The sequence below is a fragment of the Nylanderia fulva genome, unplaced genomic scaffold (assembly GCF_048542155.1).
Source record: "Nylanderia fulva isolate GAGA-0341 unplaced genomic scaffold, ASM4854215v1 Scaffold266, whole genome shotgun sequence".
Taxonomy (NCBI): domain Eukaryota; kingdom Metazoa; phylum Arthropoda; class Insecta; order Hymenoptera; family Formicidae; genus Nylanderia; species Nylanderia fulva.
The window spans coordinates 5,143-77,231 of NW_028190332.1; the positions used below are offsets into that span (position 1 = coordinate 5,143).

General features: G+C 38.3%; 1 protein-coding gene, 1 long non-coding RNA gene and 3 pseudogenes across 2 annotated transcripts; 2 read left to right on the forward strand and 3 right to left on the reverse strand.

Annotated features, from left to right (window-relative positions):
- The first annotated feature begins 4,454 nt into the window (after positions 1-4,454).
- LOC146722831 (uncharacterized) lies at positions 4,455-8,137 on the forward strand (annotated as a pseudogene).
- An 18,327-nt stretch (positions 8,138-26,464) lies between these two features.
- Positions 26,465-27,478, reverse strand: LOC146722832 (uncharacterized; annotated as a pseudogene).
- Positions 27,479-37,571: 10,093 nt separating this feature from the next.
- On the reverse strand, positions 37,572-40,321 carry LOC146722833 (uncharacterized; annotated as a pseudogene).
- A 10,199-nt stretch (positions 40,322-50,520) lies between these two features.
- LOC146722834 (uncharacterized) lies at positions 50,521-51,178 on the forward strand. Its single transcript, XR_014924915.1, has 3 exons — positions 50,521-50,714; positions 50,807-50,912; positions 51,004-51,178. It is a non-coding gene; the product is annotated as an uncharacterized LOC146722834 (long non-coding RNA).
- A 15,024-nt stretch (positions 51,179-66,202) lies between these two features.
- LOC114941944 (uncharacterized) lies at positions 66,203-71,440 on the reverse strand. The gene has a single exon (XM_029317145.2). It carries the CDS (start codon positions 71,438-71,440, stop codon positions 66,203-66,205), a length of 5,238 nt encoding a protein of 1,745 aa, XP_029172978.2.
- Between the last annotated feature and the right edge of the window lie 649 nt (positions 71,441-72,089).

Here is a 72,089-nt window from a genome sequence, read left to right on the forward strand (position 1 = left end):
CCTTTTATCGTATGTAAATAAATATATAATTATAAAAGAAAGTTTATATTGTACAAAATATTCTTGACAAAATAACACATGTACATTGCATGAGAAATATAATCAGTTCATGACTTTAAAACTGTTTTTTATTTCGTATTGCGTTCAAATATCCCGAAATGTCCTTATTTTTACATAGAAAAACAAAATAAATTTAAAAAAATAAATAATGATTAATGTAGTGTCTTTTATATATCCAAAATTGAAAAAAAAAAAAGCGAAGCAGTCGTCGGCGGGACTCGAACGCACGACGCCGGCGCAAAAATGTATGGACGGGAGCCTTAGTCGGCTCAACTACGCCGCTTACTTGAAAAAGGTTTTAATGTTCTTCTTTACATTGGACATAGTTGCGTGACCCTAACTTTGTTTTGTAATTTCTCCTAAACGAAGGCCCATTGGCACAAACGCCTTTAGGGTTTTTATTAGCTACATGTAAACTATCGAACGCACTATGACTCGTTGGAAAAGCAATTTTCTAATTGGCGTCATCTCCTTGTGAGTCTTCTTATTTTCAAATGGTACATTAGCCATTTTACTTTGGATACAGTTTGCACATTTCATGATATTATTTTCTAATTTATCTGGTAAGCCTTCTACTAATTTACCATTAACCAATTTATTTGAATATTGAAAATTTACATGACCTAACGCTCTATGCCATTTTTCTTTATCTGTCAGTTTCACTGCATTTGCATATATATCATTTTTTTCATTATCGTAAAAAAAAACTTTTCATGATGTACAAACCATTACTCTTATCGGCAACAGCTGTTAATTTTCTATCTTTATTATAAATTTTAGCAATGTGTTCTCTAGCTACAATAGTATTGTTTTCAGTTATTTTAGAAAGACTCAATAAGTTCCTTTTTATACCTTTTACAAAATAAACATTTTTCAAATCAACTTCTACTTCATTATAATAATTTTTGAAATAAGTTTTGACTGTACCTAACTTTGTTGCTTTCATATTTTTTCCATCAGGTAATTTTACATCAATAGGACTTTTTAATTTAACGTACTTACAAAAATACTCCTTGTTGTTGATAATGTGGTCTGTACAACCACTATCTAACAGCCACTCAATTTCGTTATCATTTCTATTCACATTTTTCATTACATCATTTACATTTACTTTAACAACTTGCGTTGCCCATGACTCTTGTGAATTCTTCTTGTAATTCTCGTTGGATGGTCCTGCCGCTTGATGACCTTGTCCTCTGCCTCGACCATAGCCTCTTTGCGTCGTACTCTCACCTTTGCTCAAGTTTTTTTCTTCAATTTTTGTTTTGACATACTCGACGGTTCTTTGCTCTTCAGGTACTAGATCAATAAAATCTCCAATGTAGCAGTAATTTGGTGGTAGAGCTTTAATTAAATATCTCATTTTTTCTTCTTCTCTTAGTTGTCCACCAGCTGATTTCAGCTCGTTACATGCCTTTTCAAATTCAACAAAAAATTCTTCCACATTACTGTAATTCTTCAACTTGACTTCTTCTAATTTTCCTCGGTTTATTATTTGCAGAGATGTCGATTTTGTTGAATACATTTTTTCTAGCTTTGACATCATCTCAAACGTCGTTTTACATTCGCTAATGTATTCCAATTGCTTATCTGACATAGCACTGATTAAAATGGTTTTTGCTTTGAGATCACTTTTCTTCCAAGCATCTTCGTTATCAGTAGCAGCTCTTTCTCTTCTTGCCGGTTCTTGACAATCTTTATATTCTAAAATGGTCGTGAGTCGGAATTTCCAACTTGCGAAATTTATTCCATCAAACACTGGAATACTTATGTCGTCGATTTTTGCTTGCCTAGCCATTTCTTCTGCTTCTTTAGTTTTCAAATTCTTGTCGATTTCAATTTTCAAAATCACAGTTTTTTTCAATATTTTCAGGAAACTTTTTCTCAAAAAATTTCTGTCTTCTTTGTTTAGCTTGAAGTCTTGAATTTTTAGTTGTTGCTCAAGTTCTTCAGTTTGTGTTTTATCTCCCGAAATTAAATTTTTTATCTTTGATTTTTGATCCGCGAACATGTGCTTAGCCACTAAATCTCCATGTGCTCACTCAATCCTCACGTCAATCACGTGATTTTCACCAATTACGGATGTTTTTCAGCAACCACGCTCTGCTACTATGTTTTAATTACTGCTTATCTTTATTATTTATTTTATTTATTGTTTGAGATGTTAAGTAAAATTTTTGTAAATTCTAGAATTTTCCATCCGCGTCAATAATAAAAGTCACGGTCTTTTTTGTATGTTTGTCACGGAAAAAAGTTGTCATAAATTAAACCTGTCATCTCATAAACATTCTTTGCACACAAACAATTAACGGTATCACAACCGTTCCGCCGAATAATTATTTTCAGTGAGCATGCGCGGCTTACCACGGGCGCCTCTTTTCACCAATAATTATCGCGATCGCCCGCGCGCGCATGCTTTCTGCCAGCCGTCTTCCGTTAATTTTGACAGCGGCCAATAATGAGCTGTGCCCTCGAGTCACCTCGAGCACACTTAAAATTGCTCGCAATAATTGGCGCTTCCCGAAAAAGTGGGTTTTCTTCGGAAACCCATAAAAGAGAGCTCGCACCCGAAATCCGGGCCTTATCGCTTTCCGTAGTGACCGCATAACGCAACCGCATATTATTCTGATCCGCTAAAATCTCGTTGACGACCGCCGCTTATTCCGCACTTTGTTCTCGATTAGATTTTCACTGAAATATTTAAATGTTATAAGTCTTGTTCAAGTAATTTGTAATTAAGTGTGTATTGAAATTAAACTTTTTTAATACAAAAGAAAGGGTGACTTATCCTATTGTGTCGCGCGATCCTCTCTCACGCAGCGCGTTTGCGAACATTTATTATTGTGAAATAAATGAGACACTTATTTTTATATACTTGAAATTAATAACTTTATTTTTCTTATAACCAACCAATAGCACAAAAACTGAATTTCTCTCTCTTAATATTTTCGTACAATGTGTTTAGCTTCGATGACCGAGAAGAAGTGTATTTGTACGCGCGTTCCATTTTTTTCAATCACGCTCGCTCAACGTGAGTGTCTTACGACTCATTCCATCAATGGATGGCACCACTGAAACGTTTAGCTAAACCTTTCATTGAAATATTCACTTATTCCAACAAAAATATCGCAAAAAATTTATAGATAAAGAAAATCTTGAAAATTTCGAAATTATCTTTATTTTTAGAATAATCTCAAGAATACAAAGTTTTATTGTGGACATCACGTTGCGGGACATTCTGTGTATATATATATGTACATGCATACATACATACATTTATATATATATATATATATATATATATATATATGTATATATAAATGTATGTATGTGTATATATACACAGGATGTCCTGCAACGTGATATCTACAGTAAAACTTTGTATTTTTGAGATCATTCGAAAAATAAAGATAATTTTAAAATTTGCAGGATTTTCTTCATCTATAAATTTTTTGCGATATTTTAATGACACCTCCTTCATTTTTATTCAATATTTATGGGGTTCAATTTTTATAAATTTTTTTTTACATAATCAAATATATATATATATATTTTTTCTAAAAGTAACACTTTCTGAAAAATAAAGCAGTCTTTTGCTTATTTTAAATAGTTGTTAGTAGTAGAAATATTATAGTAATAATAAATAGTAAATACAATAGTACAATAATAGTAATAATAGTTATAAAGTTGCAGTAGTAACAAAAAAAGATATTTCATGCCAAAGACAATCCATTCGTCTGCTAGTTGCTTCTAAAATATCTTCTCCCAGAACGATTTGCATGTGCGTTCTGATTATTAAAAAAAGAATATTTTATATCAGAGAATTTATTCGTCTGCTAATTGCTTTAAAAATATCTTCTCCCAGAACGATTTGCATGTGCGTTCTGGTTATTAAAAAAAGATATTTTATATCAGAGCCGATTTATTCGTCTGCTAGCTGCTTCTAAAATATCTTCTCCCAGAACGATTTGCATCTGCGTTCTGGAAGATATTTTATGCCAGACTTATTTATTCGTAAACTGCTTTTTTACATCAGATACGGTTTATGTATCCTCTGTTTAGTATAAAAATAAAACATTTATATTGAAACTTTATTGTATAATATAATATAGTTTGTATAAAATATAGATTTATAAATAAGAGACTGCATTTATTTTTCAAAAATCTTTTTTTGATAATTATATAATAATTGATACATTTAATTTTTTAACAATATTTTAACATTGTGCTTTTTTGCAGGCGATGGATGCTGAAGCTAGAAAGACAAGAGGAAAATGACTCCAGGTATAGCACATCTAAGGATACTAACAATGAATCCATCGATAATCAGAAATCGGCGGAATTACTATCCAATAATGGATTCGAGAGTTAGTATCCAATCGTTAGTACCCGCGATGCAATGCCTGGAGTCAAATTCAAATACAGGTACGTGTAGTAAAAATGTCGAACTTTGCGAAGATAACAATTATTTTGTTATCGAGAATAGCCCTCTGGATATAAATAATATCCAGGTAAGCATGCTTCAAGGGCGTTGCATTGTCGACTTTTCTCATATGTGGAATGAACTTCAGAGATCATTCAATAATCATATGAAAAAAATAAAGTGCCAATTTAAAGATTGGAAACTCATAAAAACTAAAACCGAAAGCAAAAAGAAAAATGACTCTAAGAATAGCACATATAAGAATACTAGCAATAAATCCATCGATTTTCAAAAATCGGTGGAATCGGATTCCGATACAATAGATTCTAAAGTTAGTACTCAGAAAGTGCAATGCCTGGATTCAATTTCTGAAACAGATATTTGTAATAAAGATGTCAAACTTTGCAAAGATAATTATTTTATTATCAAGAATGGCCCTCTGGATATAAATCGTATCCAGAAAAGCTTGCCTAAAGGCCGTCGCATTGTCGACTTTTCTCATGTATGGAAAGAACTTCAGAGATTATTCAATAATCATATGAAAGGAATAGAGTGCCAATTTAAAGATTGGAAACCCATAAAAACTAAAACCGAAAAAATAATAAAAATATTTTAAAGTCAGCTCTTTAATTTTTAAACTACAATCTACACTTCATTCCTCTCGGCCAATAGAGCCAAACGCGATGTTATTGCGACAATTAAGAACGACAGAAAATTTGGAAACTAAGGAATTTGAATCCTATGGTTGGGATCTCAGAAACTCCCCTTGTTCCTTCTCTTAACATCCCCTGTAAAGAAATAGGCGAGAAAAATATTGGTCCGAAAATCCCGATTCAGCCGACTTTCGGACCAATATTTTTCTCGCCTATTTCTTTACAGGGGATGTTAAGAGAAGGAACAAGGGGAGTTTCTGAGATCCCAACCATAGGATTCAAATTCCTTAGTTTCCAAATTTTCTTTCGTTCTTAATTGTCGCAATAACATCGCGTTTGGCTCTATTGGTCGAGAGGAATAAAGTGTAGATTGTGGTTTAAAACCGAAAGGTTTAAGACGCATTTTACTTTCAAGTGCCAAATGTGCAATACTAAAGTCGAATTCTGGTCAGAACCCAAAGATTCGAAAATATTTAGCATTGATATGGCTGTTGCAGTAAGAACTATTACAGTGAGAATTAGCTATGCCCAATTGGAAGAGCTGTGTGCAGCTATGAATACTTAATGTATGTCCGATAAAAGTTATATTCAAAATCGAGATATGTTAGTAGACAAGTTTGAGAAAACATGGAAAATATGAAAATGGCTGGCCAAACTGAAAAGCAACTAGCTCTCGAAAGGAACGATGTTATAAACGATATTCCGTACATAACTGTAATAGCTGATGGTAGTTGAAGTAAACAATCGTACGGCCACGCCTACGATTCTCTTTTCGGTGTTGGTACTTTAATTGGTTACTACACAAAAAAAGTTTTTTTTGTCGATATTTGCAATAAATATTGCACGATATGCGATGTAGCGGAACAAAACGGAATCGAACCAAAAAATCATAAATGCTATAAAAATTTCGATCGTAACGCAAGCTCCATAAGTATGGAGAGCGACGCCATTGTAGAAGGCTTTAAAAGTAGCCTGGAAATGCATGGATTAATTTTTAGAACAGTCATTGCCCATGGTGATAGCAGCGTCTATCAGGCCATCATTGATAGCAGCATATCGGGAACAAATAGTGACCGTGAAAAAAATAGAATGCACCAATCATTTGCTTCGCAATTTTTGCAAAAAGCTGCAGACGGTAGCAGGGACAACTCAGCCAAAAATGCATAGAAAGCGCGGTTTCGTCCAGCTACAAAATGTTGTAAAGAACAATATTATGAACATACAAACAGAAGTAATAGAAGCAATTAATTTACGAAATAAACAAGAGCAACCTCACCATGATAAAACTAGAGAATTACAAAAAGATATATTAAACATTTCTAGTCATATATTTGGTAAACATAAACGATGTAAGGAACGCGGTCGTATATGTGACCTTGATGAAATGAAGAAAAATTATGTACCGTTTCTCAAGTTACACGATCTTTACCAAAAAGTAGAGAAGGCTATTATATATTTAAGCGCTTATTCCGACGGTTTGTTGTACAAATACACCAACAATCCTGTAGAGCCGTTCAATTTGATAATCTGCAAAGAAATTGCTGATAAGCGCATTAATTTTAGTAACCAAGGCTTTTACAATGCTAGAGTTGCAGGGGCAGTTTTGCAATATAATTCGAAACAAGGTCTTACGGAAATGCATAAAAGCATGGATAAAAATGTTCATCCTACTGTCGAGATTCTGGAAAAGCGACGACAAATTAAAGTTGCAAGAACTAGAGAATCTCGGAAAATGAATGGAAGGCAAAAATGTAAAAAAAAGTCAGGAACAGATTGTCATTACGGTCCGCAATCACAAAAACCTAATCTTCTACCCGAGATTTTTGAACAACTTCGACAAAATCAATTGGAAAAGTTGTTTGAAAATGGGAAAAATTGGAGACAAATTGAACGTAATACAATAGAGCAAAGTGATTCAGATTTGTGGCATTCACTGAGACAGGAATTGTTGACGGCGTCTCATTTTGGAATTGTATGTCGCATGAGACCGACAACGTTTTGCGCCGCAACCGTAAAAAACATTTTATTTCCTCCCTCTATCGATACTGCGCCTATGAAATATGGTCGCGAAATGGAAAAAATTGCGAGAAAAGAATTGGCCGTAACATTAAAAGAGATAAAAATTTGCGGATTATTTATTGATATTAAAAATCCGTGTTTGGGTGCTTCTCCAGACGGACTCATAGATAAAGATGGTCTGGTAGAAATAAAATGTCTTTTATCAGCTGAGCATTTAACAGCGGAAAAAGCCATAAAAATATTATCCCATTTGAAAGGCATTTTTAATGAGGGAAATCCATATAACATAAATCAAAATCACCGATTTTTCTATTAAATTTAAGGCCAGTTAAATATAACGTAGCGAGATTATTGTATTTTCGCTGTGTGGACGCCAAAAAGCTTGAAAATAGTACGTGTTAATAGAAACACTGTATTTTGGAATAATCAAATGCTGCCCTTTTTAACACGTTTCTATTACGATTGCATGCTTCCGGAAGTCTTGGACAGTCGGCATAATCGACATATGCCATTTAGAAATCCAAGCTATATAGTAGAAGCTCAACAAGAACTAGCTAAAAAAAGAAAACGAACGAGTCTTCCACAGTGTAATGTAGAAGATAAAAATATTGCCAAAAAAAAAGAAATGTATCGAATCAAATATTTCATCAATGAAGCAACTATAACTGCTTTGAATGCAGAACAAGGTGATTGCATTGTAGTTAGTTATTCAAAAAATACAGAACTAACAAAACGCGATATGGCAAAGCACAAAAAATTTTTAAATAATTGGGTTGCTTTTTTTGATTCAGTAAAGGAAAATGTATTACCTTTAGATAGTCAAATAAATGACGAATCATTGGACCGATTTTTGCGCGTCATAAGAGAGAATTTTTGTTTTGAGATACAAAGTGTGCAATATTTGAAATATCCTCATATAATTAAAGCAAGTTGTAATGATAAAAGCTTACAAATTATTGGAAGAAATTGCAGTAATCACTAGCGATGTATTTCTTTTGACGGCACCAAGCTTCGTGTGTACGACAGTCTATCTGGCTGTACATACGAAACATTGAAGGCTAAAAAAAAATTACATTCATCGCCGTTATCCACAAATAAATAAAAATAATATAATATTTGAAGACGTTCAAACACAACCTGATGGTATATGTTGTGAAATCTTTGCTGCCGCATTTGCTACAACTATAGCTTTAGGAGGAAATCTTTAAGATGAGACATTCTTCTGATGTTAAACGTATGAGACAACATTTCTTGAAAATTATAGCAGAAAATAAACTGTCGCCTTTTCCTAACTAATAAAAATTATCATTATACTAAAAATGTGTAATTGTAATAAATATTGTTGCAAAAAAGTGTCTAATACAAATGTCTTATTTGCAAAAATTGGAGAGACGAAAAAAATACATATATTATGGTTGCGTTCTCACGGGAATGGGCGATGGAGGGGCCCATTTCATTCTATATATGCATAAAAATGTTTTGTATATTATATAATATTCTGTTATATTATATAAAAATATACAGCTGGTTGTTTGAATATATTTGCTATTTTCTCAATTATTGATAAAAGGAGAAAAGCGAATTATGCGTACTGCATACATTGTAATTTATAGAAAATTACAAGTAATATCAATATACGTATCATACACGTATGTGTATACATGTATGTGTATATGTATTTGTATATATGTATGCATCTATGCATGCATTTATATATGTAAGAAATATATACTGTGACGTGACAAATTGAAATTGTCCGTCACAAGGGCTGAATGGCCCGATCGGGGGAGGGCACGGGACCTCTGCTCTCCCGAGACAGTGAGAGAGAGAAAGAGAGCGTGCGTGCGAAAAGCGCGGGATCGGACGCGAACCCGCTGCTACGCGTTTCCATATATTCTTTTTTCGTTTTGTTGAGAGTTAGGATTATTTCGGCGGCAGACAGGATGTGCGACGAGTCTCAGCCGATAGAGAAAACCTGGAGGAGAAAAGGGAAGGCATAGGAAGCAGGACGACGGGGACCCCCTTCGTCAGGGACATGCCCGGGGCGAACAGGGGATGGCCACTCGGGTGCAACAAGCACCCGAGTCCCCGCATACGGAGCGCCGGCAGGAGAGCTGCCGCCCCCGGGACTTCCGGAATCCCGAAGGAGAGCCAGGAGCGGCCCTGCCGTGCGCTGCCGCGACGACCGCCTACGAAGGGCAACCCGCGGATCAGGACTCCGCGGGTAAGGATAATTACGCGCGCGGCCGCAAGGATCACCGAGGCCGCGCGCGCGGCCGACCTGATAGCGCCGCGAGTGGCCTATCTACATAATTGGGTCACCGACGTGTCTCCTGAGGGCCCCCGGTTCGGCACTGTCTAGCGAGCGCCCGAAGAGAGCGGAGGTCCCGAGACGGAAGCGCACTTAGGGAGAGCGAAAGAGGAGAGGACGATAAGGATCGTTATAGGACTGGTGAGACGACGTGGTCATCCTGCTGTCGCCGAATTAAGGTAGCCGAGTGGATGGGTCCCGAATTACTTATCGTTAAGAGAGTATGCCGGACTTAGTTGCCGGCCAGTTATAGAATTACGAGAGATTCGTTTTATCGTCGAGTCACGGTATTAACGTAACGAAACTCCATTGGGAGAAACTATGACCCATCCACTCTCTTGCGTTTTCGCGTATTCTCTCTCCCGCGTGGACAGTCTTCGCGCGTAACATTGTCGCGCGAAAATTACCGCGATTTACGCGTTGCCGATTATTGTTCGAAGCGAAAGTCAAAGAGCTCATAAACGCTTTCAGGCTCATTAAAGTATTGATAATGTAAAGTATTAATGTTGTAAAGTATTGAGGTTGTAAAGGCTTAAACGAAAAGGCGTGATTACGTTTGATTTTGTGCGTGGAATTTATGTACGGCGCACGCGGTGCGCCCTTACGCCGGCCCCTTTGTTGTCGCGCATACCGCGCGGATCACGCGCCCGCGGCGTGGAGCCATATACCCGGTGGCGCGTCGCCGATTTAATTAATCGTCTTTTCGTTATTGGGGACCCTACTTTGTTGCTGCGAATTTGTTAAAGATTATTCATAACTCGGCACGGCGAACCACCGGGCGTAGTGCCCCACCGAACTCTCAATCGTGCGTCTGTGCACGCCGCTTATTTCTTTATATTATATACTCATGTGTCTTGTGAACCAAAGTTAAATATATGTTTTACTAACTTTAATTCCTAGGGTGATTTCTTGCCGCCACGCACCCGAACCCTTACCCGCACAGAGGCTAGCCGAGCGGGAAAGTTGCCGTCGCAATCTCTCTCTCTCCCGTGATTGACGCCCGCGAAAGGGCTAGGACAAGAGGTCCGAGGAAATTAAGACTTAGCGTCCCGCGAATTTATTAATTGAGAGACGGTGCGGCCGCCGCACCTGGCGCCCATCTAAATTGAGATTTTAGTTTTCTCTTTATTATTTTTTTTTGGTTTGTTGCAAATTTTTTTTGGTGATCGAACGGAGAGATCGCGCCGAAGGTAACCGATATTCCGCAGGAGACTTTTCTCCTTCCGCGACGAATGGATATTCGCTGCGAATTCCGCGCGATACGGTTATAAATTGGCGCCCAACGTCGAGGCCTGAAGACCCGGTGCGTGGCGAAGAAACTGAAATTCACCAGAGGATTAAAGTTTTCTTTTTTTTTGTGTGTAATTAAGGGGAGATAGGAAATTGGCTCGTCAAAAATTAATAAATGTTGGAAAATTTTGTTGGGAGATTTTTGGGAAGATAAAGTTCTGTAAAATTATTATGAGTAAAATAAGTATCGAAAAATTAAAATTTTTTTTGCGTTGACGTTAACGACATCACGTAAGACTGAGAAAAAATTTTTCTTTTTTTTTCTTTTCGCGAAAAAAATAACTTTCGTGGAAAATTGAAGATATCTGTTGCGACGAGCTAATTTGAAGGAGAGAAGTTTTTTTTTCTCTCTCGCTTTCTCCCTTTACTTATCGGGAACTATTGGGGGAAAACTAACATTACGAGAACAAACATTTTTTTTTCTTCTTCGGCTGAACATGTACTTGACGGAATTATGTATCAATTGAAAATTTTTCTTGTATGTTTGAAATTGTAATCCGGCGCACACTCTCTCAATAGAAAATTTTATAACTTATTTACAAAATTTATTAGCGTATGATGAAAAATTATTACTGATAACTTTAAAATTATATATATACTTTTTTTTTCCCTCTCTCTTTTCTCGTATTTCCAAGAGAGAGTTCAATCAGTTGTCGTCCCTTATGGTTAAATTTTTTTTCTATCCTGTTGCTGCTCCCCTTGTAACAGCAAAGAAGTTTCCATTAATATAAACTTTTGAGATCATAATAATCTTTTATCAAGTAATCAAGTACGGATCGAATAAATATCTACCAATTATATAAAATTAAATAGAAGCATATGAAATAAAGAGAGAGGTGTCTGCTGCCGAACATATATAAGATGTGCTCATTATTTATAAATGCTTTATTATCATAAAATGTGTTTCTTATAATGTGCGATAATCCGTTTCTTTCAGCGATAATTGCTATTATATAGTGTTTACGATTGACACGTTGTATTGTGCGGAAACGATCCATGAAATTACAGCACTGATTGGGGCTAGGGAATTAAACCTCATTAAGAGAAAGAATCCGATCGCGACTCATAGGCTGTTCGAGAATTCGCTCGCGTTAGCATATCATAGCGTGACGCTGTTGTGTATACTTGTTATTTTCTCGATAGGTCGTGACACCGCGCGTTATATTGACGTGGCCCTATTGTCCTCCGTCGTGCTCATCGCTTCTCGACAACTAATCCGTTTATTATTGCCGCCGAATGTTTACGTTCTGAAGTTCACAGCCGTGAAGCAAATATTTATTTCAGGGTATTAGCTGGAGTGTCCGTTCTCGGAAAAGTTTTTTTTTTCTCTTCCCTTGTTTGGCGGAAAAAAAAATTTTTTTTTTTGGGTATGTTCTCTGATCGGTCTTCGGTCCAATAATACGACGCCTCGGTAGATTGATTCGCGAGGACCGGCAATTAGCGCGTCCACGGCCGAACGAACAACGATCCTTGCCATGGATTCCGACGCTGAACAACGAGTCGCGCGACTCCACGAATTATCGTTAGAACAATTGCGCGAAGAATTAGAATGCCGCGGATTGAAAACGGAAGGAATATTACCCGTCTTGCGTGCGCGGCTGACCAAAGCCGTTCGCTGCGAGCAATTAGGGTGGAGGCCGCCGCCGACTCCGGAAACGGAAGGCGAGGATAGCGGGGATGATCGCGCATCGGGCGAATCGAGTACCGGAACGATCATCAAGGACGATCGAGTTCGGACCCCGGGAATGGATTTCGCGGAGCATCTCTTGCAGCCTCCGTTACTACAGCTGCCGAGACGCGAACCGGAAATTCGTGCGCCCGCGCGTCGTACCGATTCCGCGACCGACGTATATCAGATGATGCGTCTGTGGAACCTTAAATTCTCCGGCGCTCGAGGTTGCGACGCGGAAGCCTTCCTATTGCGTATCGAGGAGGGTCGCGCCTTATTCACGGCCACCGATGCCGACGTATTCAAGTGTATCCCTTTGTAACGGCGTAGCCGTTACTAACGCCTCGCGGGCCGATCACCCGCCCGCCACTTGAGGCTATGGCGCCTAAGGCGCCCCTAAGCACAAAATCTTAACTGATACACGGGTCACCCTACCCCAGGGGCGCCCCACTACAACCACCAGAGGCGCCCCACTACGACGCCGGCGTTACCCCCTACCACAGCCTCGAGGTAGAGTGGGGGAACCGCCGGCAGGGTATATAAGCCGGCTCGACGGATGAGCCGGCACCAGTCCTGCTCCAGACCTCCTAGCCAGGCAACGGGCTTCTCGTTGTTACGCCGGGTTTCCCGGTTTCTGGCCTCCTACCTTTAGTATCGGGCGACGGGTTTCTCGTTGTTACGCCGGGTTTCCCGGTTTCCGGTCTCTTCCTGTTACACGCCGGGCAACGGGTTTCTCGTTGTTACGCCGGGTTTCCCGGTTTCCGGTCTCTTCCTGTTACACGCCGGGCAACGGGTTTCTCGTTGTTACGCCGGGTTTCCCGGTTTCCGGTCTCTTCCTGTTACACGCCGGGCAACGGGTTTCTCGTTGTTACGCCGGGTTTCCCGGTTTCCGGTCTCTTCCTGTTACACGCCGGGCAACGGGTTTCTCGTTGTTACGCCGGGTTTCCCGGTTTCCGGTTTCTTCCTGCCATAGGCTATACGCCTCCGTACACCGTATCTCTAAGTTATACCGGGTAATTTGTAAATCTTTTCCGGACACCGCTACAGGCTATACGCCTCCTTATTTTGTTTATACCGAGTAGTCAATAAGTATCTTTATTTAGGGCTTTATGCCAACAAACATTTCGTTTATACCGAGTAGTCAATAAGTTTCTCTATTTAGGCTCTATGCCAACAATCATTTTGTTTACTTGTTTCTTTTTGAATAAACCAAAGTATTGTTAATAAGGAATAAGCGAGTCTGAATCTCCCCCTTCCTCCCGAATCCTGGAACCGGCGAGCCGATCCGCGGCGTCGGGAAAGGTGAACCGTTACACCTTTCTTTTTGAACGGCACGGCTTTATATTGGTATCGGAACGAGCGCGGACGGTGGCGGACTTGGAAGGAATTTGAAACGTCGTGGCGTGCGCGGTTCGGTAGTCCGGACTTTCAGTTCGCGTTACGCGAAGACATACAGAGACGCACGCAGGGGGAATACGAGTCGATTGCCGATTTTCTTACTTGTATTCGCGCGATGTTTGAGAGACTGAGTCCGCCGTGGAGTCTGGAAGAACAGCTTAATCAGGCTCACCGGAACATGTTGCCGCGGTTGCAAATCGTAGTTCAGCGCCGCGACTTTTACGATTTTGCTTCACTGGAGAGTCAGGCTACGCGAGTGGAGCAGGGGTACGAAGCCGCTAGTCGATATCGTGCGCCTCCGCCGCCGGAACAGATGATATTCCCGGATCTCGCGTATCGGGCACCGCCGAGGAGTTCTAAGAAAACTCCCGCGGTCGCGGCTATCGGATTGACGGATAACCTCCCAGGAAAGAAGCGTGCCGAGAGACGCGCGCGAAAAGAGGCCGCTCGCGCGACGAAGGCGCAATCTAATTCCGCACGACCGAATAGTGAGGCTGCCGCCTCTACGAGTAACGTCGCGTCCTCGAGTCACGCGAATTCTGCGAAATCATCCGGCAAATGCTGGAACTGCGACAAGGCCGGCCATATCGCACGCGAATGCGCTGAGCCGCGCCGCGTATATTGCTATCGTTGCGGGAAAACAAACGTTACCGTCCGAACGTGCCCGGCATGTGCGGGAAACGAAAGCGGGAATCACTAGGGCGGGCCCCGGTGATCCCGGAATACTTAGAAAAGGCCCGCGCGGAAGCCACGAGCGAGGCCTCTAGCTTGTCGTCCAGCTCACTCGGCGACGACGCTCGAACGCTGTCGCAGCTCCCGTACTGCGAGATCTCGCTGGGGGGCGAAACCTTACGCGCTCTGATCGACTCGGGGTCAAATAGAACCATCCTCGGAGCCGCGGGCATAAAAATTATTCGCCGGTTGAGATCGCCGATTAACCGCGATCATCGTACGCAGATTCGAACCGCGAACGGACAGCTAGCGGAGGTACGCGAAGAAGCAGAGATTACGCTTCAAGTAGCAGGTCGAAGCCGCGACGTCTCCACGTGTTTGTTGCCGAGCCTAGCCGTCCCGTGTATATTAGGAGTCGATTTTTTGCACGCGTTTAAGGTAATAGTAGACTTTGCTGCCGCGGAATGGTATTTCGCCGACAAATCAACGTGCAGGTACCCCTTTCTAAATAATAAGGGATCTGCGCAAACGTGCTGTGGACTCTCGGAACTGACCCCGTCGGAAACCGAAAGATTAGGTAGATTTCTTAAAGAGCGGTTGCCGGACCCTGTTGAGAATCCCGGTGTCATTTCGCTTACCGAGCATACGATAGATGTCGGACAAAATAAGCCGATCCGGCAGCGCTGCTACCTCGTATCTCCGAAGGTACAGGAAGCAATTCACGCCGAGGTAGATAAAATGCTGCGCGCCGGGATAATCGAACCCTCGCATAGCGAATGGTCAAATCCGATCGTGATGATCAAAAAGCCCAACGGAAAGTGTCGCTTTTGTTTGGATTTCCGGAAGGTAAACGACGTGTCGAAAAAGGACGCCTACCCGCTGCTGAATATGAACGGCATACTGGACAAACTGCGTTCGGCGCGTTACATCTCGACGATCGACCTGAGCCAAGCTTACTTTCAAGTGCCCCTCGCGAATAAAAGCCGCGAAATTACCGCCTTTAGCGTTCCGGGGAAAGGCCTGTATCAGTTTACGCGGATGCCGTACGGCTTGACGGGAGCGCCCGCGACATTTCAACGGTTACTTGATCGACTGATAGGACCGGAGATGGAACCGCATGCTTTTGCGTATTTAGATGATATTGTGATCGTGACGCCAACTTTCAAAGAGCATTTAGAATGGCTGGATCGCGTGTTGCAAAAGATCCTCGCTGCCGGATTAACGATCAATCCCGAGAAGTGCAAATTTTGCCGCGCACAAGTTAAATATCTCGGTTTCGTTGTGAGCAAGGAGGGATTATCAGTAGATCCGGAGAAGGCACAGCCGATTCTCGAGTACCCGGCCCCTACGAATTTAAAACAACTCCGACGATTTCTGGGTATGTCGTCCTGGTATCGGAGGTTTATTCCTCAATTCGCGACGCGGAGCGAACCGCTAACGCGCCTGTTAAAGAAAGATCAGCCGTGGAAATGGACCAACGAACAGGTCCACGCGTTTGAGGAAATTCGATCGTATCTCGTTGCCGCGCCCACGTTGTCGCGACCCGATTTTAGTATTCCATTCGTCCTTCAGACGGACGCTAGCTCGGTCGGAATAGGTGCCGTGCTTACGCAAACTATTAACGAGGAAGAACACGTAATCGCTTTCGCGAGTAGAGCCTTAGCCGATCCGGAAAAGAGATACACCGTGACGGAGCAGGAATGCTTAGCCGTTATCTGGGCTATAAAGAAGTTTAGACCGTACTTAGAGGGCTATAAATTCACGGTGATTACCGATCATAGCAGTCTGCGATGGCTTCACAACTTAAAGAACCCAACAGGTCGACTCGCGAGATGGGCGTTAGAGCTTTTGGAGTACGATTACGAGATCATACACAGGAAAGGCGCGCTACATCACGTGCCTGATGCGTTGTCGCGAATGTTCGAGGGTGACACCGAGATTCCCATTGTCGCCGCTGTAGATGTCGAAGAAAACGCGAACACGAACGATGCCTGGTATAAGAAGCGTCTTACGGAAGTCGCCACGAAAGCGCGTCCGTTTACCGATTGGAGAATAGTGGACGGACAACTATATTTCTGTCGACCGAAGCCGGTCGTGTCGGAGATCGTCGAGGATCTGGATAGGTGGAAACTCGTGTTGCCTAGAGAGTTGCGGAGAGACGCGTTGAGAGAGGCACACGACGAACCGCGATCCGGGCACCTCGGGGTTGAGAAAACCTACCACCGATTAGCCGTTCGTTATTACTGGCCGAACATGTTTAGAGATATCACGGACTATGTGAAACGGTGCGAGGTTTGTCAACGAACTAAGGTAGAACAGGCCAGTCCTGCGGGTTTAATGGGCCACCGCGTTGTCGACGCTCCCTGGACCGTAGTAGCTGCCGACGTAATGGGACCGTTCCCTCGAAGTAAGTCCGGTTTCACATACGCCCTCGTTATCCAGGATTTATTTACAAAATGGATCGAGTGTTTCGCGCTAAGGGCAGCTAACGGTAAGAAAATCGTCGAGGCGTTAGACGAAGTCGTGTCGCGATGGGGTACGCCGAAGTTTCTGTTGACCGACAACGGGACAGAATTCGTCAACCATACCCTAGTATCTTTCGCAAAGGATTACGGAATCACAATTACTAACACTCCCCCGTATCATCCCCAAGCGAATCCGACGGAACGCGTGAATCGTATCGTGAAGACGATGATAGTCGCGTTTATCGAGCAGGATCACCGAGAGTGGGATGAGCACTTGGGAAAGTTTCGTTTTGCGTACAATACCGCTCATCACTCCTCGATTGGTACCTCGCCCGCGTTTTTGAACCTCGGACGAGAATTATGGCCTCCGAAAACTATACGCGCAAGATATAATGAAGTTGTCGACATACAACGTAGAGACCCAGCTGAGTGGTCAGATCGTATGAAGGCTATTGCGCCTTTGCGCGACTGGGTTTCCGAGAATCTCGAACAAGCCTATCAAAAACAGTCACAGTATTACAATCTGAGACACCGCGATGTCGCGTACAAAATCGACGATATGGTACTCAAAAGACAGCACGTACTGTCAGCCGCGTCGAAAAATTTTGCCGCCAAGTTAGTGCCAAAGTTTCATGGACCGTTTCGAGTTAGCAAAATATTATCGCCTGTCGTTTATGAGCTCACCGATGTAGAGGGTAGAATCGTTTCAAAGATACATGCAAAAGACCTCAAACCCTATCACCTTCCTCGCTTCTAGATAGTTGTCGGAAGCCTAGTAGGAAAAGGATCTTTTTCTTCTAGCCCTTACTAGTTTTTTTTGTTGTTGTCGATTGGTGGCCGCTGAGGTTTTTCTTTTGTGTAGATATAGTTAATAAACAAGGAGAGAGGCCTCCGGCCCACCTAATCGTACTACGCTGAGTGACCTTTCTTTGCCGTCCCTTCTGCGAATTTTGCATGTGCCACGTGAACATTGGAGCGAGACCGTTCGCTCTACCAATGACCGCTATTATTAGAGTAAAGTCTTCGATGCGGAGAGAGAGAAATCAGCCGCTGTCGAGTCATCGCCCTAGTATCGTTTCAAGGTACACAGTACGTAAGTAGTAGGCGAATGGATGACGGCGTCGGTTCCTGGTCGGAACCTTCCCCCCGGTCCTTCTCTGGAAAGGGGGAGTTGTGACGTGACAAATTGAAATTGTCCGTCACAAGGGCTGAATGGCCCGATCGGGGGAGGGCACGGGACCTCTGCTCTCCCGAGACAGTGAGAGAGAGAAAGAGAGCGTGCGTGCGAAAAGCGCGGGATCGGACGCGAACCCGCTGCTACGCGTTTCCATATATTCTTTTTTCGTTTTGTTGAGAGTTAGGATTATTTCGGCGGCAGACAGGATGTGCGACGAGTCTCAGCCGATAGAGAAAACCTGGAGGAGAAAAGGGAAGGCATAGGAAGCAGGACGACGGGGACCCCCTTCGTCAGGGACATGCCCGGGGCGAACAGGGGATGGCCACTCGGGTGCAACAAGCACCCGAGTCCCCGCATACGGAGCGCCGGCAGGAGAGCTGCCGCCCCCGGGACTTCCGGAATCCCGAAGGAGAGCCAGGAGCGGCCCTGCCGTGCGCTGCCGCGACGACCGCCTACGAAGGGCAACCCGCGGATCAGGACTCCGCGGGTAAGGATAATTACGCGCGCGGCCGCAAGGATCACCGAGGCCGCGCGCGCGGCCGACCTGATAGCGCCGCGAGTGGCCTATCTACATAATTGGGTCACCGACGTGTCTCCTGAGGGCCCCCGGTTCGGCACTGTCTAGCGAGCGCCCGAAGAGAGCGGAGGTCCCGAGACGGAAGCGCACTTAGGGAGAGCGAAAGAGGAGAGGACGATAAGGATCGTTATAGGACTGGTGAGACTGACGTGGTCATCCTGCTGTCGCCGAATTAAGGTAGCCGAGTGGATGGGTCCCGAATTACTTATCGTTAAGAGAGTATGCCGGACTTAGTTGCCGGCCAGTTATAGAATTACGAGAGATTCGTTTTATCGTCGAGTCACGGTATTAACGTAACGAAACTCCATTGGGAGAAACTATGACCCATCCACTCTCTTGCGTTTTCGCGTATTCTCTCTCCCGCGTGGACAGTCTTCGCGCGTAACATTGTCGCGCGAAAATTACCGCGATTTACGCGTTGCCGATTATTGTTCGAAGCGAAAGTCAAAGAGCTCATAAACGCTTTCAGGCTCATTAAAGTATTGATAATGTAAAGTATTAATGTTGTAAAGTATTGAGGTTGTAAAGGCTTAAACGAAAAGGCGTGATTACGTTTGATTTTGTGCGTGGAATTTATGTACGGCGCACGCGGTGCGCCCTTACGCCGGCCCCTTTGTTGTCGCGCATATCGCGCGGATCACGCGCCCGCGGCGTGGAGCCATATACCCGGTGGCGCGTCGCCGATTTAATTAATCGTCTTTTCGTTATTGGGGACCCTACTTTGTTGCTGCGAATTTGTTAAAGATTATTCATAACTCGGCACGGCGAACCACCGGGCGTAGTGCCCCACCGAACTCTCAATCGTGCGTCTGTGCACGCCGCTTATTTCTTTATATTATATACTCATGTGTCTTGTGAACCAAAGTTAAATATATGTTTTACTAACTTTAATTCCTAGGGTGATTTCTTGCCGCCACGCACCCGAACCCTTACCCGCACAGAGGCTAGCCGAGCGGGAAAGTTGCCGTCGCGATCTCTCTCTCTCCCGTGATTGACGCCCGCGAAAGGGCTAGGACAAGAGGTCCGAGGAAATTAAGACTTAGCGTCCCGCGAATTTATTAATTGAGAGACGGTGCGGCCGCCGCACCTGGCGCCCAACTAAATTGAAATTTTAGTTTTCTTTTTATTATTTTTTTTTGGTTTGTTGCAAATTTTTTTTTGTGATCGAACGGAGAGATCGCGCCGAAGGTAACCGATATTCCGCAGGAGACTTTTCTCCTTCCGCGACGAATGGATATTCGCTGCGAATTCCGCGCGATACGGTTATAATACATATATATACATGTATATAGATGCATATATCCATGCATAAACATATATATAATATGTACATGGTGATTCAAAAGTCTGGCAATGGCCAATTATATCAGAAATAAGTGGTCTTTTGAAAAAATACTAAAGATGTTGACTTTTACCTAGGTGTCAAATTTTGAGATCATTTATAGGTCAACTTAATTTTTTAAATTGAAATCCTTTATTTTTTATTAAATATTCTTGTAGCTTATCTCGACAGCTTTCCAAAGCATTATAATAAAACATTTTTTCATAAAGTACTTTTTGAATTATAAAGATTCAGAGCAATTGTTTGACATACAATTATATCTTTGTAAAATATTCAGTTTTACGTTATCATACTTTTTATTTTTATGCACAGAATAATGAGACCAATTTGGTGTAAAGAAAATGCACCCAGCAAACACAAAATATAACTGCTATGTTACATGTATATAATACTATATAACGTGCATGTTACATGTAACATATACGGTAATTTCTCACTCATAGATGTAACATTTGTAATATGACATATGTTATTTTTATATTGTAATTACATTCCAGATAGCATCAATATTATAGGATGCCGAAAGATAATCTTTCGCTAAGTCACTATTCTATCTAGAATATAATTACAATAAATAATAGAATCCATAAGTGGGAAATTACAACTAACGTGTATGTTACATGTTACATGCACGTTAATTACGTGTTATATAGCAATTATAATGTTGTTTGCTGGGCAGTTGCTTCTTGAAAATTACATACGTCTTTTGCAACTGTGTTTTTTTTGCCCCTATTGATTGGTCTCATTATTCTGTGCATAAAAAGTATAAATATATAACGAAAATTGAATGTTTTACAAGATATTGTCAATTTTATAAAACTTCAAACCTTTATAACTCAATAAGTACATCAAAAAATATTTTATTAGTGTTTTGTAAAATTCTCGAGATAAGCTACAAGAATATCTAATAAAAATAGAGGGTTTCGTTTAATAAAAGTTGACCTTGAAATGACCTCTAAATTTGACCCCTACGTCAAAGTCAAGGTCACCATAAAATATCTTATTTTTCCTAGAAACAATTTTTATATATAACAATATAAAATTATATAGAAATATACAAAATTATACACATATAATTGCAAAATTATATATAAAATATGTCTATATATAATTAGATAAAAGAGCTTTTTATATACATATAATTATATAAATTTATATATATATATATATATAAATATAATGTATATATATATATAATATATATATATATATAATGTTTCATATATAACTTGACATGAGATTATACATGAACTTTATAATTTATATATAAATAAATTTAATTATATATAAAATGAACATATTTCACATATAATTATGTATAATTATACAATTATTTTATATAATTATATATAAAAAATTTTTCCCGGGTTGAACCCTGCAATTTTTATATTTTATCCATAAAACCACTATTTCTTGAACATAATTGACCGTTGCCGGACTTTTGAACCACCTTGTATATACTATATATATATATATATATATATAAGGAAATATACAATTTACCATATATATGTATATATATATATATATATATATATATATGGTAAATTGTATATTTCCTTTGAAAAATACATGAAAATATGCATATATCATCAAAATATATAAAAGAGCAATATTGAAATTGTGTTCAACTATGTCATAAAGAGACACATTTATATATGTATGTTTTACTGTCATTGACACGCTTAGATGCGTGTGCAAGATGATTCGACAGTAAAAATATATTATGTTGTCTGATTTCAATATGTTGAACACACTAAAATGGCTTTTTGACATATATGGATTATTATCGATAATAGCGGAATTAAAATTGTCGGTAATTATCGACAATTTTAGTTCCACTCAAATGAGGGCGCTAACCCGTCGGAGTTCGGCCAACGCTCCAGCATCCCCTTAAACGGGGTGGAAGAAAATATGGCCCGATCTAAAAAAATGAAATATTAAAAAAAAAATGATTTGTTAAACTCGCGAAAGAAAATTTTTTTACTAACAAGTAAATTTACTATTTACTATTTGGTTTGCTTTTATTCCTGCCCATACATTTATCGCCCGGCGATATTGATAAGCGCGTTCTCGAACGACATGCGGATTTTCTTCTGCCCAATGCAGAAAATTGTGTGAATTAAACACCGTTCGGTGTGAACGTGGCTTTGTCAGTCCATAAAATTCGATCGGGAAAAAAAATTATTCCGTCGATACTGCGCAAGAAATCCTGTGTGTTTCACCAACTGTTAATATTTATTAAAAATAACGCGAAAAAAAAATATGAAATAAAGATAAAAATATCTTCACAAAAATAGACCCGCCGTTCATCATTGTTTGAGATGCAAAGTAAATTTTTAGTAAATTAAATTCTAGAATCATCGATCAGCGTCAATAATAAAAGTCACGTTCTTTTTTGTATGTTTGTCAAGGTAAAAAGATGTCATAAATTAAAACCTGTCATCACAAAACATTCTTTGCATATAAACATTTAGCGGTATCGCAACCGTTTTCGCCGGATACGTATCGCGCTAAAAGCATGCGCAAAATTGCCACGCGGCCTCAATCACCAATTAGAAATAGCGAGCGGCCGCGCGCGCATGGCAAAACGCGAGTCCTTTGCGCATCTTAGGGAAGCGGCCAATTATGAGCTGTGTCCTCGAGTCACCTCGAGCACAATTTAAATTGCTCACAATAATAGGCGCTTCCCGAGAGGGTGGGTTTTCTTCGGGAAACCATAAAAGAGAGCTCGCACTCGAAACTCCCGCCTTATCGCCTTTCGCAGTGACCGCATAACGCAAACCGCATATCATATTAGCTAATCCGCAGGCGTCTAAGAAGCAAATTTGAACACATTTGTCGCAAGTATTATGGGGTTCGGAATCCATTGATAAAAATAGATTACCGCAAATGGATTGTGAATATCAGCAATCGTCGCGTTCCGGATTCGGTGATGAGGTTTCTCAGTTTGGGTGATAAGTTTGGCGTACCCATTTGTAGAAGTAATAAAGATGATAGGAAAATTTCTGCATTAGAAAACATAAAGAATATTGAAGTTAATCATAGAAAGTTTTCCAGTGACAACCTGGATAATTTGAGATTTTCGATAGCGAGTTCGGTACACAAGTTTTTGAGTAAACAAAAACATGTATGTTACATCGATAATTACATTTGTAATAGATACTCCGACTGCTCAAAATTTTTGAAATCTAACAAAAATATTTTTGCAACTAATGCTGATAAAGGTCAGGTTACTGTACTGATGGACCGGACAGACTACGTTGAGAAAATGAATTTTTTATTGAAAGACGATTCTACGTATAGATCACTTAATAGGACTCCGCTGAAGTCACTGAGCACGAGGGTTGCTAATTTATTAAAATCTTGGTTAGATAATAAATTAATAGACGATAACACATACAGACAATTGAGGTGTACGAATGGTAATTTGCCTCGTGCGTATGGTTTACCAAAGATTCATAAGGTAGGTTACCCTCTCCGCGTCATAATTTCAACTGTAGGAAGTCCTATTTACAACATAGCATCCTTTTTGAGTGAGATACTACAAAATGCAGTCAATAAACCTCGATCTCATGTCAAGGACAGTTGGTCCTTTGTGGAGATTATTAAAGACAGAAACATCGACGACAGCCATGTTATGATTTCGTTGGACGTGACTTCACTTTTTACTAACACCCCTTGGGAATTAATTAAAATAGCAATAGAAAACCGATGGGATGACATCTCACAATTTACTTCGTTTAGCCTTGCGCAGTTTTTAGACGCCATTGACACGGTTATGCGCTCAACGAGCTTCGTTTTTGACGGAAAATTTTACGAACAGGTTTTCGGTTCTCCGATGGGGTCTCCATTGTCTCCGATTCATTCTGACATTGTTATGGACGATTTGGAATCATACTGTTTGCGTCAATTGGATTTCGAATCCTATTGTTATTTTAGGTACGTCGATGATATTTTTTCAATTATTCCGAAAGGAAAAATTGAGGATATGCTTCGTGTGTTCAATGGTTTCCACACTCGACTTAAGTTTACGTTCGAACTAGAGAAAAATTGTTCTCTGAGTTTTTTGGATACGAACGTTATACGTATCGGTGGTAGATTGACGACTAATTGGTACCGAAAGCCTACGTTTTCAGGCCGCTATATTAATTTTCTGTCAAATCATCCTATGAGATATAAAATTAGCGTGATTACAAGCCTAGTTGATAGGGCTATTTTACTCGCTGACCCTATTTTTCATGAAGAAAATATTAATTTAATCAAAAGAATCCTTATTAATAATTGTTACCCGTTAACAATTATAAACAAAAACATCAATAAAAGACTTCGAGCGATTAAATTTGGCGGTAATCTTAACTCGCCCAATCGAAATAAATTTGATACGCGAAATTGCATTGTGTTACCTTACATTAAAGATCTTAGTGAGAATATTACGCGTTGCATCAATAAAAGTGGAATTGATGCTTTGTATACTGTCCCAAAAAAATTGGACACGTTGATAAAAAGAGGTAAAGATGGGATCGAAAACTTAAAAAGAACTGATGTTGTTTATAAAATTGATTGTGCGAATTGCGATTCGGCTTATATAGGACAGACAAAGAGACATTTAGAAACGCGCATTAAAGAACATAGAAATAACATAAAAAAAGACAAGACATTGCATTCTGTCGTTAGTTTACATCGGACTTGCAACGATCATGAGTTCCGTTGGGATTCTCCGGTGATTCTGCATGAGGAAAAACAGACAAGAAAAAGAGAAATTGCAGAAATGTTTTACATAAAAAAACAAGGAAAAAGTATTAATTTACAGAAAGATACGGAGAATTTCAGTGGGATTTATGATCGTGTTCTTGACGTTATTTAAGTCGTTTTATATTTATTTTTACTTTTAATTTTATTTTTATTTTTATATCCACCTATTTATTTATTTTTATTTATTTGACTTTATTATGACGATTTAAATTACGAAAGACACATTTAGTTTCGTCTCTATTTTCTTAACGCTTAGTGACTAAGATTCCTGCGAACAGTTAACATCTATTGAATATGTGCTTACTTCTGTCAGTCTTGCATTGTTCATCAAAACAAGCGTTAACATTGTCGGTAGTTTGCATAGAAGTTGATTTACTGTTTTAAATTTGGTATGTAACACATTTTTGTTTTTAAATGTATAATTAATTGTTGCGAATAAGTGTATTAAATTATAATTATTTTGATGGAACTTTTTATAGATGTACTTGAAAAGGGCTGCAATGACAGCCGAAACGTTGTTGTATTTCAAATAATTATTTATAATAAATTATTGCCAGTCTGGTCAACTTTAAACATTGAGGAGTGGTTTTTATTAATTATTACTGGCAACCTTAAGGATTATTATTTAAAAATTATTAATATGAACATAGTAAAATTAATCGAGTACATTTTTTATTTTATTGTGATAGATATTAATATTTTTATTGTGGTAAATATTAATCAGAAAAATTCTTGTAAAATTCTTTCAATACCATTGTCCCACGATTACCATAATTTTCAGGGCAAATTTTAAGAGAAAATTTTTTATGTGTAGTATTCGGATACGTTCTATCAAAATTTTACGTTTTTAAAATAATCAATAAATGATAATAACGAGAGAGAGAGAAAGAGAGAGAGAGAGAGAGAGAGAGAGAGAGAGAGAGAGTAAGTGAGGAACGTTATTATCATATTTATGATAAATGATAATAACGTTCCTCACTCACTCACTCACTCACTCACTCTCTCTTTCTCTCTCTCTCACTCTCTCCCTCCCTCATTATTATCATTTATTGATTATTTTAAAAAACAAAATTTTGATAGGACGTATTCGAATACTACACAGAGAAAATTTTTTCTTAAAATTTACTCTAAAAATCATGGTAATCGTGGGACAATGGTATTGAAAGAATTTTATAAGAATTTTTCTGATTAATATTTACTATAATAAAAATATTAATATCTATCACAATAAAATAAAAAATATACTCGATAAATTTTACTATGTTTATATTAATAATTTTTATTTTTATTATAAATGATAATAACGTTTCTCTCTCTTTAGCTCTCTCTCTCTCTCTCGCGGCATAGAAAATATTTGTTATCCTTTCCGCACCACCTTGCGGTAGATAACACGGCGCATTTTTTTTAAAGTGGTATCCCCAGTAGGTCTAATCCACTTTCATATTTTAATTTAATAATTGTTCGAAGTGCCTTCTTCGTTCTTGCGAACAGAGTTCAGCCCTTCGAACAATATTACGCGTTGCGCGATACGCCATTTCTGGAGTAATGGTAGTAAAAGCTGCGAGAATTGCTTCCCGTACTTCAGCTTCTGTACCATCACGCCTATGCTCGACTAAATCTTTAATGTGACCTCACACGAAATAATCGAGCATATTAAGATCTGGCGATCGCGCCGGCCAGATGATCGGGCCGCCTCGATCTATCCATCTCTCTGGATAATGCGCGTTTAAAAAATCGCGCACTTGTCGAGAAAAGTGCAGAGTCCCGTCATGTTGAAAAATGAGTTCCGCTCTATCGCGAAGAGGAACATCTTCGAGAAGAGCAGGTAACTCATTTTGGAGGAAATTAAGATAAATTGCTCCATTTAAACGGGGTGGAAGAAAATATGGCCCGATCTAAAAAAATGAAATATTAAAAAAAAATGATTTGTTAAACTCGCGAAAGAAAATTTTTTTACTAACAAGTAAATTTACTATTTACTATTTGATTTGCTTTTATTCCTGCTCATACATTTATCGCCCAGCGATATTGATAAGCGCGTTCTCGAACGACATGCGGGTTTTCTTCTGCCCAATGCAGAAAATTGTGTGAATTAAACACCGTTCGGTGTGAACGTGGCTTCGTCAGTCCATAAAATTCGATCGGGAAAAAAATTATTCCGTCGATACTGCGCAAGAAATCCTGTGTGTTTCACCGACTGTTAATATTTATTAAAAATAACGCGAAAAAAAGATGAAATAAAGATAATAAAAATACCTTCACAAAAATAGACGCGCCGTTCGTCATCTCTCGGTAAAAGTTGCTGTACTCGCTGATGATGATACGGATGCAATCCATTCTGACGTAGAACATGATGCACCACGTATCGCGAGACCGAGCATCCAAGATACACGGCGCACACTGGTCCTGGGGTTTTCTTCGAACGCTCACAGGATTCTCTCTTCTTCTCGTACGTGATAACGTACTGGTGCCCTCGCGTTTCGATTTGGCATCACAACTCCTCTTTCTCTGGCGCGTTCAACACTTTAAAATTGTTTTATAATACGGATGACGCTCACGTTCGGGAAATCGCTCCGCGTAAAGACGAGCCGCAGCACGAGCATTTTCTCCGGTTGCTCCGTATACGATAATCATGTCCGTATACTCTTCTGAAGTATAATCTGCCATTATTTAATAACTTTTTACACGCATCTTACGAGACGTACAACTCGAAAGCTGGGCAGCTACTGTGGAGCAACAAATTACGAGAAAAAGAGAATTGATAATAATTTAAAGAAAATTATTTTAAACGTTTGCCGCAATATCATCTGATATCCTTGCGGTCGATCGCGATCATATCTTTATCTACCAAAAACGCTCCGCGTAAAGGCGTAAAGGAAAGCCGCGGCGCGCAAAGATCGGCGAAGAAAATTATTTCAAACGTTTGCCGCAGTATCATCTGATATCTTTTCCGCCGATCCTTGCGCGCCGCGGCTTTTTCTTTACGCCTTTACGCGGAGCGTTTTTGGTAGATAAAGATATGATCCTGCCTAGCTTTTGAGTTGTACGCCTCGTAAGATGCGTGTAAAAAGTTATTAAATAATGGCAGATTATACTTCAGAAGAGTATACGGAGCAGCCGGAGAAAATGCTCGTGCTACGGCTCGTCTTTACGCGGAGCGATTTCCCGAACGTGAGCGTCATCCGTATTATAATACAATTTTGAAGTGTGCTCAACGCGCCAGAGAAAGAGGAGTTGTGATGCCAAATCGAAACGCGAGGGCACTAGTACGTTATCACGTACGAGAAGAGAGAATCCTGCGAGCGTTCGGAGAAAACCCCAGGACCAGTGTGCGCCGTGTATCTCGGATGCTCGGTCTCTCGCGATACGTGATGCATCATGTTCTACGTCAGAATGGATTGCATATCCGTATCATTATCAGCGAGTATCATTACAGCAACTTTTACCGAGAGATGACTGTTCGCGAACGCGCTGCGTGAGAGAGGATCTCGCGACACAACAGGATAAGTCACTTTTTTTTGTATCAAAAGGTTTAATTTCAACACACACTTAAATACAAAATACACTTGAACAAGACTTATTATAACAGTTAATTATTTCAGAGAAAACGTAATCGAGAACAAAGTGCGGAATAAGCGGCGGTCGTCAACGAGATTTTTTGCGGATTAGCTAATATGCGGTTTGCGTTATGCGGTCACTGCGAAAGGCGATAAGGCGGGAATTTCGAGTGCGAGCTCTCTTTTATGGTTTCCCGAAGAAAACCCACCCTCTCGGGAAGCGCCTATTATTGTGAGCAATTTAAATTGTGCTCGAGGTGACTCGAGGACACAGCTCATAATTGGCCGCTTCGCTAAGATGCGCAAAGGACTCGCGTTTTGCCATGCGCGCGCGGCCGCTCGCTATTTCTAATTGGTGATTGAGGCCGCGTGGCAATTTTGCGCATGCTTTTAGCGCGATACGTATCCGGCGAAAACGGTTGCGATACCGCTAAATGTTTATATGCAAAGAATGTTTTATGATGACAGGTTTTAATTTATGACATCTTTTTACCTTGACAAACATACAAAAAAAAACGTGACTTTTATTATTGACGCTGATCGATGATTCTAGAATTTACTAAAAATTTACTTTGCATCTCAAACAATGATGAACGGCGCGTCTATTTTTGTGAAGGTATTTTTATCTTTATTTCATATTTTTTTCGCGTCATTTTTAATAAATATTAACAGTCGGTGAAACACACAGGATTTCTTGCGCCAGTATCGACGGAATAATTTTTTTCCCCGATCGAATTTTATGGACTGACGAAGCCACGTTCACACCGAACGGTGTGTTTAATTCACACAATTTTCTGCATTGGGCAGAAGAAAACCCGCATGTCGTTCGAGAACGCGCTTATCAATATCGCTGGGCGATAAATGTATGGGCAGGAATAAAAGCAAACCAAATAGTAAATAGTAAATTTACTTGTTAGTAAAAAAATTTTCTTTCGCGAGTTTAACAAATCATTTTTTTTTAATATTTCATTTTTTTAGATCGGGACCATATTTTCTTCCACCCCGTTTAAGGGGATGCTGGAGCGTTGGCCGAACTCCGACGGGTTAGCGCCCTCATTTGAGTGGAACTAAAATTGTCGATAATTACCGACAATTTTAATTCCGCTATTATCGATAATAATCCATATATGTCAAAAAGCCATTTTAGTATGTTCAACATATTGAAATCAGACAACATATATTTTTACTGTCGAATCATCTTGCACACGCATCTAAGCGTGTCAATGACAGTAAAACATACATATATAAATGTGTCTCTTTATGACATAGTTGAACACAATTTCAATATTGCTCTTTTATATATTTTGATGATATATGCATATTTTCATGTATTTTTCAAAGGAAATATACAATCTACCATATATATATATATATATATATATATATGGTAAATTGTATATTTCCTTATATATATATATATATATATAATATATACAAGGTGGTTCAAAAGTCCGGCAACGGTCAATTATGTTCAAGAAATAGTGGTCTTATGAATAAAATATAAAAAATGCAGGGTTCAACCCGGGAAAAATTTTTTATATATAATTATATAAAATAATTGTATAATTATACATAATTATATGTGAAATATGTTTATTTTATATATAATTAAATTTATTTATATATAAATTATAAAGTTCATGTATAATCTCATGTCAAGTTATATATGAAACATTATATATATATATATATATATTATATATATATATACATTATATTTATATATATATATATATATATAAATTTATATAATTATATGTATATAAAAAGCTCTTGTATCTAATTATATATAGACATATTTTATATATAATTTTGCAATTATATGTATAATTTTGTATATTTCTATATAATTTTATATTGCTATATATAAAAATTGTTTCTAGGAAAAATAAGATATTTTATGGTGACCTTGACTTTGACGTAGGGGTCAAATTTAGAGGTCATTTCAAGGTCAACTTTTATTAAACGAAACCCCCTATTTTTATTAGATATTCTTGTAGCTTATCTCGAGAATTTTACAAAACACTAATAAAATATTTTTTGATGTACTTATTGAGTTATAAAGGTTTGAAGTTTTATAAAATTGACAATATCCTGTAAAACATTCAATTTTCGTTATATATTTATACTTTTTATGCACAGAATAATGAGACCAATCAATAGGGGCAAAGAAAACACAGTTGCAAAAGACGTATGTAATTTTCAAGAAGCAACTGCCCAGCAAACAACATTATAATTGCTATATAACACGTAATTAACGTGCATGTAACATGTAACATACACGTTAGTTGTAATTTCCCACTTATGGATTCTATTATTTATTGTAATTATATCCTAGATAGAATAGTGACTTAGCGAAAGATTATCTTTCGGCATCCTATAATATTGATGCTATCTGGGATGTAATTACAATATAAAAATAACATATGTCATATTACAAATGTTACATCTATGAGTGAGAAATTACCGTATATGTTATATAGTAACATGCACGTTATATAGTATTGTTACGTCCGCGACCACCCTTCGGATTATCTCGAAGAAATGTCGCGCGCACTCAAACTCTCACACGCCGGAAATGAATACACTCGCGTAATAAAGCAATAAACTTTAATATTAGAAGCCAATAAACCGTAGCGATACAATATAATATTACGTGCATTAATCTTAATGCAAATATATCCGCTGATCAGCTGTCAGAGGATACGTCCTCACCGCACGACAGCTAGACCAGAACAAAACGCATCGATAGACATAAACAGCTTCTTAGCGACGATAGAAGATCCTGATAGAAGACCCTGATAGAAGACCCTGATAGAAGACCCTGATAGAAGATCCTAATAGAAAATCCTGACGATCGTATAATACAGGGATGTATCGTCAAACCGGGCGGGACACGGACATAACACTTGCCCCCTCCTCTTCAAAATTGTCGTCCCGACAATTAATTCAATAGGACAGATCCAGAACAATTCCTTACAGGAACCTCGCCGAATTACAGTCCCCGATGTGACTCCATGTTCTCCCCGAACTGCTGTTCCAGGTACAACGAACTGCACACCATCTTGGGTCCAATCGACTTCATTGATTCCAGGAATTTTCCTCAAAGTCCCAAAAATTCTTCAGGCAAGAGAGGGGTAACATTCCGTGGACCCAACGCCCTTTTAAAGGACTCCTCAAGCCTCTGCCTCGGCATTTGCCCAAAGCCCCCGGGAAAAAACCACGGATCAAAATAACCACGAGGTGAGGCAGTCTTCGTCTCTTTTGTGAGGTAGTTTTCATCCCTTTTATCTCTCTCATTTTCATCAGGTCCTTTTTCTTTTTGTTGCCGAATAAGATTTTCCTGAAAAACAAATCTTACGGCAGAAAAATTGAAGAATACACAATTTTATTAAAAGTACAAGTAACCTATCGTGGGTTCCGATTCTAATGCAAGTTTCGACTATAAAAAGGAGCTAATCTATCCGAATGCACAATCTTACATTTGTGCTTATTTGACCTTATGATTCCAAAAACCACATCGCTAAGCTTTTTGATTATTTTATAAGGCCCCTCCCAATTACTTTGTAAATTAGGAGATTTGCCTTTTACTCTATGAGGATTATAAAACCATACTTCTTGACCAATATTAAAATTAATCTTCCTAGCTCTACGATCATGTCGTATTTTAGAACGAAGAGATTGAAGATTCAAACGCTGACTAGCACTTCTGTGAATATTGTCCAACTTTTCCCTCAATCTGTGTACATATTCTTCGGAAGAATTATCTTTTTTATCTACTGGAGGACTCCCTCGTAATAAATCCAAAGGTAGTCTTAAGTCTCGTGCGAAATACAATTCAGCAGGGGAAGCGCCCGTAGCTTCATGTTTCGAAGAACGATATGCCAACAAGTACATATGAATCCAGTCATCCCAATCCTTCTGATCTTCTGAAACAAATTTAGCCAAGTAATTAAGAATCGTTTGGTGATGACGTTCTACCTGCCCATCTGACTGAGGATGTAGAGCAGTAGTCCTCGTCTTCCTAATCCCTAAAAGATGTGTTACCTCTTGAAAAATTTTAGATTCAAAATTTTTACCTTGATCGGTATGCACTTCCAACGGAACTCCATGTCGAGAAACAAATTGTTTCACGAAAACATCAGCTACCGTTTTTACTTTAATATTTTTTAAAGCAAATGCCTCTACCCACTTGGTAAAACAATCAATAATCACTAACAAATATCGATTTCCAGCTGTGGTAGTTGGAAGAGGGCCAAGTATATCCATTTGTACCCTCTCAAATGGAAATCCAGCATCAAATACTTGAAGAGGTGACTTCCCTTTTCCTGATGGACCTCTCCTTGCTACACAAACCTTACAGGAACGGCACCAATCCTCCACATCATTCTTACATGTGGCCCAATAAAAACGCTTTCGGATCTTCTCTAACGTCTTATTTACACCAAAATGGCCACCAGACGCAGAATCATGAGCCTCCTCCAAAACTTGATTGATGAAGTTCTTAGGAACAATAATCTGGAAAATTTCTGATTTAAGGTTAGGGGATTCCCATCTTTTATATAAAATTCCATCTCTAATAACCAAAGCATCCCAGTAGGACCAATAAACTTTCGCAGAAATATCTCTATTAATTTCTTGCAAATCAGGACGTCTATTAATTTCTTTCCCTTGAAGGAACATTGAAATAATAGGATCTTCTAATTGTTTATTCCGCCATTTCTCTGAACTATTTTCTCCAAGAATAATTCTAGCAACAGAATTTTCTTTCAATTCTACTTTGGCACAATAAACACAACCGAGTTCTGAACAAGGGCGTCTTGACAAACCATCAGCATTCTGATGCAGTCGTCCTTTTCAATGAATTATTTCGAACTCGTACTGTTGCAATCTCTCTAGCCATCGAGCTAATTGTCCTTCTAAATCTTTGAATGACAAAAGCCATCTCAAAGAAATATGATCCGTTCGAATTTGGAATTTCCTTCCATATATAGATAATGATGAAAAGACTTCATTGATGCCACAATTGCTAATAATTCCCTTCGTGTAATGCAATAATTCCTTTCTGCTTTATTCAAGACTCGACTGAAATAAGCGATGACTTTTTCTGAACCATTCTGAACTTGCGATAATACCGCTCCTATCCCATGATTTGAAGCATCCGTATCCAAAATGAATTGTCCGTGTTCCTTCGGAAAAGATAAAATTGGCGAAGAAACTAATCTCTCTTTCAATTCATTGAATGCCTCTTCACAAGATGAATTCCATTCAAATTTTACTTGATTTTCTGTAAGAACAAATAACGGTTTAGCTATTAAAGAGAAGCCTTTAATAAATTTCCTATAATAAAAACAAAATCTTAGAAAACTTCGAATTTGTTTCCTATTCTGAGGAACAGGCCAATTTCTGACGGCAGAAATCTTCTCAGGATCCGTCGTAATTCCATGTTCAGAGATAACATGACCAAGATATTTTACTTCTCTTCCAAAAAGCGAACACTTCTTAGGGTTCAATTTCAAATTTGCTGAGCAAAAGCGAAGAAAGACTTTCCTCAAATTTTCCATCATCCCCTCGAATGTTTCACTGAAAACAATCACATCGTCAAGATAAACTAAACAGATCTTCGATAAAACATCTTGAAGAACTTTCTCCATCAACCGTTCAAAAGTAGCGGGGGCATTGCAAAGTCCAAATGGCATGACAGTAAATTGCCACAATCCATTTCCCACAGAGAAAGCCGTCTTCTCCTTGTCTTTGGAGTCCAGCTTTACCTGCCAATACCCGCTCTTCAGATCCAGAGTAGAGAACCAAGAATTTCCTGAAAGTTGATCCAAAATATATTCAATTCGAGGCAATGGATATGAATCTTTCACCGTGACAGAATTCAGCTTCCTATAGTCGACGCAAAATCTTAATGATCCATCTTTTTTCTTTACCATTACGACAGGAGAGACCCACGGACTTTTAGATTCTTCAATAACTCCCTGAGACTTCATTTCTTTACTGATTTTATTGACTTCCTCTCTTAAATGAATCGGAACTCTACGTGGAGCTTGTTTAATCGGCCTAGAATCCGTAACCTTAATATCGTGTTTTAAAATTCCACAGTTCCCTGCAATCAATTCCTGAGAAAATACATCCTGAAATTCTAATAAGAAATTGGCAAAAATATCTTTTTGAGAGGAATTCAAATTTTTAGAATTTTCCCCGAAAAATGTCTCAAGAAAATCAGGGACTTTCCCTTTAATAATTCGAAAACAAGAAAATTCATTTCTATTATTCTCTTCAATATTTCCAAATTGGAATTCAAAAACTTTTTCTAGATTTATTTTTTCAAGAAAATCTATCCCAAGAATGCAATCATCAGAAATGTTAGCAACAATTATAGGAATCTCTACTTCATGCTTTCCTAATTCAATCAAAACGTTAACTTTATATTTAACTTCAATTAATTCCCCTGTAGGATATTTAAGATAACAATTGTTTATTTCCAAATATTCCTTCGATTCTTTCAAAAATCTCTCACTAAGAATAGAAACATCGGAACCCGTATCTATTTTAAATCGACAAATCTTTCCGTCCAATTTTCCTTTATAATAAAAATTATTTCTAGTTCTACTTATTCTAGCACATTGTAAAACATTTGGGGCTATCACGCAATTAGCCGAACCTGCCCCGCGAAGTTCGACTAAACCTTGTTTTCCGTAAATGACGGACATTCAGAACGGAAGTGCCCCTCAGCGCCGCAATGCCAACATTCCTTTTTCGCCTTCGGACCGTTCCTTTGAAAATATTTATTATTATACGACTTCTCTTTCTCGTTATGTTTCTCTTTTGTTTCCTTGTTTTTCTCTTTGTTCTCAAATTTATTAAATTTATTAAATTTATTATATTTATTATATTTGTTATATTTTTCAAAATTTTTATTTGGGAAATTTTTATTTTTTTGAAAACTATTTTCTTGAATAACTTTTACTGTCATTGCTCTCTCTATGGCAGATTTTAATGAAATAACGCTTTCTAATTGAAGAGTTCTCTTCAAAAAGCCGTCTGATATTGCAGTAATAAATTGTGCGCAAGCAATTTTATCTCTAACTTCATGAGAACACTCAGGATAGGCTAATCGCGACAATCTGTCTAAATCTGCGCCAAGAGAAGTCAAATCTTCCGAACTCTTTTGTCTACGATTCGTAAATTGCGCGTAATAAGACTGAACCGAATGCCCTTCACCGAAACGTAATTCTAATTTTGACTTTAAATCCGCGAATTCTAAATTTTCAATCTCCGAAATTCCATCCAAAACGGTCCGCGCTTTCCCTCTTAAACAAGCGGCAAGAGCCAAGGTCTTTTGAAACGAATTCCAACCATTAGCTCGCGCTATAAAATCGAACTGGGCAATAAATTCGCGCAAGGGTACACTCCCGTCAAAATTCTCGGGTTTGAGCTTATATCCGAGCTCAAAATTATTGTGTAAAACATTGTTCGATTCGCTATTTCTACGTGTGGTGTTGTTCGGAATTCTATTATGTGTGTGACTTAGCTGGTTATTTTCCGATGAGGCTTTCCTGTAATCGGTGCAGTTCCTCGTCCCGCTGTTGCAGCATCGTCAAAAATTGGGCCTGCTGTTGTGAGCGTTCCTCTCGCAATTCTCTAATTTGTTCTAACGCCTCCTGTAAAGCGTCCACGCGCTCGGAAGTTTCCTCGCTGTTAATCGCTCGAAGTGGTGTCGACTGTTGTTTTTCGCCGATCATTGCTCGTGACGAAGCTTGCGAACGAGTAATCCTCGGAGAATGCACCAAAGACATCGTAACCTTTTCACCGCACACACACACGAAATATTTGTCCTTTTTTTACTACGGTTCGTGGCTCGTGTTACGTCCGAACGATCCCGGACGAGCCCCCAAAATGTTACGTCCGCGACCACCCTTCGGATTATCTCGAAGAAATGTCGCGCGCACTCAAACTCTCACACGCCGGAAATGAATACACTCGCGTAATAAAGCAATAAACTTTAATATTAGAAGCCAATAAACCGTAGCGATACAATATAATATTACGTGCATTAATCTTAATGCAAATATATCCGCTGATCAGCTGTCAGAGGATACGTCCTCACCGCACGACAGCTAGACCAGAACAAAACGCATCGATAGACATAAACAGCTTCTTAGCGACGATAGAAGATCCTGATAGAAGACCCTGATAGAAGACCCTGATAGAAGACCCTGATAGAAGATCCTAATAGAAAATCCTGACGATCGTATAATACAGGGATGTATCGTCAAACCGGGCGGGACACGGACATAACAGTATTATATACATGTAACATAGCAGTTATATTTTGTGTTTTCTGGGTGCATTTTCTTTACATCAAATTGGTCTCATTATTCTGTGCATAAAAATAAAAAGTATGATAACGTAAAACTGAATATTTTACAAAGATATAATTGTATGTCAAACAATTGCTCTGAATCTTTATAATTCAAAAAGTACTTCATGAAAAAATGTTTTATTATAATGATTTGGAAAGCTGTCGAGATAAGCTACAAGAATATCTAATAAAAAATAAAGGATTTCAATTTAAAAAATTAAGTTGACCTATAAATGATCTCAAAATTTGACACCTAGGTAAAAGTCAACATCTTTAGTATTTTTTCATAAGACCGCTTATTTCTGATATAATTGGCCATTGCCAGACTTTTGAATCACCATGTACATATTATATATATGTTTATGCATGGATATATGCATCTATATACATGTATATATATGTATATATTTCTTACATATATAAAGGCATGCATAGATGCATATATACAAATACATATACACATACATGTATACACATACGTGTATGATACGTATATTGATATTACTTGTAATTTTCTATAAATTACAATGTATGCAGTACGCACAATTCGCTTTTCTCCTTTTATCAATAATTGAGAAAATAGCAAATATATTCAAACAACCAGCTGTATATTTTTATATAATATAACAGAATATTATATAATATACAAAACATTTTTATGCATATATAGAATGAAATGGGCCCCTCCATCGCCCATTCCCGTGAGAACGCAACCATAATATATGTATTTTTTTCGTCTCTCCGATTTTTGCAAATAAGACATTTGTATTAGACACTTTTTTGCAACAATATTTATTACAATTACACATTTTTAGTGTAATGATAATTTTTATTAGTTAGGAAAAGGCGACAGTTTATTTTCTGCTATAATTTTCAAGAAATGTTGTCTCATACGTTTAACATCAGAAGAATATTTCTCATTACAAAGATTTCCTCCTAAAGCTATAGTTGTAGCAAATGCGGCAGCAAAGATTCCACAACATATACCATCAGGTTGTGTTTGAACGTCTTCAAATATTATATTATTTTTATTTATTTGTGGATAACGGCGATGAATGTAATTTTTTTTTAGCCTTCAATGTTTCGTATGTACAGCCAGATAGACTGTCGTACACACGAAGCTTGGTGCCGTCAAAAGAAATGCATCGCCAGTAATTACTGCAATTTCTTCCAATAATTTGTAAGCTTTTATCATTACAACTTGCTTTAATTATATGAGGATATTTCAAATATTGCACACTTTGTATCTCAAAACAAAAATTCTCTCTTATGACGCGTAAAAATCGGTCCAATGATTCGTCATTTATTTGACTATCTAAAGGTAATACATTTTCCTTTACTGAATCAAAAAAAGCAACCCAATTATTTAAAAATTTTTTGTGCTTTGCCATATCGCGTTTTGTTAGTTCTGTATTTTTTGAATAACTAACTACAATGCAATCATCTTGTTCTGCATTCAAAGCAGTTATAGTTGCTTCATTGATGAAATATTTGATTCGATACATTTCTTTTTTTTTGGGCAATATTTTTATCTTCTACATTACACTGTGGAAGACTCGTTCGTTTTCTTTTTTTAGCTAGTTCTTGTTGAGCTTCTACTATATAGCTTGGATTTCTAAATGGCATATGTCGATTATGCCGACTGTCCAAGACTTCCGGAAGCATGCAATCGTAATAGAAACGTGTTAAAAAGGGCAGCATTTGATTACTCCAAAATACAGTGTTTCTATTAACACGTACTATTTTCAAGCTTTTTGGCGTCCACACAGCGAAAATACAATAATCTCGCTACGTTATATTTAACTGGCCTTAAATTTGATAGAAAAATCGGTGATTTTGATTTATGTTATATAGATTTTCCTAATTAAAAATGCCTTTCAAATGGGATAATATTTTTATGGCTTTTTCCGCTGTTAAATGCTCAGCTGATAAAAGACATTTTATTTCTACCAGACCATCTTTATCTATGAGTCCGTCTGGAGAAGCACCCAAACACGAATTTTTAATATCAATAAATAATCCGCAAATTTTTATCTCTTTTAATGTTACGGCCAATTCTTTTCTCGCAATTTTTTCCATTTCGCGAACATATTTCATAGACGCAGTATCGATAGAGGGAGGAAATAAAATGTTTTTTACGGTTGCGGCGCAAAACGTTGTCGGTCTCATGCGACATACAATTCCAAAATGAGACGCCGTCAACAATTCCTGTCTCAGTGAATGCCACAAATCTGAATCACTTTGCTCTATTGTATTACGTTCAATTTGTATCCAATTTTTCCCATTTTCAAACAACTTTTCCAATTGATTTTGTCAAAGTTGTTCAAAAACCTCGGGTAGAAGATTAGGTTTTTGTGATTGCGGACCGTAATGACAATCTGTTCCTGACTTCCTTTTACATTTTTGCCGTCCATTCATTTTCCGAGATTCTCTAGTTCTTGCAACTTTAATTTGTCGTCGCTTTTCCAGAATCTTGACAGTAGGATGAACATTTTTATCCATGCTTTTATGCATTTCCGTAAGACCTTGTTTCGAATTATATTGCAAAACTGCCCCTGCAACTCTAGCATTGTAAAAGCCTTGGTTACTAAAATTAATGCGCTTATCAGCAATTTCTTTGCAGATTATCAAATTGAACGGCTCTACAGGATTGTTGGTGTATTTGTACAACAAACCGTCGGAATAAGCGCTTAAATATATAATAGCCTTCTCTACTTTTTGATAAAGATCGTGTAACTTGAGAAACGGTACATAATTTTTCTTCATTTCATCAAGGTCACATATACGACCGCGTTCCTTACATCGTTTATGTTTACCAAATATATGACTAGGAATGTTTAATATATCTTTTTGTAATTCTCTAGTTTTATCATGGTGAGGTTGCTCTTGTTTATTTCGTAAATTAATTGCTTCTATCACTTCTGTTTGTATGTTCATAATATTGTTCTTTACAACATTTTGTAGCTGGACGAAACCGCGCTTTCTATGCATTTTTGGCTGAGTTGTTCCTGCTACCGTCTGCAGCTTTTTGCAAAAATTGCGAAGCAAATGATTGGTGCATTCTATTTTTTTCACGGTCACTATTTGTTCTCGATATGCTGCTATCAATGATGGCCTGATAGACGCTGCTATCACCATGGGCAATGACTGTTCTAAAAATTAATCCATGCATTTCCAGGCTACTTTTAAAGCCTTCTACAATGGCGTCGCTCTCCATACTTATGGAGCTTGCGTTACGATCGAAATTTTTATAGCATTTATGATTTTTTGGTTCGATTCCGTTTTGTTCCGCTACATCGCATATCGTGCAATATTTATTGCAAATATCGACAAAAAAAACTTTTTTTGTGTAGTAACCAATTAAAGTACCAACACCGAAAAGAGAATCGTAGGCGTGGCCGTACGATTGTTTACTTCAACTACCATCAGCTATTACAGTTATGTACGGAATATCGTTTATAACATCGTTCCTTTCGAGAGCTAGTTGCTTTTCAGTTTGGCCAGCCATTTGCATATTTTCCATGTTTTCTCAAACTTGTCTACTAACATATCTCGATTTTGAATATAACTTTTATCGGACATACATTAAGTATTCATAGCTGCACACAGCTCTTCCAATTGGGCATAGCTAATTCTCACTGTAATAGTTCTCACTGCAACAGCCATATCAATGCTAAATATTTTTGAATCTTTGGGTTCTGACCAGAATTCGGCTTTAGTATTGCACATTTGGCACTTGAAAGTAAAATGCGTCTTAAACCTTTCGGTTTTAAACCACAATCTACACTTTATTCCTCTCGACCAATAGAGCCAAACGCGATGTTATTGCGACAATTAAGAACGACAGAAAATTTGGAAACTAAGGAATTTGAATCCTATGGTTGGAATCTCAGAAACTCCCCTTGTTCCTTCTCTTAACATCCCCTGTAAAGAAATAGGCGAGAAAAATATTGGTCCGAAAGTCCCGATTCAGCCGACTTAAATTTTTGAGTACCTTCTTTTGAACATGGCCTGACCTTTTCATTTTTATGATTTTTTTAGGATTTTATTATCGAGAATGGCCCTCTGGATATAAATCGTATCCAGGAAAGCTTGCCTAAAGGCCGTCGCATTGTCGACTTTTCTCATGTATGGAAAGAACTTCAGAGATTATTCAATAATCATATGAAAGGAATAGAGTGCCAATTTAAAGATTGGAAACCCATAAAAACTAAAACCGAAAAAATAATAAAAATATTTTAAAGTCAGCTTTTTAATTTTTAAACCACAATCTACACTTCATTCCTCTCGGCCAATAGAGCCAGAATCCTATGGTTGGGATCTCAGAAACTCCCCTTGTTCCTTCTCTTAACATCCCTTGTAAAGAAATAGGCGAGAAAAATATTGGTCCGAATTCCCGATTCAGCCGACTTTCGGACCAATATTTTTCTCGCCTATTTTTTTACAGGAGATGTTAAGAGAAGGAACAAGGAGAATTTCTGAGATCCCAACCATAGGATTCAAATTCCTAAATTTCCAAATTTTCTTTCTTTCTTAATTGTCGCATTAACATTGCGTTTGGCTCTATTGGTCGAGAGGAATGAAGTGGAGATTGTGGTTTAAAAATTAAAAAGCTGACTTTAAAATATTTTTATTATTTTTTCGGTTTTAGTTTTTATGGGTTTCCAATCTTTAAATTGGCACTCTATTCCTTTCATATGATTATTGAATAATCTCTGAAGTTCTTTCCATACATGAGAAAAGTCGACAATGCGACGGCCTTTAGGCAAGCTTTCCTGGATACGATTTATATCCAGAGGGCCATTCTCGATAATAAAATCCTAAAAAAATCATAAAAATGAAAAGGTTAGGCCATGTTCAAAAGAAGGTACTCAAAAATTTAAACGATCTAATAATAAATTATCACGAAAAGTAACTGATATGTTATTCAAGGTGCCAGTTCAAAGTGAACATACGTAAAATGTATATTATCTAAATTTAGTAATAATATATTACCATGAAAAGTAACTGTGATATTTTATTCAAGGTGCAAGTTCACATTGAATGTACATACATATAAGTAAAACTGATTACAATTTGATTCTAGAAAATAAGTGCGATATGTTATTCTTAGTGCACAAAATATAATAGTCGTATATAGAGATATGATTTGAAATTCATACTAGCCCGTACAATGAAAAATAATTGCTCGTAATTCCAGAGTACCAATTTGTTAATGACTCAGAAAAATAACATGGCGGCCTGCTCTCAAAAAACTTTCGATGGGTAGAATAAATGATTGAAATAAGAGTTGTGAAAATTGTATAAATTAAAAACCTTCAATCTTTCTTTAGTAAAATTTCGAATTTTCGTATCAACTTCCGATTTGTGTTATACCGTATTTTCAGGGAGTAAGTTATTAATCAGAAAACTTTGCCTTGTTGCTCGAAACGGGTGTATATTAAGTAAAATTTATAAATGTACAGTTCTCAGGTCAACTACAATAAAGCTATACGCTTAAAAAGTTTACGGATTATTTGTCATAATATACAATAAAAAATTACATATTAATTATTCAAGATACAAGTGAGAAACAAATATCATTAAAATATACAAGAAAATTTATCAATTTGAAAGTAAGTGACATGGTTCTCAAAGTGCAAGGTTTCATTTGACTTACAATTTTCTTCAGAAACACAGAAGAAAAAGGTATTTGTATATAGTTTTGTATATTCACTTCGTTGTGTGTGTAGAGCTTTTAAAAATACGTTGAATCCTTATTCTAATCTAATCTTCTTCTAATGTAATTACTTTTCGTACTTCAAATGTTGTAGTAATTATTCTGTAAGAGCTTCGACATTATTTCTAAATGGACATCGAAAAACATTATAGTTTTATAAGAGCAGGCCGCCATGTTATTTTTCTGAGTCATTAACAAATTGGTACTCTGGAATTACGAGCAATTATTTTTTATTGTACGGGCTAGTATGAATTTCAAATCAAATCTCTATATACGACTATTATATTTTGTGCACTAAGAATAACATATCGCACTTATTTTCTAGAATCAAATTGTAATCAGTTTTACTTATATGTATGTACATTCAATGTGAACTTGCACCTTGAATAAAATATCACAGTTACTTTTCATGGTAATATATTATTACTAAATTTAGATAATATACATTTTACGTATGTTCACTTTGAACTGGCACCTTGAATAACATATCAGTTACTTTTCGTGATAATTTATTATTAGATCGTTTAAATTTTTGAGTACCTTCTTTTGAACATGGCCTGACCTTTTCATTTTTATGATTTTTTTAGGATATCACTTATTTTTTAAAGTACAGATATATAGAGCAGCTTTCTAGTAATTCAAGTATCACAAATATATGTATTTTCGATTCTTATCACATAACTTTGTATAAGTAACAATTTATGCAATACTGTTCAAAATAATTGAAATATATGGTATATATGTACATATATAAAATATATAATTATATTATAGTATACATATATATTTTATTTAATCATATATGTAAATGTTTGTATAATTGTAATAACTTTTAACGATACATTGCACATTTATTTCAATTGCAACAGAATGAATTTATATTCTTGTATGAATATTGAAAATAAAGAATGGGCCCCTCCATTGCCCATTCTCGTGAGAACGCAACCATATATTTTTCTTCGTATCTCCGATTTTAACACGACATACATATTTCTGTCTGATAATTTTTTTCTTGGTGATACTTTTTGAAATGTCATGAAGCCTAGGTCAAATTAGAAACTTATTGCACTCGTTTTAATGCAGCGCTTACAGCAGCTTTTATAAAGCGCCAGAGCAGCCGATATTTTATTTTGGCGCTTACGGCAATTTTTATACAGCGCTAGAACAGTTGATGTTTTAATGTAGCGTTTACGGCAGCCTTTATACAGCGCCATTATTTAATCTGTTCTAAGAACAATATGTATGCCCCTTGTGCTCCTTTGGGCCATTTTTTCTTGAACACTTCCATATCATTAGAGTAATACCATTCCGATTTTGTGTCAGCTCTCAACATACACGTGTAGTGACCACGATTCATTTCTTCACCTTCGTGAAATATAGCGCTTATTAGCTTGTACTTTTTTTTATTAATCGTGATATTACTCGTCGGCACGGCGGTAATCCGATTGTTGATAATTTTTTTAGAAGCACCGTTTACAAAAGAATATAAATTGAGCTGTATTACTACGACGGATAAAGTTGATTCGATTACGGTTTTCTTTTTCAACACGGTGCCCTTACATTCGTTACAATTGCCGTTTATCGTTTCCCATTTAGAAAATTCTACATTAATCAAACTTTGTAGAGTGACACCTTTTTTCCTTTTTAATGTCGAATGTATAGGTAATATTAACAAACTACTGCTTTCCAGCTTAGTTACATTGTAATTACATTTGACATTCGAGCAACATGTTACGTGCTTTAATTCGAGTTTTAATACATCATTGATGTCGGAATACGTCGACATTAGAGCCGTAAAAAATTCCGAAACATCTTGTTGTGTTCGTTCTTCGAAGCGTTTTCCGACAGATCTTCTAACCGCTTGAATGTTGCAATATTTACGTTCACCATACGCGCAGATAGCATCAGTCAATGCATTCGATGCTTTATTTTTCAGTATTTGTTGCCTAATACGTACGCAATGAAACGCACATTGTAATATTACATTAGCGTAACACGAAACAGCATCGTTATTGCAAAGGCCATATATTTTCCACGTAACTATACTTTCTGGTTCCTCACAATCATAATTCTGCATATCATTAATGATATTAGGGATATCCCATCGACGATCGTACATTTTCACAACCTTTTTCTCGGACGGATTGATTTGTGGCAGTTCAGATTTGAATATAAATCTCAGTCGATTATATTCTACAATGCAACTCTCTCGAGTTTGCTTTAACTGATGCTGGATTGAAATTTATCAAATGTAGGCCTTCCAATTTACTTACTCGTGACAAACCTACATAGGCTTGACCATCACTGAATACAGTCGTTCCTAAATCCATCATTGCATTGTTACATGTAATTCCTTCGATTATAAATAATTCGACATTCTTTAATTTGTCTCTCAAAGTTTTCAAGACCATGTCTGACAATTGCGTATATTTTGGTGTAGATTCATGACTAACCGGTAGTTGAAACATTCTATGGATTGTCAAGCCATCGATATTGAATGCTGCGATACCCGTGGGAGCAGATATGGCAGTCGTTTTTTCCAAATTTATTCTGATCCAATGTTTAATCGTTTCAATTAGAAAACTTTTCCCTGTACCACCCTCGCCACTTACGTACAGTCGCAGAATCTGATTCTTATCTTGTAAAACTTGGCATACTCCATCAAAGACTCTTTTCTGGTCTTTGTTCAATTGCGACATCATTTGCGATAAATCAATCGGGTCGTCAATCTTACCAAAATCTTCCAGATCTTTCATCGCGTCGTCAGCTTCTATCGGATTACAATCCAGTTCATCGTCATCGGATTTGTCTCTGTCTGCTGTTTTCAGATCATTTTCGCGCTTCTCGATCAATTCAGCAACGTTCTCAAAAGCTTTCTGTATTTCTTCGAGCCTTTCGTGATAATTCATTGCCTTCGTTAAAACAGACTCGGAATTCTTAAAGGCATCCGTGTAAGTCTCGAATGTACCTTTGAGTTCACTCAAATCTCTCCATGGTTTGAACAGAAGAAGCAGCGAGTAAAAGTATTTTTCGGGCTCAGTTTTTATATTAAATCGATAATGGTTAATTAAATAACCCTTTTTTCGTTTTTTTAAAAATAAACCCGATGCCAGTTTGTAACACTTGACTTCGTCATTATTTGACATCTGTTTCGTAATTTCCCAGAATCTGGCAAAATCGTACAAATTCAATGATTCTAATTCCTGAGGTCTGTTTGGATAGTAATCATCGATGAGTGACGAACAGTAAATATTCGTAGAATTTTCATCAAGAGCTTAAATTTCATTAAATGTTTTAACTTTTCTATTTCTCACCTCATTAACATCGATCCATTTGACCATGGTATCATTATCCGTATCGTACAAGGGATTCCCTAATAGTGTATCCGCAGCTTCTAAAGCACCGCATTCTCTGTTATTTAATGAACGCATTGCAAAATTCCACAGTTTCGATGCCAAGGACTTATTCGAATCTATTACTTCAAAATCTGTATTGCATTTTTCCGACTTTGTCGTGTATTTTGTTAAATATGAGTTTAAAAACTCTGATTTTTCTCTAATAAATTGTATGTCCATATTTCCCTCCCAGGCTAATTTGATAGACGGATTATAATCATTTATAAACCTTTCCGACTCCTTGCGAGGAAGATCGTACAATCTGCTCTTACTGCGTAAATTTTTTCTACCGACTATCGAAGTGATAACGTCTCTTAAAACGAAATTCTCAGTAACTGGCCGAGGAAAATCGAACCGACACTTTCTGTATATATTAGTTTCCGTTTTTTTCGTACGCATGCAATACGAGTTATGTTTATGATTCTGATCACTTATTACCGTATCGTACAACGTTGGCGAAACATTTTCATCTGGAATTTCGCACGTTACGTATTTTTGAATAAACGTAGCAACTTCTTCATCCAGCGATTTTCCTAATACTGGAGCATCTTTTATCCAAATCATACAATGCATGTGCTGGATACTTCTACGTTGATATTCCAGTCGCCAGAAGTAATGAATAACCTTTCCTATTGGATTATCGGACGAACAAATAAAATCAATCATGGCTTTGAATTTTATGCACATGAATCTAGAAGTACTTACAGGATCGTATGCGATTAGTTCGCTGATGCCTAACTTCTCTTTATCGGGATTCATATCTCGTAAATATTCACCCAAATCGGACCATTTCCATTCACTAGGACTCAAAGTCAAAAACCACGTCGCTGGACCGTAATACAAAGTCATACATTTTACATTATTGGACGGTTGTCGCCAAAATTGATCCGTATTTCTCAATTTTGCGAAAATACTCATTAAATTCGATTCTAATTGGTAACCTTTCAATTCGTTCAAGTATCTACCAGCAGTGTATCTCTCTCGTGGGTTAGTAACCATCATCGTATAATAGATACCACTTTTCAACTGTCGGTAGTTAGCATCATTGAGAAGGAAAAACAGATACTGCAGATTCAACCTGAATCTACTATGTTTCGACATCAATCGTGTTCTAATAAATAAATATTCCGGCAATGCAAAGTTTCTATCTTCTCGTTGTCCATTGACATCATCAGGATATAAATCAGGGAAACACATGACATCCAGATATTTATAACGATTATCCATTGGAAAATCTTCAATTTTCACCATTTGATAAAGTTTCAATGCAGATTCGTTATCGATTTTTTTCGCGTGTATTGGGTATATTGTATACTGATCGTTAATATCCGAATGTTCAGTGATTTGTGTGAGAAAAGCCGTACGTTTTAAAACGGTTTGATCATTATTATTTTTGTTTTGCTGTACATTGTACAAATTCAATGCTGGTAATTCCTCAACCACCTCATTTATTTCGTCATTGTCGCTTTCTTCATCGACAATCCTATATTCTGTTTCCTGCAACTTATCCTTTAATAGATCATCAGATGACGCTGGAAGACGAATTTTTGAGTAATGAGGATTATTTTCTTTCAACCATTGTAAAGCCTTATACATTTTATTAATATCTACCAAATTTTCCCAAACCACTTTAGATTTCTTGGGTATACCTCGAACGAGAATGTGCAACTCGTGATTCAAATTTATAGGATCTTCCGGAAGACATACCTTATCCAATGTTTCTTGTAAAGGCAGAGGCAAATGAAATGTTCTACCTTTTCCTAAACAGAGTTCAATTATATAAGTTTCTTGATTTAAAATGTGCTATATTTAAATCATTTAATTATTTTTTTCGTTCAAGTACAATTAACAGCAAAAACTGCATATACGTAGATATGTATTTGACTCTACTGTCATTACTTGAAACAAATACATTATTCGATATTAACAAATTGGAACTCTGGAATTACGAGTAATTATTTTTCATTGTACAGACTAGGTTTAAATTTTTGAGGACCTTCTTTTGAACATGGCTTGACCTTTTCATTTTTATGATTTTTTGGAGATAGGGTGAGAGAGGACGAATGAGGGTAAGAGAAGACGAGATAGGCGAAAGAGGGTGAAAGAGAACGAAAAAGGGTGAGAAAGGACGTACGAGGGTGAAAGAGGTGGGAGAGGGTGAGAGAGGACGAAAGAGGGTGAAAGAGGACGAAAGAGGTCCAAAGAGGGTGAGAGAGAACGAAAGAGGGTGAAAGAGGACGAAAGAGGGTAAAAGAGGGTGAGAAAGAATGAAAGAGGGTGAGAGAGGACGAAAGAGAGTGAAAGAGGACGAAAGAGGGTGAAAGAGGACAAAAGAGGGTGAGAGGGAATGAAAGAGGGTGAAAGAAGACAAAACAGGGTGAAAGAGGGTGAGAGAGAATGAAAGAGGGTGAGGAGAGGGCGAAAGAGGGTGAGAGAGAATGAAAGAGGGTGAAAGAGGACGAAAGAGGGTGAAAGAGGACGAAAGAGGGTGAGAGGGAATGAAAGAGGGTGAAAGAAGACAAACAGGGTGAAAGAGGGTTGAGAGAGAATGAAAGAGGGGTGAGGAGAGGACGAAAGAGGGTGAGAGAGAATGAAAGAGGGTGAGGAAGAGACGAAAGAGGGTGAAGAGAGAGAAAGAGGGATGAGTGTGAAGAGGACGAAAGAGGGTGAAAGAGAGAACAAACAGGGTGAGAGGAAGAGGGATGAAAAGTGAAGAAAAGGGTGAAAGAGGTGAAAGAGAAGAAAGAGGGTGAGGAAGAGAGACGAAAGAGGGTGAGAGAGGGTGAAAGAGGGTGAAAAGGACGAAAGAGGGTGAAGAGAGGACGAAAAGAGGGTGGAAAGAAGACGAAAGAAGGGTCAAAAAGGGTGGAGAGAACGAAAAAGAGGGTGAAAGAGGACGAAAAGAGAGGAGGGGTGAGAGAGGACGAAAGAGGTGTGAAAGAGGTCGGAAGAGGATGAGAGAGGGAGGAAAGAGAGTGAGAAAGAATGAAAGAGGGTGAGAGAGGACAAAAGAGAGTGAAGAAGGTGTGAAGAGGACGAAAAGAGGGTAAAGAGGGTGAGAGAAGAATGAAAGAGGGTGATGTGGAGAGAGGACGAAAGAGAGTGAAAGAGGACGAAAAGAGGGTGAAAGAGGACGAAAGAGGGTGAGAGGGAATGAAAGAGGGTGAAGAAGACAAAAACAGGGTGAAAGAGGGTGTGAGAGAGAATGAAAGAGGGTGAGGAGAGGGCGAAAGAGGGTGAGAGAGAATGAAAGAGGGTGAAAGAGGACGAAAGAGGGTGAAAGAGGACGAAACGAAAGAGGGTGAGAGGGAATGAAAGAGGGTGAATGAAGAGACAAAACAGGGTGAAAGAGGGTGAGAGAGAATGAAGAGGCGTGAAAGAGGACGAAAGAGGGTCGAGAGGGAATGAAAGAGGGTGAAAGAGGACGAAAGAGAGTGAAAAAGGTGAGAGAGGACGAAAGAGGGTGAGGTAGGACGAAAGAGGGTGAAAGAGGACGAAAGAGGGTTGAAAGAGGACGAAAGAGGGTGAGAGAGGACGAAAGAGTGTGAAAGAGGTCGAAAGAGGATGAGAGAGGGCGAAAGAGAGTGAGAAAGAATGAAAGAGGGTGAGAGAGGACGAAAGAAAGTGAAAGAATGTGAAAGAGGACGAAAGAGGGTAAAAGAGGGTGAGAAAGAATGAAAGAGGGTGAGAGAGGATGAAAGAGAGTGAAAGAGGACGAAAGAGGGTGAAAGAGGACAAAAGAGGGTGAGAGGGAATGAAAAAGGGTGAAAGAAGACAAAACAGGGGTTGAAAGAGGGTGAGAGAGAATGAAAGAGGGTGAGGAGAGGGCGAAAGAGGGTGAGAGAGAATGAAAGAGGGTGAAAGAGGACGAAAGAGGGTGAAAGAGGACGAAAAGAGGGTGAGAGGGAATGAAAGAGGGTGAAAGAAGACAAAACAGGGTGAAAGAGGGTGAGAGAGAATGAAAGAGGGTGAGGAGAGGACGAAAGAGGGTGAGAGAGAATGAAAGAGGGTGAAAGAGGACGAAAGAGGGTGAAAGAGGACGAAAGAGGGTGAGAGGGAATGAAAGAGGGTGAAAGAAGACAAAACAGGGTGTGAAAGAGGGTGAGAGAGAATGAAAGAGAGTGAAAGAGGACGAAAGAGGGTGAAAGAGAGCGAAAGAGGGTGAGAGAGGACGAAAGAGGGTGAGAGAGGATGAAAGAGGGTGAAAGAGGCGAAAGAGGGGTAGGAGTGGGGTGGGAGTGGGGGTGGGGGTGTGGGTGGAAGTGGGAACGGCGGTTGTGGTGGGGCGGGATGTGGGAGGGAAAGAGGTGGGTGGAAGTTGAGGGAGGTGTGAGTGAAAGGTGAGAAGAGATTTATACGCGGACAGAGAAGAAGAAGAAGAAGAAGAAGAAGAAGAAGACGTTACTTCATTTTTCATGAAAAACGTCACTTTTTGACCGCTTGTATCTCCAGAACGGCTTGACCGATTTTATTTTTTCTTGGCTCAAATTACTCGTGGCGATGCCGCCTTTCAGGTTATATTACGTGCAATTCAAAATTTTTTATATTTTAGTAGTTCTACACCCCCAAGAAATGGACTTTGATGGTGCAGGATAAGGAGACTTGTAGTGTCTTTTAAGGTCTTTTAGGGTTTGAAACATGGCCGGAGACACTACCGCGTCTCCTGATAAAAGAATATGTTTATGATATACTAAACATGTGATATGCAATACTGCATATATGTAATTATATATAATATAAAAAAATATATCACATAATATACGAATACATCAGAATATTTAAAGTCTTCAAAGTGATGATAGTTCACATGATGTCAGATTTACCAAATGTTGACTTTGAACGAGATGTATATCAATTTATTGTAAGTAATGGTTCTCTAGCTTGTACATATTAATTAACTTAATTATTTCTTATTACTTCTATATATTGTTATATAAATATTATAATTTGTAGAAATCCTGCGTTTCGATCAGATGGATTAAAAATGTATCCGACACTTGTCATACGTGGTTATTGAAAACTGGAAGAGCGTACGTGATATACCTGTGCCATTAGTAAGGTAAATATAACAATATTAAATCATATGCATAATATATACATTTATGATAGATTATACATAATATACATATATGTATATTTTTTTCTTTAAGAAAACAGTTCCGGTGTAGAACATGGTGCGGAAATTTACGTGAGTTGTAATACTTTTCGTACTTCAAATGTTGTAGTAATTATTCTGTAAGAGCTTCGACATTATTTCTAAATGGACATCGAGAAACATCATAGTTTTTTGAGAGCAGGCCGCCATGTTATTTTTCTGAGTAATTAACAAATTGGTACTCTGGAATTACGAGCAATTATTTTTCATTGACTTTGGTAATTTTAATTTGCTTTTTGTACTGCGCTGAAGAAGATCCGAAAAATTAGATCGAAACGTTCGCTTCTCATTCGTTTTAACTTTTGATTTTATTTTTATAATTTTAGATTAATTTAAACTTTATTGTTTCTATCAGTACAAATTGATTAAATGTAATAAATTAGTTTTTATAACCGTAATATTACTTCTGCTCTTATTAGCCTTTTATATGTGTAATACTTTATTTGAATTTAAGAGCATTTAATTATTATATTATTTTTTTAGAATTATAATTATTATATATAACATTTCCATCTCCATCTCGGCCAATAGAGGCAAACGCGATGTTATTGTGAAAAATTAAGAAACTTAGGAATTCATATCTTATGGTTGAGATCTCAAAGTTCCCCTTGTTCCTATTTTAAACCCTCTGTAAAGAAATAGGCGATAAAAATATTGGTCCGAAAGTCGGCTGAATCGGGAATCGAACCCGAGACCTTTCGTTTGCCGGACGGCTGCTCTTCCAACTGAGCTATTCAGACACTTACGAAACAATACTTTTCTCAATGCTTTCACCCCAAAGCGTTGTAATAATAGGCCCAGACGCAAAGAAACAATATTAAGAATATTTGAAAGAGCAGTCGCCTGGCAAGCAAAAGGTCTCGGATTCGATTCCCGATTCAGCCGACTTTTGTACCAATATTTTTCTTGCCTATTTCTTTACAGGGTTAAAACACGAACAAGGGGAATTTTGTACAAATTGGTACTCTGGAATTACGAGCAATTATTTTTCATTGTACGGGCTAGTATGAATTTCAAATCAAATCTCTATAAACGACTATTATATTTTGTGCACTAAGAATAACATATCGCACTTATTTTCTAGAATCAAATTGTAATCAGTTTTACTTATATGTATGTATGTTCAATGTGAACTTGCACCTTGAATAAAATATCACAGTTATTTTTCATGGTAATATATTATTACTAAATTTAGATAATATACACTTTACGTATGTTCACTTTGAACTGGCACCTTGAATAACATATATATATATATAATATAATTACAATAATAAAAATAAAATAATAATAGACATATAATTAGAGTAATAAAAAATTAATTGCTTTCGGTTCTTGTGACAGCTGCCTCAATGCCGTTAAGTTCCTAGCAATCCTACAGAGTTTGCTTGCTTACAGTAGCAAGTAAATTTTAGAGAATGCATTAGTGCATCTTGTATAGTACGCACATATATATGTTGTACGTGTCTATTTTCATAAATTTTCTAATTTTTTTCTTTTTTTATAATGCCTTAAAATATGAATTAAAAAATATATAATTTGAAAAATATTTCTTGACTTGCCCCGTGAATGATACCCAAACTTTTATAAGATTATTTTTTTTCTCTTATCTTAAATATTCAAATTTCAAAACTAAATTCTAATATTTTTATATCATTATTATGTATTGACCACCTTATTTTTCGTACTATAGAAAGAGTGATATATCTTTTCATTGTCAAAGCTCTATATATAATACATGTATGATTCATACTGAACTGTGATTTGTTCTGTTAAATGCATTAATTGCTTGCAAAAAAAACTTGAAGAGTTTATTTTTGACCAGCAGTTTTTCTCATTGAAATATTAATTCTTATATTTAGAAATGTATGTAGAAGTTATAATATGCTCTATTACACATTTAAGGAGGCATATATAAATTATCAATTTTGATATTTTGACATGTTATGTAACAAGAGAAACATGATTATTCTTCATTAATAATATCAGAGGAGGCCACTTTTATATTCTACTTAATTTGTAGTTTCTTATTACTACTAAAATAAATGTACTTTTAAAAAGAGTAAATAAAAAAAGCGATTTATAAATCATTGTCCGAAAAAAGATGTATAAGCTATGTCAAAGCTGATCTAAAATTTTTATGAAATTAGCTATAAATATTTTAGAAAGAAAATTAAATAATATAAAATTATGTTACTCAAAGAAATGTTTTGTGTGTACACACCGATAAAGTTAAAAAAAAAAGTAAAATTATTTGATACAGCAAAAATTGGAAAATTTATCTGCTCTAAAATGCAAGATGCCAAGTCAAAAATTAAAATTTAAAAACTTATGCAAATTTAAAATTAATATAAAATAAAAAGAAATAATAAAATTTTAGTTAAAAAAACTGGGCGCGCTGCTAAATAATATTCTAATGATATTAAAATTAAATTGTTACTTTTAAACTCATTGCAATTAAAAGGGGGGAGAAAGAATGAAAGAGGGTTAGAGAGGACGAAAGAAAGTGAAAGAGGACGAAAGAGGGTGAGAGGGAATGAAAGAGGGTGAAAGACGACGAAACAGGGTGAAAGAGGGTGAGAGGGAATGAAAAAGGGTGAGAGAGGACGAAAGAGGGTGAAAGAGGACGAAAGAGGGCGAAAGAGGGTGAAAGAGGGCGAAAGAGGGTGAAAGAGGACGAAAGAGAGTGAAAGAGGATGAAAGAGTGAGAGAGAATGAAAGAGGGTGAGAGAGGACGAAAGAGAGTGAAAGAGGCGAAAGATGGTGAAAAAGGACGAAAGAGGACGAAAGAGGACGAAAGAGGGTGAAAGAGGCGAAAGATGGTGAAAGAGGACGAAAGAGGGTGAAAGAGGGTGAAAGAGGGTGAAAGAGGACAACAGAGGGTGAGAGAGAACAAAAAGACTGAAAAAATAGGACGAAAGAGGGTGAGTTAGGGCGAAAGAGGGGTGAGAGTGGGGGTGGGGGTGGGGGCGGGATGTGGGAAGGAAAGGGGTGGGTGGAAGTTGAGGGAGGTGTGAGTGAAAGGTGAGAAGAGATTTATATATATATATAATCCTGATGACGTCAGCGGACGCGGACAGAGAAGAAGAAGAAGAAGACGACGTTTCTTAATTTTTCATGAAAAACGTCACTTTTTGACCGCTTGTATCTCCAGAACGGCTTGACCGATTTTATTTTTTCTTGGCTCAAATTACTCGTGGCGATGCCGCCTTTCAGGTTATATTACGTGCAATTCAAAATTTTTTATATTTTAGTAGTTCTACACCCCCAAAAAATGGACTTTGATGGTGCAGGATAAGGAGATTTGTAGTGTCTTTTAAGGTCTTTTAGGGTTTGAACATGGCCGGAGACACTACCGCGTCTCCTGATAATTATCTTTGCAAAGTTTGACATCTTTATTACAAATATCTGTTTCAGAAATTGAATCCAGGCATTGCACTTTCTGAGTACTAACTTTTGAATCCATCGTATCAGAGAATAATTCGACCGATTTTTGAAAATTGATGGATTCATTGCTAGTATTTTTTAATGTGATCAGTGATGGTCAAGCCTTTGTAGGTTTGTCACGAGTAAGTAAATTGGAAGGCCTACATTTGATAAATTTCAATCCAGCATCTGTTAAAGCAAACTCGAGAGCCATTGTAGAATATAATCGACTGAGATCTATATTCAAATCTGAACTGCCACAAATCAATCCGTCCGAGAAAAAGGTTGTGAAAATGTACGATCGTCGATGGGCTATCCCTAATATCATTGATGATGTGCAGAATTATGATTGTGAGGAACCAGAAAGTATAGTTACGTGGAAAATATATGGCCTTTGCAATAACGATGCTGTTTCGTGTTACGCTAATGTAATATTACAGTGTGCGTTTCATTGCGTACGTATTAGGCAACAAATACTGAAAAATAAAGCATCGAATGCATTGACTGATGCTATCTGCGCGTATGGTGAACGTAAATATTGCAACATTCAAGCGGTTAGAAGATCTGTCGGAAAACGCTTCGAAGAACGAACACAACAAGATGTTTCGGAATTTTTTACGGCTCTATTGTCGATGTATTCCGACATCAATGATGTATTAAAACTCGAATTAAAGCACGTAACATGTTGTTCGAATGTCAAATGTAATTACAATGTAACTAAGCTGGAAAGCAGTAGTTTGCTAATATTACCTATACATTCGACATTAAAAAGGAAAAAAGGTGTCACTCTACAAAGTTTGATTAATGTAGAATTTTCTAAATGGGAAACGATAAACGGCAATTGTAACGAATGTAAGGGTACCGTGTTGAAAAAGAAAACCGTAATCGAATCAACTTTATCCGTCGTAGTAATACAGCTCAATTTATATACTTTTGTAAACGGTGCTTCTAAAAAAATTATCAACAATTAATAAAAAACAACGATTAATAAAAAAAAGTACAAGGTAATAAGCGCTATATTTCACGAAAGTGAAGAAATGAATCGTGGTCACTACACGTGTATGTTGAGAGTTGACACAAAATCGGAATGGTATTACTCTAATGATATGGAAGTGTTCAAGAAAAAATGGCCCAAAGGAGCACAAAGGGCATACATATTGTTCTTAGAACAGATTAAATAATGGCGCTGTATAAAGGCTGCCGTAAGCGCCGAAATAAAACATCGGCTGCTCTGGCGCTGTATAAAGGCTGCCGTAAACGCTACATTAAAACATCAACTATTCTAGCGCTGTATAAAAGTTGCCGTAAGCGCCAAAATAAAATATCGGCTGCTCTGGCGCTTTATAAAAGCTGCTGTAAGCGCTGCATTAAAACGAGTGCAATAAGTTTTTAATTTGACCTAGGCTTCATGACATTTCAAAGAGTATCATCCAGAAAAAAATTATCAGACAGAAATATGTATGTCGTGTTAAAATCGGAGAGACGAAGAAAAATATATGGTTGCGTTCTTACGAGAATGAGCGATGGAGGGGCCCATTCTTTATTTTCAATATTCATACAAAAATATAAATTCATTCTGTTGCAATTGAAATAAATGTGCAATGTATCGTTAAAAGTTATTACAATTATACAAACATTTACATATATGATTAAATAAAATATATATATATGTATACTATAATATAATTATATATTTTATATATGTACATTTATACCATATATTTCAATTATTTTAAACTATATTGCATAAATTGTTACTTATACAAAGTTGTGTGATAAGAATCGAAAATACATATATTTGTGATACTTGAATTACTAGAAAGCTGTTCTATATATCTGTACTTTAAAAAGTAACTGATATCCTAAAAAAATTGTTGGAATATAAAAGGTTGTTTCTGTTCAAGTTTATATTTTCACATAGTATATTCTGTCTTTTTGTTTTCGTACGCAATGCCACGTGAGCGCACTAGTTGAGAGTATTAGTTTTGACTTCCGTTGTAGTCAGCGCTGTATGCGCACTTCCTTTTTTTTTTCACTACTTCTTCTTCGATTCTTCTATGTAAGCAGCATGGTGCGTACACTGTATATGAATGCACTTAATAAATGTGGTCTAATCCAATATATACAAATCGATATATCTGATCGCTTGAATTGAGAAACCTCATCTACAAGTGAAATAACCAACAGGTTATGGGCCCAGACACGTGATATATGTAAGATTAATATCGATTGAACGAGTGAGGTTAGGTTGACTAACGGTTATTAGACGGTATCGAGCGTGCTACGTATATTTTCTGGACTTTGTTGTTAACTGTTGAGATACAATGGAAGGAGACAAGGTGAAAATTGAGAAGCTCGTGGATGCCAGGAACTGGATGCAGTGGAAATTCCAGATACGAGCGATCCTGGATGCTCGTGATGCACTGGAATTGATCGACGGCACTTTCATTAAGCCGGAAGAACGAGATGCTGCTGCGATAGCGGAAGTTAATCGGTGGAAGAAGGCTAACAAGGTAGCAAAAGAAATTTTGGTTACTACGTTGGACAAAAAGCCGTTGTCATTGATTATGACATGCGAGACAGCACGTGATATGTGGGTAAAGTTATTAAATATTTATGAACAAAAATCTGCGGATTCTGTCTATTTACTTCAAACGCAGTTTCGTGAATATCATTACAATCCTGGAGATGATATTGCAACACACGTAAGCAAATTAGAGTCGTTTGCGCGTCGGTTACAAGAGTTAAATGAACCGATTTCTAACACGATGTTAATGACGACAATTTTAAACACGTTGCCTCCTATATTTCGACATTTTCACAGCGCTTGGGATTCGACTCCTGCTGCGGAGAGAACCGTGGATAAGCTTGTATCTAGATTGATGGTTGAAGAAACACGATTGGGAATCAATGATATGAACCTGAATGCCGAATCAGCCCTGGTAGCGAAAAAACCGTCGAAAGGGAGTGCTGCTCAGAGAACACATAGGAAAGAGAAGCCTGACAGTTTCAAAGTGAAAATAAAATGCTGGACGTGTGAGGGACCACATCTACGACGAGATTGTCCACAAAGGAAGAAAGATGGTAATGGTCGAGACAAGCAAAAGGATAATACTCATGGACTTGCTATGGTGAGTACACGTTTTTCGGATGCGTCTGATACGACTAAATGGATTATTGATTCGGGATGTACTGAACATGTTTGTTGGCAAATTGAATATTTCATAAATTATGAAAAGCTGAAAGAAAATGTGACCTTTGTACTAGGCGATGGTAGAAAAGTCTCAGCAGAAGGATCTGGACAAATCAGAATACGTTCACATGTAGATGGAAGAGAGCATCATTTTCAAAATGTTATGTTTGTTCCTGAAATGAAAGCTAATTTGTTTTCAGTTCGATCTATAGCTGAAAAAGGATTTAAGCAAACAATCGTTGGGAATAAATGGCTCTTTAAAAGGAATGGATCACTGATTGTCGAAGGCCATAGGAAGAATGATATGTACATCCTGGATATCGATGTAATCCGTAATCAAGAATTTAGTCTTGTGGCACGAAGTCAAAAGGAAGATACGTTGCAAGTGTGGCACGAACGGATGGGACACCAGAATAAACAGCACGTTAAAGAACTGCTATCAATAAAAGGAATTAAAATTTCAGCATTGGATACAAAGGAATATTGCGATGGATGTACCCTTGGGAAATGTCAACGCACAAATTTTCGAGAGATGCCAAAAGCTACTGGAATAGGTGAGCTGGTGGTAACTGATGTCTGTGGACCCATGGAAGAGCCATCATGGAGCGGATATAGATTCTTTGTAACATTTAAAGATGATTTCTCCCAGTATAGAAGGATTCACTTTCTTCGTCATAAAAATGAAGCTGCGTCATGTTTTGAGCAATATATTAAATACGTTCACACTCAGACGGGACATGTAATAAAAACCATCATGTCAGATAATGGAACGGAGTACACCGATCAAAACTTTGTTGAAATTGCGAAGAAAAATGGCATTGAGATAGGAAGGTCTGCTGTCTATACGCCCCAGCAAAATGGGAGAGCAGAGAGGGAAAATCGGACATTAATTGAAATGTCACGAACAATGCTACTGACGCATGGAATGTCCAGACGTTTTTGGGCAGAAGCATTAAATTGTGCGGCTTATATCTTAAATCGATCAGGAAAGTCACGGGAAAAAGGGAAAACACCTCATGACGTATGGTTCAAACGTGACTATACACTGAATCACCTGAGAATTTTCGGAAGTGAATGCTTTGTTCAAGTACCGAAACCGAAGAGAAATGACAAGAAATTCGGGGAAACGAGTAAACGAGTAAACAAACATATCTCAGTGAGATATCACTATATTCGAGAACTCGTGACGGAAAAGAAGATTATTTTAGAATACATAGAGACCAATAATCAAGTAGCTGATATGTTCACAAAGCCCTTAGGACCGTTACGCTTAAGAGAACTCAGTTATAAAATTGGACTGAATTAATATTATATGCAATGAATACTATGTGCAAGCAGAATACACTTTTAGGGAGAGTGTTGGAATATAAAAGGTTGTTTCTGTTCAAGTTTATATTTTCACATAGTATATTCTGTCTTTTTGTTTTCGTACGCAATGCCACGTGAGCGCACTAGTTGAGAGTATTAGTTTTGACTTCCGTTGTAGTCAGCGCTGTATGCGCACTTCCTTTTTTTTTTTCACTACTTCTTCGATTCTTCTATGTAAGCAGCATGGTGCGTACACTGTATATGAATGCACTTAATAAATGTGGTCTAATCCAATATATACAAATCGATATATCTGATCGCTTGAATTGAGAAACCTCATCTACAAGTGAAATAACCAACAAAAATCATAAAAATGAAAAGGTCAGGCCATGTTCAAAAGAAGGTACTCAAAAATTTAAACGATCTAATAATAAATTATCACGAAAAGTAACTGATATGTTATTCAAGGTGCCAGTTCAAAGTGAACATACGTAAAGTGTATATTATCTAAATTTAGTAATAATATATTACCATGAAAAGTAACTGTGATATTTTATTCAAGGTGCAAGTTCAAATTGAATATACATACATATAAGTAAAACTGATTACAATTTGATTCTAGAAAATAAGTGCGATATGTTATTCTTAGTGCACAAAATATAATAGTCGTTTATAGAGATTTGATTTGAAATTCATATTAGCCCGTACAATGAAAAATAATTGCTCGTAATTCCAGAGTACCAATTTGTTAATGACTCAGAAAAATAACATGGCGGCCTGCTCTCAAAAAACTTTCGATGAGTAGAATAAATAATTGAAATAAGAGTTGTGAAAATTGTATAAATTAAAAACCTCCAATCTTTCTTTAGTAAAATTTCGAATTTTCGTATCAACTTCCGATTTGTGTTATACCGTATTTTCAGGGAGTAAGTTATTGATCAGAAAACTTTGCCTTGTTGCTCGAAACGGGTGTATATTAAGTAAAATTTATAAATGTACAGTTCTCAGGTCAACTACAATAAAGCTATACGCTTAAAAAGTTTACTGATTATTTGTCGTAGTATACAATAAAAAATTACATATTAATTATTCAAGATACAAGTGAGAAATAAATATCATTAAAATATACAAAAAAAAAACATCCTTATATTGATACACGCTGGCTTAAAAATGCGTTTGTTTACCAACATTAATATATATAACAGAGAAAAGTATAGAATCGAAAGGATCTGAATAGCTCAGCTGGAAGAGCAGTCGCCCGGCAAGCGAAAGGTCTCGGGTTCGATTCCCGATTCAGCGATTTTCGGATCTATATTTTTCTCTTGCATTCATTTATTTATTTTTCGTGGGGGGTTAAAGGGGGTATTGAAATTAAATCTCAAATATGAGATTATTTCATATTTTAAAATCTTGGCCGTGTCCAAGTAAAATTTGGTGCCTTGTGCACCGGTATTTAATTCTAACGGAAAAATTATTTAGTTTCGTTAGGATAACGCATTGTCATCCGCGATTTGGCTCTTGTTGCCCGTCTTATACGTTAAATTTATATTTATACAAAAAAAATTTATCAATTTGACTCTGAAAAGTAAGTGACATGGTTCTCAAAGTGCAAGGTTTCATTTGACTTACAATTTTCTTCAGAAACACAGATGAAAAAGGTATTTGTATATAGTTTTGTATATTCACTTCGTTGTGTGTAGAGCTTTTAAAAATACGTTGAATCCTTATTCTAATCTAATCTTCTTCTAATGTAATACTTTTCGTACTTCAAATGTTGTAGTAATTATTCTGTAAGAGCTTCGACATTATTTCTAAATGGACATCGAGAAACATCATAGTTTTTTGAGAGCAGGCCGCCATGTTATTTTTCTGAGTCATTAACAAATTGGTACTCTGGAATTACGAGCAATTATTTTTCATTGTACGGGCTAGTATGAATTTCAAATCAAATCTATAAACGACTATTATATTTTGTGCACTAAGAACATATTGCACTTATTTTCTAGAATCAAATTGTAATCCGTTTTACTTATATGTATGTATATTCAATGTGAACTTGCACCTTGAATAAAATGTCACAGTTACTTTTCATGGTAATATATTATTACTAAATTTAGATAATATACACTTTACGTATGTTCACTTTGAACTGGCACCTTGAATAACATATCAGTTACTTTTCGTGATAATTTATTATTAGATCGTTTAAATTTTTGAGTACCTTCTTTTGAACATGGCCTGACCTTTTCATTTTTATGATTTTTTTAGGATAATAACTTCCCGGATTTCGTCAGCGAATACTGGGCGGTGTGTGAATGCGAAACTTCATTTAAATCGCCTATGTACAATTGAACTAATTTTTCTCCAGTGTACGTGTAAGTTCGCGAAACATTAACTCCATGCTCACATCCTGTTTGGTCTGTATTAATTACAAAATCGGGATCGTAATCTGGCGAAATTGCTTGAATTAATGTTTGGAATTGTTCCGCTGATTTTATGACAACTTTTGGTGTAATTGCTTCTTTTTTGGAAACATATCGAACAACGCGACGATTTGATATCCTATAATCGTGTAAAAAGTTGGTTAACCACGTGCTGGATGCTACGGAATAAAAAACATTTGTATGTTCTTCGCTGTCTTGTTCTTCTTTTGGCTTGTTATATTGTGCGGCTGCAGCAATAGCCCACTGTTGAAGCAAACGTTGCGTAACTAATTGATTCTTATTTCTTGCTTCTGTGAAGCGATCTTACACATTAGTTTTTATTGTATTTAATTTGTCTCTAAAAGTACCGCCTGACAAAACAGCTTTTTTATATTTCGTAACATCAGAAGGATTGTTTAAATATTTTCTAAAATGATGCTTTAATGTTTTGAAAGATCACTGTGGATGTTCTTGAGCTGTCAGTACGATCTTTAATTTTGTATCGTATGGCACTACTTTATGCGTAGAAATTTTTTTTTGGATTTTTTGGATATATGTTAGTAAGAAACAAAATAATGTATGCGGAAATTAAAAAAATTGATTATATGATTTAATGCAAGAAAACGAAAATTGCCACAATACTACTATGTAATTGCTACAATTTCTCCTGCCGCTCTCTCGGGCCGTCTTTGTCGCTCTCCCTATGAATCGTGTTGCACGCGCATCGACAGGCCGACGCTGCGTGCAACTGCGATTCTCGCAAAAAATACGATAATAAAAACGAAATAACGTAACCGGATCGCACCTCCCCGAAATGAGGGGCGCTCCAGATCCCCGCGTCCTACCCGATCGGGCTTTTTGCCCTTGTGACGGCGCTCCAAAAGCGCACGTCACAAAATAAATGATTTATATGTGTACGCGAACGCGCTGCGTAAGAAAGGGTCGCGCGGCACAAATGAGCCACTTCTGTCAAAAAAAAAGAGTTTAATTCTCTAATACAATTAATAACAAATACACGTTAACAACTTCATACAAATGTTAATTATTTTACACTGAAATCGTAATCAAAATCAAAGTGCGGAATAAGCGGCGGTCGTCAACGAAATTTTAGCGGTTTTACAAGCATGCGGTTTGCGTTATGCGGTTCACGGCGGAAAAGCGATAAGGCTGCTAAGCCGGGTGTGAGCTCGTCTTTTATAATCTTTAGGATGGAGCCCACCTTCGCGTGAAGCGCCAATGATTTTTCGGATTTTGAACGGTGCGCGAGGTGACCTGAGAACATTACGTGTAATTGGCCGCTGTCCAAATTAACGGAAGACGGCTGGCAGAAAGCATGTGCGCGCAGGCGATCGCGATAATTATTGGTGAAAAGAGGCGCCCGTGGTAAGCCGCGCATGCTCCCTGAAAATAATTATTCGGCGGAACGGTTGTGGTACCGTTAATTGTTGATGTTTTGAGGAATGTTTTTTCGAGACAGATTGATTTATGTCGCTGTGTTTTCTCTTTGAAAAACACAAAAAACGATTTGCTGTAAATATCGATTATTCTAGAATCTTCTTAAATATTATTCGAACAGAATATTTTATTTTATTATACTGCTAATATTTTCTGATGCGTTTTGAACAATATGAAAGTATTTTTGAAATTGAGCAGATAATAATACTATCATTATCGGAATAGATCAGTAGTTAGATAAGATTGTATTAAAAGAGATAGATTTTATTTTTGATTATATAGATATTGTGAGTATTTATATGTATATATAAAATTTATATATTTATATATATTTGTCTACTATATGCGCACAATAAACATATATAATTTCTATAAAAGCAGGCTATCTCGAGTGGACATAAAACAGATAAAAATAATCTTGTAAGTTCCTATACAATTTTTTTTATAACGCATCGCGATAGTTGTCTAAAAACAGATTTCCATGTCCAGATGTCCATGAAAAATTATTCACTTTTACGAAAACATCTTGTATATATGCAATGTCTATTTAATCAAATAAAATTATGTATTTCAATATCTTATCTAACTACTGCTCTGTTCCGATTATAATAGTATTATAAAATATTTTCATAAAAATAATTTTTATTTATTACAAAGAATTCTCTACTAAAACTTTATAATCAATTATAATCATACAAAATTTTTATTTTTACGTGTGCATGTTGAGAGAGAAAAGACAGAGAGACAGAGAGGAATACAAAGAGATAGAGAAACAGAGACAGAGAAACAGAGACAGAAAGATAGATACATAGAGAGATCGATAGGGAGATTGATAGATAGTTCAATAGACAAATAGCTAAATAGATAGATTGATAGGTAGATATGTATATATATGTATATATATATATATATTATAACCGTATCGCGCGGAATTCGCAGCGAATATCAATTCGTCGCGTAAGGAGAAAAGTCCCCTGCGGAATATCGGTTACCTTCGGCGCGATCTCTCCGTCCGATCACAAAAAAAATTATAACAAAAAAAAATAAAAAGAAAACTAAAATCTCGATTTAGTTGGGCGCCAGGTGCGGCAGCCGCACCGTCTCTCAATTAATAAATTCGCGGGACGCTAAGTCTTAATTTACTCGGACTTATTTGTCCAAGCCCGTTCGCGGGCATCAATCACGGAAGAGAGAGAGAGATCGCGACGGCAACTTTCCCGCTCGGCTAGCCTCTGTACGGGTAAGGGTTCGGGTGCGTGGCGGCGAGAAATAACCCGAGGAATTAAAGTTAATAAAACATATATTTAAACTTTGTCCGTAAGACACATGAGTATATAATATACAGAAATAAGCGGCGTGCACAGACGCACGATCGAGAGTTCGGTGAAGCAATACGACCGGTGGTTCGCCGTGCCGAGTTATGAATAATATTTAACTAATTCGCGGCAACGAGGTAGTGTCTCCCATAACACAAAAAAAATTGATTAATTAAATCGGCGATGCGCCACCGGGTATATTGCTCCACGCCGTGGGCGCGTGATCCGCGCGGTATGCGCGACAACAAAGGGGCCGGCGTAAGGGCGCACCGCGTGCGCCCTACATAAATTTCATACACACACAATTAAACGTAATCACGCCTTTTCTTGTAAGGCAACATCAATACTTTAATGAGCCCGAAAGCGCTTATGAGTTCTCCGATTTTTCGCCTCGAACAATATTCGGCAACAAGTAAATCGCGGTAATTTTCGCGCGACAATATTACGCGCGAAGACTGTCCACGCGGGAGAGAGAATATGCGGAAACGCAAGAGAGTGGATGGGTCGTAGTTTCTCCCAATAGAGTTTCGTTACGTTAGTACCGCGACTCGACAATAAAACGAGTTTCTCGCGATTTTATACGGGCCGGCAACTAAGTCCAGCATAGTTTCTTAACGATAAGTAATTTGGGACCCATCCACCCTGCTACCTTAATTCGGCGACAGCAGGATGACCACGTCGTCTCACCAGTCCTGTACGATCCTTAACGTCCTCTCCTCTCTCGCTCTTTATACTTCGCACTTCCGTCTTAGGACCTCCGCTCTCTTCGGGCGCTCGCTAGACAGTGCCGAACCGGGGCCCTCAGGAGACACGTCGGTGACCCAATTATCTAGATAGGCCACTCGCGGCACTATCAGGTTGGCCGCGCGCGCGGCCTCGGTGATCCTTGCGGCCGCGCGCTTAATTATCCTTACCCGCGGAGTCCTGATCCGCGGGTTGCCCTTCGTAGGCGGTCCCCTTATAGAAAAGTATTACTGGTTGGTCAGTAATTTATTACTGAAGTATTGTAATTTATTACTGGTGATTAGTATTTCATTCTTGTACTCTAATAGTTCAACTACTGACCTATGAGTAATAGCTAGTAATTTTAGTAATTTATTCTGGAATCTGAAGTACTGGTGCAAGTACTTCAATACTTGCATATGTAATGGTAAAATACCGAAGTACTGAGGGATACAGTAGTTCAGCTCAGACATAAAGTACTAATAGGATAAATAAGTATTTTCTCTAGTAATTCATTACTTGGTGTAGTACTTAAGTACTTGTAAAAAGGGGATTCAACTACTGGGGTAAATACTGAAATACTGAACTTATGTCTTTTTTACTGTTCTTAAGTTTTTAAATATCACAACCTATTTCTACAATAATTTAATACAATTTTGAGATAATAATTGTACAAACCTAATATATAAAAATATAAACCTAATATTATAACATGAAATAAATGATTGAATCTTGTTCGCGAGATTTTTTTTGTGAACGTTGCGTGGTTCTCTTGATCGAGAGTGAACTTGCGTTCTCTTTCCGTATCGCGAACGCTGTTAATTATGGATTGTTTTTTGGATCTTGAGATTGGCGGTTAAGGAGAGAGGCAAAGCCGATGTTAACTTAACACCGTCACTTATTTTATTGTACAGAAGCACAGAATAATGGATACTGATTATCGGAGCGGAGCGTGATCTCTCGCTGCCGGTCGTCGTCGGACTGAGTCACAAACACCGTGCCTCGGCGAGGTCTCGGCGAGAGAGCGAGAACAAAAGCCAATTTCTGACAAACAAAATTCCTGAGCTCGCACATACAATACGAAGATTCGAGAATCGTTCTCGAATATGATTTTCAATTAATAATCGCAGAAATCAATAAAAGTTACCGCAACATACCGCCCGCCTTGCATGCATCCGCATGCGAAATGAGTACCGAAATGGCAGAGAACCTTGCTCTGAACCGTGGTCTCGTAACTTTATTATACATGGATAATCAATTGAATCAATCCAATAATAGAGCTTTAACATTAGCTTGAACTAATTGCCGCAATGCTTAAACCTAAAGAATATACAATGCGCATAGTGTTGTTTATTTTACAGAAATCGACTGAATCGTAGAGCGCGATAAAGAATCACAGTTAGCAATTGGCAGCTTGCATAGTTGAGTAATAGGGCGCTGAAGTAGGCTGGTTGCTGTACGAGCAGTTACTACGCGAACGAGACCATCCGCGCCTGGGTGCACTTGGACGATTCGACCAAGGTTCCATTTTGCAGGAGGGAGTACGTTATTTTTGATTAAAACAAAATCATTAATCGCGAGATTCTGCTTGGAGTCACGCCATTTGCTTCGCTGCTGGAGGGAATGCAAATAGTCGTGAGACCATGTATGCCAAAACTGCTCGTGCAGTCTCTGCACAAGCTGCCATCTGCTAAGTGCGTTAAGATGTATCGTTGATACAGATTGTTCGGGAACGCTGACGAGCGGTCGAATGATCAGAAAATGACCAGGCGTCAACGCGGTAAAGTCCGAAGCATCATCCGACATTGGCGTCAATGGCCTTGAATTTAGGCACGCTTCGATTCTGCATAATAAAGTTTGAAATTCGACACGAGTTAGCACATGCGTACCGATTACGCGTTTCAAGTGATACTTCACGTTTTTTACATTGGCTTCCCATACCCCGCCGAAGTGCGGTGCTGCCGGAGGGTTGAAGTGCCAGGTAATGCGATCATTGGCAATTTGACTTTTCAGAATAGGATCCTGAATAATAACGCGGAAAGCATTTCGCAGCTCCTTGTCGGCACCTAGGAAGTTCGTGCCGTTATCACTGTAAATGTGGGATGGAAGCCCACGTCGACTTGTAAAGCGAGACAGGGCAGCGAGAAAACCTTCTGTCGAGTAATCATCTACACATTCGAGATGAATTGCCTTAGTAGTGAAGCATACAAAAATTGCAATGTAGTGCTTCATGGTCTTTTGACCGCGCGCTGCCCGCAAGGTCAAGGGTATTGGTCCGGCATAATCAACGCCGGTGCAGGTGAACGATGCGGACGGCGCAACTCTGTGTTCGGGCAATTGACCCATGAGTTGGTCTGCGGTGACGGCTCGGTGCCGCTCACAAGTAATGCAGCTTCGAATGTACTTTCTAACCTGAGAACGAGCGGAAATTATCCAATAACGTTGCCGTAATATGCGAAGCGTTAACTGAGTGCCGCCATGAAGGGCGGCCGTATGTGCATTAGCAATCAGCAACTGTACGATTCGATGATCAGCCAGAATGATCGGGTGACATTCCGAATAGGGCAACAGAGCGTTCTTCAACCGCCCACCTAGATGTATTAATTGATCTTGCCCAAGAAATGGGCGTAACGAGCTTAATCGGCTTGATTTTGAAATAGAAACTTTTCGTTCTAACGCTGACAATTCTGAAGAAAACAGTTGGCGTTGAACTTGTTCAAGCCAAAAGTGTTCGGCATGATGGAGTTCGGCCGCTTCTAAAGACGAAAGATTCAATGAAGTCCCCTGTAATCGATTGCGTAAATTAGTTACAAATCGAAATAGATACGCTGTAACCCGTATCAATTTTGTCCATGTTGAAATGTCGTTCGGGAGATTCCATGTATTGACATTGTCGGTAAGATGCACCGACGCCGAGGAGGATTCCTCCAGTAAAGCGTTAATCGATATGTCTTTGCTTGTCGATTGAATTGGCCACGTCGAAGAATGAGTGCGGAGCCAGGACGGTCCAGAAAACCACAAAGAGTGATTCATAAATTCGGTAGCAGACAAGCCGCGCGAGGCGCAATCTGCCGGATTCTCAGCTGATTTGACATGATGCCATTTAATTGTGGGAAGAGTGGTTTGGATTTCCGATACGCGAGTGGCGACATAAGTACGCCACCTTGAAGGGTGTTGAGTTATCCAAGCTAGGGTAACAGTGGAGTCCGTCCAACCGTACACAGGAACGTTTGACAGATTGAAAGACCGATAAATCCATTTAATCAGTCGACTGAGTAAAACTGCCGCGTTGAGTTCAAGTCTAGGGATACTGAGCGTCTTAAGAGGCGCAACCTTGGTTTTAGCGCATAGCAACGTAATCTGAACGTCGTCAAAGGATCTGAGAACGCGCAAATACACCATAGCGGCGTACGCACGCTTTGATGCGTCGGCAAAACCATGTAGTTCCATTCCTAAATTATCTCGATGCGAACCTGTCCATCGTGGAATTTTAATTGTTTCGAGCTTGGGTAAATCAGAATAGTATGAAATCCAGTGCTGGAGAAGATCAGGGGGGAGCGGATCGTCCCAGTCGATTTTTGCGAGCCAGAGCTCTTGAAGCAAAATTTTAGCCGTAATTACTACGGGCGACGCCCATCCGAGTGGGTCGTATAGCTTTGCAATCAACGACAAGACTGAGCGTTTTGTGTTCGCACCAGAGGTGCCAGAAGATACCTTAAAACAGAATGAATCAGTGTGCGGCGACCAAGACAGCCCAAGCACCTTCAGTGAGTCATCGCTTTTAATAGCGAGATCCGATTGCCGCCTATCAAGCGGTATGTCTGCCAGCAACTCCAAAGAGTTTGCAGTCCATTTGCGTAGATCAAACTGGCCACGCTTCATGAGCGCAATGTGTTGATCTCGAGTTTTGATGGCGTCGGAGATTTCATCCGCGCCGAAGAGAGTATCATCAACGTAGATTGAGTCGCGAAAAATCGTTTGTGCGAGGGGGAACTCGTGCCCGTCATCCTCGTTAAGTTGTTGCAATACGCGCATGGCTAAATATGGAGCACAAGCGGTGCCGTATGTAACGGTATTTAATTGGTAGTGATTGATATGTGCACAACCCGGGGGTTGCCACAGTATTCGCTGATAATCTCGATCTTCATGATGGACCGAGGTTTGTCTGTACATTTTCGCTATGTCAGCTGTGTACACATATTGAAATAATCGCCAGCGAAGAACTATTGCGGCTAAATCTTGTTGGAGTTTTGGACCGATCATAAGATGGTCGTTTAATGAAGTGCCGTTTGATGTACGGCAGGAAGCATTGAACACCACGCGTAGTTTCGTGGTGGTACTGTGTTCGCGAAGGACAGCATGATGCGGTATGTAAGCCGCGTACGAAAGATTAGAAGTGGAGGGTTTGATCTGGGTCATGTGATCCAGCTCCTCGTAATCTGCTAAAAACGCATGATAGAGCGTTCTAATTTCAGACTGTCGTGACAGCCGATTTGTTAATTTGGCGTGAAGCACTGAAGTGATTTGAAATGATTCACCTATACTCGGCGGTAAGCCATTCTTAAACGGCAATCGTACCACGTAGCGGCCATGTACGTCGCGCTTGTGAGTTGCAGCAAAATGTTGCTCACAACGTTGTTCGTCCTCCGTTAGCGGAGGCTTGGAATCAGAAATTGTCTCGTCTGTCCAGAATTGTTGGATGACGGGAGCGAGGTCGTCTTCAACGACGCAATTGTGAACGTCAGCCGGAGGATGAGTTGCATCCGTGGGGCCTGTTGGACCGGAGAGTATCCAGCCGAACAGAGTGGACTGCGCTGTCGGGGTCCCAGGCGGGCCTTGACGAATGTCACCGATTAGCAGAGCACCGTATAAATCGGCCCCGATTAGTAAGTGAATTTGGTGGGCACTCGATGGTTCAGGATCTGCAAGTTGCAATCCGCGCAAATGTGGCCAAGAATTTATTTCCCGGATCTGAGAGGAAGCGTATGAAGTGATTTTTTCATAGGCGTATGCCCATAACGATACGGATTTTCGCGGATTGAAACTTGGAGAGAGAGATATATGAACCCGCGAGCGAGCCGACCCGCTGTATTTTTCCCCGAAGCATCGAATCTGCAGATTAGCGCGTTGACGCCTGGTTCGCAACGTTTGACATAAAGATTCGCTTATGAAGCTGTATGTGGATCCCTGATCCAGAAGGGCACGCACCAGTGTAGTACGTCCTTCTTGTGTCCGCACGATTACCCACGCAGTAGCGAGGAGAATATTCGCAGGCGAGCGCGTTTTCGGCGATACGGATTGTACCGTAGCTGTGACGGGAGACGCCCTTTGTACGAGTGTCTCTGATTTCGTGTCGGGTAATTGCTGAGACGCGTCATCCTTCGATTCGGCTTTAAGTAATTTATGTAATGTCGTGTGATGTCGTTTTTGACATCGTAAGCATCGACCTCGTGACATACAGACGTTCGCGGAATGACCTTTCCGGAAGCAATTTCGACACAACTGTTTCTGGTCGATAAAATTAATTCGTTGATCTATCGATTGGGCGAGAAATTTATCGCATTTCGAAAGCCAATGAGTTCCGGAACATTCAACGCAGTTTAATGTAATTACATTATTGACGGTACCGCGCGGTTTTCCATTGCGAGAATTGGACGCCGAATTTTCTATTGACATGCCCTGATCGGTCAGTCCACGGATGCGTACGGTCATAAAATCATGAATTTCTTTATAAGTCGGGCATTCCGACAGGCTACCACATTTTAAATTCCATTCGGTTTTAGTTTTAGAACTGAATTTGCGTGATATCAAATAAACGAGTAAATCATCCCATGATTTGACCGGCCGATCAAGGCTGTGTAAAGCAGCGAGAGATGCTGCTACTGAGTCGTGAAGTTGGCGTAATTCCGCGGCGGTTTCCGATCGCATTATCGGGAGTTCCGCAAATGCATGGATGTGAGATTGAATGATCGCAAACTTATTGTCGTATTCGTCGGTTAGCAGTTGCCACGTAGCAGCATAGTTTTCATCCGCAATTCGAATATTCGCTATTAATCGCGCTGCGTCACCGGTGACACTTGTTTTTAAATAGTGTAATTTTTCTGTATTTGACAGACAATCGTTATTAGTCACTAATGACTCGAAAATACCTTTAAAATTTTCCCACTCCGTAAATTTGCCGGAGAATTTAGGCAATGAAATGCGCGGCAAATGTATCGGACGACGCGTGTCGGAATCAAAAATAGACGATCGATCGCTCGTATTATGCGTAGGAGGGGTTGGACTTAGCTTTTTGATGGCTTCGTTGATCAGGTCCACGGTGACGTCATACGTTTCTTCCGCAGCATAGAATTTCTCTTTGACGAAGTATGGAAGTTCGCTTTTTTCCTTGGGCGGGACTGCATGCAGAATCCTCACATGAATAGCCTTGCACGATGACCATTGATCGTGAAGCTTCTTCAATCGGCTCTCCAGTTTGATTACAGTTGTCTGTGCTTTGGACAGCTTCTTGACATTCACCAAACTGCGGTTGATCGCGTCGATGGTGAATGATTGTTCCGTGAGCAGAAACTCAATGGACTCTGTCATTGTAATAACGTAGATAAGAGTCAACTGATTTGATTGGAAGCGATAGTGCACCGCAGGTAGCGAGGGATGCGGCGGCCGATCAGCGGCGCTTCACTTGCTTAATATTTGTTGTTTCGGTGCAACAGCACTCACCGAATGGCGTGTAATATCGTGATGCTCATTTACTGAGAGATAGCCAGCTCCGGAGCACTGTTTCATGCACGATAGGTGTTGATCGCCACTGTAGGGCACTGGTATTTTCGCCAGTGTTGTTTCACGTGGGCACTGTGTGATTGTGCGCACGGCTAGATGGGGCGCGCACGTGTTCACTGGCGCGGGTCGCACGTGATTTGCAAAGTCCGAGGAATGTTTCAGATAATGCCGACGACTATGTAATGCCGCAATTTTTTGAGAATTGCACTGTACACTGTACTATATGATAAGGTTCAGCTTGCAGTCCAATAACGCCAAAGATTCGGCTCGAAGGACCAAAAATGTTCGCGAGATTTTTTTTGTGAACGTTGCGTGGTTCTCTTGATTGAGAGTGAACTTGCGTTCTCTTTCCGTATCGCGAACGCTGTTAATTATGGATTGTTTTTTGGATCTTGAGATTGGCGGTTAAGGAGAGAGGCAAAGCCGATGTTAACTTAACACCGTCACTTATTTGATT

Excerpts from the sequence above, each read along its gene's own strand:
- LOC114941944 (XM_029317145.2), bottom strand. The coding sequence starts at position 71,440 with ATGACAGAGTCCATTGAGTTTCTGCTCACGGAACAATCATTCACCATC.